Source organism: Odontesthes bonariensis, chromosome 3 (assembly GCF_027942865.1).
Source record: "Odontesthes bonariensis isolate fOdoBon6 chromosome 3, fOdoBon6.hap1, whole genome shotgun sequence".
Classification (NCBI taxonomy): Eukaryota; Metazoa; Chordata; class Actinopteri; order Atheriniformes; family Atherinopsidae; genus Odontesthes; species Odontesthes bonariensis.
Genome location: NC_134508.1, coordinates 5535046 through 5586555, shown reverse-complemented (window position 1 = coordinate 5586555; position 51510 = coordinate 5535046). Strand labels below are relative to the sequence as shown.

General features: G+C 41.3%; 2 protein-coding genes across 4 annotated transcripts; one reads left to right on the top strand and one right to left on the bottom strand.

The window, feature by feature from the left end:
• The first annotated feature begins 669 nt into the window (after positions 1-669).
• On the top strand, positions 670-33441 carry slc41a1 (solute carrier family 41 member 1). Of its 3 annotated transcripts, none has more exons than XM_075460138.1 (12): positions 670-868; positions 2448-2494; positions 2789-3576; positions 10756-10863; positions 16822-16893; positions 20831-20975; positions 21943-22089; positions 25370-25517; positions 26264-26343; positions 27153-27287; positions 28922-29070; positions 29297-33441. In XM_075460138.1, the coding sequence occupies exons 3-12, from the start codon at positions 3094-3096 to the stop codon at positions 29480-29482; spliced, it is 1653 nt and encodes a 550-aa protein (XP_075316253.1). In that variant the 5' UTR covers positions 670-868; positions 2448-2494; positions 2789-3093; the 3' UTR covers positions 29483-33441. The 3 variants fall into 3 exon arrangements, with proteins under 3 accessions (XP_075316253.1, XP_075316254.1, XP_075316252.1); XM_075460139.1 differs by lacking the exon at positions 670-868 and adding an exon at positions 1059-2140; XM_075460137.1 differs by lacking the exon at positions 670-868 and adding an exon at positions 1059-2140 and having other exon boundaries at positions 2448-3576.
• A 1046-nt stretch (positions 33442-34487) lies between these two features.
• LOC142376674 (EF-hand and coiled-coil domain-containing protein 1) lies at positions 34488-48462 on the bottom strand. The gene is made up of 9 exons (XM_075460136.1): positions 47652-48462; positions 44183-44624; positions 43952-44086; positions 41272-41327; positions 41038-41176; positions 40760-40904; positions 37321-37437; positions 35043-35112; positions 34488-34955 (listed from the first exon to the last, which is right to left on the bottom strand). The coding sequence occupies exons 1-9, from the start codon at positions 48253-48255 to the stop codon at positions 34774-34776; spliced, it is 1890 nt and encodes a 629-aa protein (XP_075316251.1). The 5' UTR covers positions 48256-48462; the 3' UTR covers positions 34488-34773.
• Positions 48463-51510: the final 3048 nt, after the last annotated feature.

Below are 51510 nucleotides of genomic sequence, written 5' to 3'. Positions count from 1 at the left end.
AAAAAGCCCCCCAAATTTTTTTCTAAAAATGGGATGATGACAGTGTTAGCGGAACAGCTCACTCAGTAAAAGTCCCCACAGTGCCTTTAGCTTTCCGTGTTTAGATTGTTATAATTGTTGTTTTTTTACAGATACAAACATCCTATTCTTATCCAGCTGCTTCGTGTCGCGGAGCTGTTGTTTAAGACTTTCCACTCAGATTGATTTATTCTCCGTGCTTGTTGATTAGTGACTAAAATCAGTTAGACTGTACCGACATGCGTGTGCACCCACTCGTCCAGGAATCTAGGCCTGTTGTTAAATTCAAACTTCTCTCTGAGCCACTGGTTGTAAATTACTCGGCTTGTGGAGCAGACTGGCACCGCACAGTTTCCACACACGTGGGGGCCGAGGGGACGCGCTTTCTGCCCGACGGATACGCGCGAGAGAAGGAGGGAGCCAGCTCAGAGCGTGGAGGGGAGGAGAGGGGCGGGGAGCGGAGCGGAGGGGAGGGGCCCGCCTTGTGGCTTCCTGCCCCCCTGCACCGGACGGGTGTATTATAGATGCGCATCCAAGCGGCCGGGCGGCGGGGGCCACTGGACGGGGTGAAATGTGAAGGGGGTCGGGGAGAGACTGGGACACAACCTTAACCTCGCGGGAGGGAGGGAGGGTTTAACCATTAGCCAACATTAACCATTAAGGCAGCCGTGCAGAGCCGGTTCCGTACATAAGGCGTGCGCACCGGCGTACACGCTTCAGCCTGCGCGCATTACCAAACTCAGAAGTGGCAGATAGCGACTTCCAGCCAGCCACACGGACGCGTGCGCGCATACTGATCACTGTACTTACTTCGCTTCTTCTTCTTCTCCGGACCGCTGTCACTTATAAGGTAACCACCCTGGGGCTCTTTTTTTAATTCTTCTTATATTTTTTGAGACCACTCTAGTTGTAATTTTATTTAAGAGAAGAAAGCGACAGTCGGATTGATGCCTGTGATCTTACCGGGAGGTGCCATTTGGCCCCTCTGACAGCAGAACAGCTGCATCCACCTTTATGTGACACGGTGATGTTAAAGAAGAGTTTTGGTGCATTTACATCTCAGTTTTTTATGAGTTACTGGAAGTACCGTTGGTGACGGCGGAGGGACGCTCCGGCCCGGCGGCGCAATAGAAAGCCCCTCTGCCCTTATATAAATGAGCAGCAGAGCAGAATAGGAAGGATCGTCTATTCAGCCTGGACCAGGGGAGCACTAATTTACGCCTTTGCCATGTTGGGTTCGGGTACTATTGGTCCTGACTACTAAGCAGAGGATTGTTTCAGCGGGGAAAGCCACAGTGTGTGCGCGGATGTCGCAACATGCAGCCGGATGAGAGCTGTGCAAAGTCAGAGAGAGCAGAGAAGGCTTGGAGATTTGGCCCTCACGATTACAGCTGCCATTTATTCTTTTAATGATAGATTCTGTTCAGACCGCGGCAGACGGAACAGTAGAAATCCCCTGAGCTCACCATTATTTCCAATAGGTCCTGTTGATCTCTTCATCATCCAACTGAGCTGGACGGAGAAAGGAGTTCTTGGGACGAATCTGTGTTTTTTTTGTGTGTGTGTTTTTTCATCTCAAAACACAGGGAATAGAAACAAGAAGAGGAAAGTTTCATGCACTGTAGAGTTTTATTATGGCAGGGCTTTTAGGCCTAAGTTAATGCTGACTGTTTCAGGAAATGAAGGGAGCCTTGATTTGTTAGCCATTTCAAATCAACGCACAGTGCACGTTGGTTAAACTTGGCAACTGGCTGAAAATGGATTTCTAGAGAAGTTCTTGGTACAATAGGGGCTAGTAAACTGAATTTGATAAAGTTTTTATCATTCTGAGTGTGGGCCATGCTCAGGAAAAAGCGGGGGTGTTTTTATGCTGAAGGTTCCACAGGATACTTTGCGAGGCCCTGGTGTTGACACCGTTGGGACACCTCTTCCAGAGCATGTAAGCTGCTCCTCTGTTAATGGCAGAGTATTTTTAGCAGGCTTGAGGAAATGTGGCGCTGGATGAAATCGTTATTTGAAGTCATCGTTGAGCCTTTTCCTGAGCACTACCTTAATATCAGAGGAGAGTGAGGAGCTGCCTTGAAAGCTACCACAGCATTAGTGTTGCTCAAAGTACCTCAGAGTGAGTTTCTGACGTTTCGACTGATTTATTTTAAAGCCTCGTGTTTAGGATGTAGGCGACTGGACATCCACGACAGGTGGAAAGATATCGATGTTTTAATTTCAGTTATAGCTGAGGGCAACGTTACTTTATTTTGTTTGTGTTTCTATCAACTGATTTCTTTTCATTTATGAAGGACGAAGTCGCGTTGTTAAAGTAAAGGGAATTGGCCGACCGGTTTTGTGATATTTGGAAAATAAAACTAGAACAGGACTGGACGACGTCTTGCTTTGAAACTCAATAATCAGTGCATGTGCTCCTTTTCCAGGTGACTGCTAACTCTGGTTTGAAGAGGTTCTTGGAGAGGTTCTGCAGGTAATTCAATCCTCATTCAGCACATCTTTAAATATCTTCTTTAAAAACTTCCCAGCTGCCACATGGTGTAAGGTGAGACAGTCCCAGCCCGGTGCACTGACCAGTCTCACACACCCGGCGCACACTGAGCAGTCTGTGCTGCAGTCTGGCTACTTCAGTGTTTCTTCAGCTTGTACTGGACTTTAAAGAACTGTTTACAGTTAACTGGAGGGGATTTCTGTGGTGAGTCCCTGTTGTTTTTCTCTCTCTTCTGTTTTGAATCACTATGCCTTTTTTTTCCCGGCCTACCCGTAGCATCTTGCAGTGAATGGAGAACATACTGGTTCTACTACCAAAGCACCGACAGGAACACAGGCTCTGCAGACGCACAGCTGCATGTGCCTCACTGCAACTTTTTTCCTACAGAGCAGTTTTCTCCTCGTCTTTAATAGCAACTCCCACTCCCCGTGAGCCTCTTTAATGGGATAAATCAATCAGACTGATCAGGTTCAAAACCAGATCAGGCGGCCGGTTCCATTCTGATCTCCCCATAAAACCGTTAGGGCCAAGACACTCTTGACTTTTTCTTGTCAAGTCCACCGTCCTCCCAAGGCTTCCGCATGGTACTTTGGTCGAAAGAACAAGACAAACTCCCTGACATCGATATGTCCTCTGGGGCCATTGAGATGAAGGAGGGAGCCCCCCTGACCACAACCTTCCTCAATTCCAACTGCACCGTCCACCCGGTGATCCTCACCAAAAGCCCCGAAGAGGGAAGCCCAGGGACCGGGGGCGAGTTGGAGCTCACCGAGGTCACGTCTTTCACAGAGAGGGCCGGTGAGACCGGGGAGGATGAGGAGAGGTCAGAGATTGTAGTGGCCATGGACTGTCGGGCCAACGCCAAAGGTCAGCGGGAGGAGGACGCTCTCCTGGAGAACGCGAGCCAGAGCAACGAGAGCGACGACACCAGCACCGATCAGAGCCCAGAACCATCGGCACCCCTCAAGGAGACCGCCTTCTCCATCGGCCTGCAGGTGGTTTTCCCCTTCCTGCTGGCCGGGTTTGGGACCGTGGCAGCAGGAATGCTGCTAGACCTCGTCCAGGTGAGAAATCCTAATGTACCTCTTACATAGTAAAAACACACAGTGTACATTTTTAATTATTATGTGCAGCATTATCTCATTTGAATAGCTGCACCTCATAAGAATCAGTTCTTGAACAAAGCCAAAGTAACGTGGGTGGGAAATGAAAGGTTTTGGGGGGCTTTGGAAGCTGGTAGCCTATTCTTAGAGCCCAGTTACGAGTGGAAAACAACATTTGAAATATTCGAAAGAACCCCACTGGGCAGCCCACGTGCACTGAGTCATGCTGTGTGGACGGGTTGTTACTGGAACATATGAATGAACTGGCTTAGCAAGACTTGCTCCCCTTGGCATGTTTCAGTCACTGTGCTGCTGGCTTATCTAATACTTTTTGAGATATGTGGACAGGCCGGTGGTCTCACGTGATGGGGGTATTTAAATAACCTTTTCCTACTTTACGGCATGCCTGCCTGTCTCCAGGGCTCCATACTGGTATACAGTGTGTCTCCTAATTACCCGTCACACTCTTCCACTTGAAATCTGACATACTTGGAAGGTGTTTGTTGTAGTGTAGTGTGCAGCCAGAGAGGAGCCTGACTATAACTGAACCCTTTTCCCTGTTCACTCACTGCATTTGTTGTTTTGCTCTTAGAACATCCAAAATGCAAAGTGATTGTGACATTTCACATTTCTTTTAAAGATAGCTTGTAATGCAGACAAAGCTGGAGGTGTCAGCCTGCCAGAGGACCAGTACATTGTGTGCACGCATACTGATGCCAACACTGGGGACCCACTGGGAGAGGCAGGGGAATGAGCTTACTTTCTTTGAGCACCTGAAATGGCAGCACACTGCAGCTGAGCTTGAAAACAGAATCTAGTGTGGTGTCAGAGCCTCTATTACTGTGTGGTGAGGTATCCTCACTCCACCAGGAATGTAGAGATTTGAGGTCAAAAGGTTTTCATGCTGCTTCAACTTTAGTCACTGTGCTGCTGCAATTTGAGAACAGGAAGAAAGTCACAGAAAAGACCTCACTGTTCTCCACTGCCTGCAACAAGTGCCTGCACTGAGACGCCAGGTGAGGCTCGTCTGAGACGACCGTTCCAGTGAGTTCGGCTGAGCATTTAGTGGGTTGCCTCGCTGCCTAATACCCCCTCCATGACACCGGGAAATGCTAACTCAGCTAATCCTCCCTGTCCTTGCAGGAGGGTAATTCTCTAACTCTATCTAAGACTCACTATCTTTTCCCCCCTCGTCTCCTCATCGATTTGGTCAAACTGCACATTTTACTCCATTAAAAGTGAAATTGAACACGGCAGAGTGACAGAACTTTAACTTACCTTACTGGCCAAAGCTTAGAAACTACAACTTTGACATGTGTATGACTTCACTTGTGCTTCAGTTTCTATGAGGCTATTTGAAATGTGACCTCTTGAAATGGGTCAGCACACACACTCTCAGAGCCTCTTTTCATTTTTTAATCAGTAGGCCCTTTTGAATCACTAGACACGATTGGCTAATTAGACTTGAAGCTTGCCGCTTTTCTTTTTTTTCTTTCTTTTTTTTAGAAAAGCAACAAGTGACTAATCTAGTGACTTTTAGGACTAAACGTAGCTACCTGAGTAGGTTAGAAGTAGTTAAAAGCGGTAGGCTCACAGATGCAGTGTTCGCCAAACAACAGGAAGTGGAGCAGTGGCGACATTATGCCTCTTCTAACTTTCTGTCTAAGTGATCACTGTACATGTATGTAATCCGTATGAAACCTCTGCGTTGTGTTAAGGTTAGAACGAATGGAGACCACACCGCTGCTCTTTCGAAGGTCTTTATTTTCCTCCACCTTTCCTCACCGAACATCAGATAAAAGAGCCGCGATTACAATGACGCAAACATTAGCACAAATAAGTAAAACATGGAGCATACCTGACAAAATGAAATGCCAAATATAAATGACAAAATGGGAGCTCACCTTTCATCACCGAACATCAGAAAAAAGAGGAAGAGTTTAGGCAGGACCGTGGCTGTGTTCGAAACCGCATTCTACATACTACATACTGGTATACGACATATTCATCGATCAGACAGTATGCAGAGCGTTTACCCACAATGCATTTTGCTCCTGCCCTGGCTGAAATCAGCCGGCCTGAAGCTGATTTCGCTTAAGCTCTTAACTCTGCAAACTTTAGCAACATTTGAAACATTTTCAGGCGAGAAAGTAGTTGTTTAGATCCCCAACGTGTTGAAAACCTGAAAAAATACCGGCTATTTAAAATTTTGTTCCCACGAATTTGGCGCTACTAAAGCTAGCCGCAGTGAGGAACGCACTTCCGGTTATTTTCACAAAATAAAATACCCGTTGCCTTTTATCAAAGGGAAAGCCATTACCATACTATTGGTGCTTTTGTTTTGAAAACAGGAAGTGAACCTAGCCTCGTTGTAGCTAGCTTGAAACTGCCGTTTTGACAGGAAATGACGATCGGCGACGTCACGTTACGTTGCATCTTGGGTAGTTTGAGTATGAGTAATAACCTCATGATGCATACCCAACATTTCGGTGAATCTAGTATGCATTCGGGAAAAAAGTCAGTATGAGTAGTAGGAGTAGTATGCAGTTTCGAACACAGCCCTTGTCTTTTGTCACAGATGTTGCTCCCCCATAAAAGAATGTACAGAAACTGAAAAAAAAAAAAAAGTTCCACCTGACTATTCTTATAAATGTCATAAAAACAATTTAAAAACAATAATTTTGTGGAATTATACACAAGCCAAATTAACCCTTGTTACATGCATCCAAAATCCCACAACACACTCTTTAACTTCAGTGAGCAGATAATGCAGTGCTTTAAAAAGAAATAGGATTTTATTGACCACGGGTGAACACATAGTCGTAACGGGCCACTTTCCAGTCTCAGCGACAGAAACGGAGAAATGTGTATGTGTAAAGCAGAGGGTTGGAGTGCAGCACACAGACATAAACTGCTAGCAGAAAGCATTTTTTGATTTAGCAGACTTTAGCTTAAAAAAGTTTCATTGGAAATAGTTGCCCATATTGTGCTGCTGTTGTGTTATGCTAGCACTAGCTTACTTAAAATGTTAGCAGGCTCTGTCCCTATCGGGTAAAATGGATTTGCAACAGTTTACCTTCACGCAAATTTGTGACAGTGCTGATGCTCGTTATCCACCACCACAAAAAGATTATAGAACAACTTTATTCTCTATATAGGTTTGTAAAGAATATAGCCATGATAAAAATAAATAAATAAATAGCTTCTACTTCTTCACAGTCTTGTTGACCTGTAAGAAACAGTTACTGCGCCCTGAGGCTATCATCAACGAGGAGTTATTCTAGCCAGTCACAACCTACAACCATTTTGACTGACAAGCGCTCACTTCCGTTCTGCAGAGACTCACGCACACTCCTACACAAATTGGCTCGAAGGACTGCCCAGGCTGGTATAGAGGGGTGAGACGTCTGCATAGTTCTGCTTCTTGGCTTGGCAGCGAAACGATCTAAAACTGTTCATTTCTCTCAGACAGAGCCACAACTTAGAATTCTAAGGGTGACCAGCTCAGTTGGACTGAAGGTCCCATGTGGTTTGTAAAGGTCACTCAGTGCTAGTTTTCTTGGGAATGGCAGGAACAAAGGCCAAATGGGGGATTTTCAGTCACAGAGCAGCTGCACACTGTCACCTGTGCTTCCATAATCTGTGCAGAAAATCTCAAACCAAAAAGGTCTAAAAAAACAACAACAACTAAGGAAAAATAAAAACAGCATTGTTTGTGCAGCATATTATCATTATCATCTTTGTGTGTGTCGTATGTCTAACCCTAACCCAAACCCTGTGGGTTGTGGTGTCCATAGACCTAAACACCCAAATAAAGAAAAAAAGTGAGACAAAAACAGTCTAAAAATACTAAGTACCAGTAAACAGGAAATCTTAGTCGAGACAAAGCTTTAACACCATCCAACCCCCTGTTTCCCACCAGAAATAATTTTGGTCCAACCACATCCACTTGCCTGGTTTTCGCACAGGAGCCGCTGGGAAGCCAGAGCGTGGGTTTAATTCCCTCAGACTAAATCATCTTGATGGCTTTTTACGATGACTTTATTAGACAAAGTTCAATCCACTTGTGGTAAAGTGCTTACAAGTTTCATTTTTTTCCTCCCATTATTTGGTTTGATAATTCTAACAAATCGTAATTCACATTTTAGGAACCTGAACCTAGTTTGGTTTTAAGAACTTTGAATGGCGTCTGATCTGTTTTTGATAGGACGCGCCTTTTTGTCAGTTTCCTCCTTCTCTCCTTGTTGTTATGACCTGACAATTATTAACAACAGGTCAGTTTGGGGCTATTGAAACCTAGCAATATCTCTGATTGATACTTGTTTAGGATATGAGTGATAGAGACTGAGAGGATTAGGGGGTTATAGTGCCGTTTTGTTGTCTTTAGCCCTGGCTAATCTTTCACTCTCTCAAGGATTCTCAGGAATCTTTTGAAACTCCCATGTTGCTTATTCGCACTCCCTCTGATCTGAGCAGACAGTTCAAGCCTCGGCCCATCATCATCTGCACCCCGGATGCTCAGGTCTGCGGCTATGTTAGGACATAGTTTAAAGCTTGACCATTTGTTTTGTGTGTACATGTCAGGGAGCTTCAGTTCTTATTATGACAACCTTTCAAGCATTTCAAAGTCTCTTAGTCTCTCTCTTTTCTTTATGCCCCCTCCCCCTTGCATTTTTTTTTCACTCCTGACCCCTCATGTTTTGCATCTAACTGGCTTTTAACCCCAGATATATTAATCTGACATGATGGTACCTTAACTGTACCATCGATGTTGCGTGACCAGGAAAATGAAACGGACATCGGTTGGTGTAGTTTCTGTGACGCTGCTGGAGACGCAGTGACTCTGTGACATTGCACACCAACAGGTTCAGCTCCGCACTCAGTACAGAAAGTACAGTGATCACAAATAAAATGGGGCCATGTTACTCAACTGGGCAACCGGACCCTCGTGGGGCTTGCATACCAGAGCTCCTATAGGTCTGTACACAGAGGTACTGGGGCTGTCCAGTAGAGTTCCTAGAACGGAGGAGGTGGCCACGAGGAGGGAGGGCTTGTTTGGCTCAGAGCCAGTGTTCCATGGAGACAACAACATATATCACCACAGGGGAGTCAAGGAGGGAGATAGGGGAGTGAGACAGAAGTAGAGTGAGGGAGAAAGCTTGAAAACATGCGGCTTTAAAAGGGGAGAGGAGTGCTCACAGAGGTGCTCACAAGGCTGCTGGGTTGGCAGAGGGCAGCGAGCCAAGCCAAAGGGGATGGCTGTTGGAAAGGAGCTCTGTTTGGCCCGATGACAGCTGAAAGGACAGACAGAGGGAGTTTTACCCACACATAGCGTGTGGATGACATTCCCTATCAGTGCTGTACATCTGGGGTGTGTGTGTGTGTTTTGTTTGAAAAATGGCAGCAGTATTTGTCCTTTGCTTCAGTATCAGCTACTCCACTACTTCCAATCGTCTATTTTCTCCCCTCCTTCTACTTCTTGTGTCAGCTTTACAGAATGTTGATTCAGCTCAGGGCAGGCTGGACTGTAAGTGCTTGAGGCCTGCGGGACCGGCTCCACAGATAAGCACTTTCACTGGAGATAGATCGATGGTCTCAGCATCAGCAATAGCGTCCCTTTGGGCTAGAGTAGACCGCAGACCTGCCATCCCCGCATGGAGCCTAATAGAGGCAGCACTTCACCACACTGACAAGTCCCAGAGAGTCACTTGGAACCCACCTCTAGAGGACTGGCCAGCAGCCATGGACGAGGTTATCGAGGGTCAGGCCCAGTAACAGCAGCTATAAATTTCACTAAAGGCCATCCATTGGATAGGTAGTCACGTTCTCTTACACGTGCTAAACTTGATTTGTGACTCTCGAAGGCTGTCCTTTCTCAAGTTGTCTTTTAAATTTAGCTGGCCTGGCTGATGGTTGAGTTGGCCTCACACTTTGTTTGGTCGCAGGAGTAATGCACACTGAAACGTTTTACTTTACACTTTTATGCTGAGACTGTACTAACATGGTTGCTCATAGCAACGATTGTTCTGAAACACTATGAGGTGGAGGCTTTGAATAAGTTGGCATTATGGGCTTGTTGTCATTGTTGTAACACGTTGCCATACCGTTTGACGTAATTCATCAGCCAGGTATGGTGTTCATGTTGGTCAATTTTAGTTTGTGAGCTGGTCCATCAAGTCAGCATGCATTTGATGCAGTTAGCATGGCCAGTATCTGACACTGACTTTCCACAAGTCAGAGTCAGTGTTTAAATCTACAATAGTAGATTTTCTTTTTAAAGTTTGAGTTACTTTAGATTTTAAAAAAAATAATAAAATGGCTCCTCTGGTGACCCTGTCCTGAATAGCTGTTAGTTTAGCTAGTTCTGTCAGCCATTCTCCCTTCACAAACCCCCACAAAAATACATAAATAAACAACAGAATAACAACAGAACAGCCTTTTAAGATCTCTTGTCACCTTCATTTTTAAATAAACACATCTACTTCATCCATGCTTTTTTTTTTTTTTTTTGTAATTTCCATGCGAGACAACGACAGAGCTAGCATGCTAGGAGGACAATGCTCTCTTTCTTAATCCCAATTGGATTAGATGGGGAAACAACAATCAGTGGACACCCTGTTCCACACTTTGGATCTGCTGAAGTGAAGTGAATTCTAGAATACTATGCACTACAGGTTTTGATATTAAAAGTTCATGATTTGTTCTATGATTGTTGAATCTAAAGAATAACACAACAGTCAGTGAGAAGTACGCCTTCATCATTACACTGACGCATGAGGCAGCCATTTCCCTACATTTAAGCTGTTGGGGTTTTTTTTGGAAACTGGAAGGTAACGATAAAAAAGAGTCAAGGGAAAAACAATTTGACCAAAGAGAGAAAATTTTCAGCATGAAGTCCTTTTGATTTTGTTCTTGTAAATGAGAGGCGGCATGTATAGTTTGAAAAGACCATAGAGACTTAGAGCTATCGGCTCTATCGTGCATGTCTTGTATCACCACTGAATCAGTAATGAAGAACAGTGTCACACAGACCCAGATACATTTGGCCCTGTTCTGTTTGTCTGTGAGCCATATTTCAGTGTGGCAGTGTTTTCACTTTGTTGATGTTGTGTTATTGATACTACACGGTGGTCATTGCAGCACTGGACGGTGTTCACGGAGGTGTCGGAGGTGTTCATCTTGGTTCCTGCACTACTGGGGCTCAAAGGCAACTTGGAGATGACCCTGGCCTCCAGACTTTCCACAGCGGTAAGAAACTTGTGTGTGTTTATTTGAGTGTGTAGCACAGCCTGTATGTCGGGGAGGTTTTACACCAGCTCAGATTATAAATAAAGTATTTCAAGAATTGTTTTCTACTCTTGTTTTGTATCATAAAGTGACTTCACTCTTAAAGCATTTGTAGATAAATGTTTCGATTTGTTAGCCTGGCTGACGCGTCCACATCTCGATGAGATGGTGGTCTGGGAACTAGGTGTGCATTTTCTCGTATTTGAGGCGTGGTTTCCGAATGCCTAGAGCCGTTTATTGGGCGCTACGAATGTCTATCAAATGGCGTCTGGTTCTTCCCATGCTGCTTTGCGCACGATTCATAGCCAATTGTATCACTTATACCAGATGACGACAGAAATTCGACGAGGAAGAAGAAGAAAAAAAAGTAAAATAAAAAGTAAAACTTATTTTAAAACTTACTTAAAACACTTTCTAAGGCTGCATCGAACGGTAACGTTGTGTCCGCTGTTATGTTGGATTAACACTCTACAAGCTTCGGTGTAGTGCATAGACGTCGTCATCGTCTTGCTGCCCCCCCCCCCCCCCCCGTTCTGTGATTGGTTCCCAAACTCTGGCCAAAATAAGGGCGGTGGTTTCCAGGCTGCCTTTGCAGTGAGAATGAAATCGCGTGCAAAGCAGCATGGGAATTCCCAGGCTATCGATTTGTTGACTTTAAGCCACGTTTCTCCCTCTTCAGAAGTTACCCAACCTCTCTCATTGTCAAACCCATTAAAGCTGATTGTTCTTGTGTCAGAGGTCTTGTTGTTTGAAGTGGGTTATAGAGAAACTGATAGCAGCACTCCTTGCCTCTAACATATTCACTGACCCTGCCTGGCCTGCTCACCTGAAGACACAAGTTAACTCGCTGTACAAGATCAACTTGAAGTGGAACAGAACTAAAAGTTTTTGGGTTTTTTAACCTTTATCTGCAGGTGTTGCTAAAAGAATTGCTAAAAGAAAGAAAAAACAAAGAGAAAAAAAATGCATAAATTAATTTTTTGTTACTTCTAAATGAACTAAAATGTCAATCTGGGTAATCTTAACACTTTTTTGGATTGATTTATCATACAGATGTTGAGACAATCTAAATATTACCGTAAATATTTAATCATAATTTTTGCTAGGGACCATGTTACCTGTCCCTAATCCATCCATCCCTTTTCTAAACCCACTTAATATAACTTAATGTCGCGGGTGGGTCAGGGTCATGGTCATGAAGCCTCCCTGGTGCCTCATCCCAAAAATTTCCACAGAGTGCTGGATTTATTCATGGTACCTTGTAGAGATGTGGATAATCTATCGTCTAAAGTCTATTGTCAAGCATCCAATTTGTTCTTCTGCTCCTCGTCTTCTGTGTGTCGGGCTTTTTTTTCTGAATGGTAGAATTGATCAGAACATTCAGATCATGTGGTAACAGATTTGTAGGCAGGATGCAGAGGATTTACGTAGATGACCAAATTTACGTTATAATATGAGCCTGAACCATGAACTTAAAATGTTTTTAGCTGTTTCTGCATTAAAATTGTATTGAACTTCAACAGATTTCCACACAAGTCCTTAAATCGGATAAAGACCAACAGTGTGGTCAACATCAGGTTCAGTTTGAACACATCTCAACAAAGTCTGATCTTTGCATTGTTGATGCTCATCGGGCTGGAAAACCACCTCTAAAGAGTTTGGACTCCACCAAGGTGGTTCAGTGTCTGTGTTCTGGCCTTACTCCAGATGAAGTGTTGTGGAAGGACCTGAGGCTAGCAGTTCATGTGAGGAAATCCACCCAGAATTGAAGCAGAATTAGCCCAGCGTTGCTTTTAAGGGCTCCAATCCTCTCATTCTCTCCACTGGCTTGAGGGAAACAAGTGATGGATCTGATTAGCGTTGCAGACATGCATAATTATTTTGACAATGCTAGTGCCTTTACGCAAGAAAATGCACCTAAAACCACCTCAACTCATTTCATGTAGGAGTTAGAAGTAGCTGCAGACAAAATGCTTGGAATAAATGAAGTGTTGGAAAGTGTTTGAAGGGCAACCAGACGGCTCGGTGTCAGCCTTGCTTGTGTTCTGTTAAAACTTGGTCTTCAAAAGGCGTTAAGAAGTCCTTTTCAGCTTGGTTTTCACAATGTTAAGATTTGGGTCAACTGAGACATTGAGGTTGAATTTTCAGCAGGGTTTTATTAATGACTCATTTAACATTCTGATTTGTTTCCACTTTAATTCAGAATTTGTTGGTGAATCAGAGGCAGAGCGAGGAGTTGATTCAACACTGTTTTATCAGAGCTCCAACACTGATTGAACCATTTCTGAATATTTCTGCCTGAAAAGAGTCTTGCATCCATCATCACAAAGTAGGCCAGAGACTGACTGTTGGCTCTCTGCTGGCTGGCCACAGCAGGACCACGTTTCTTTCCACGCCGCCACTAATTATGAGCAGATTAGGACCGCTGTAAATTTCCTAATGCGCTTATAACTGAAAAAAATAATGTAATCCCTATTGCTGGCTGACTGTCTGAGTTTTAGTTCACATGACTGGTGACTGTGTTTCCTTTTTGGACTTTTAACCCTTATTTGTATTTGGAACATAAGATTTAAGAACTGACATCTGGATATCTGTAATTTAGCACGATAAAGCAACACAAAATAAAGCACAATGTAATCTGAAATGTCAGTGGCTACAAATTTAAACATTCTTTTGCACGGTTCAGGTTCCAACATTGTAAACAGCAAGTCTGCACCACAGTTGAAAAGATTAAAAAGCCATTTTTCAGCTGAAGCCGTCTTCAGCCTCGAATGCATCTTATGTCATCTGTGAATCACTTTCACAACATCTCTGTGATGATCCAAACACCACTTACACACACACACACACACACACACACACACACACACACCCAGAGCTGAGAACTTGGCATCATCATCAGGGATCATCACATAACACCAGGCTATGTTTCTGTGAAATTATCATCTGTGTATTCCACCTCTTTACATCATCTTCTAACAGGAACTTTCTGCTCTTCTTCTTCTTGAAAAAGACTAAAGTTCCGTGTACAAGCTACTCAACACTTTCATGGACATAATTAGTATAGTATAGCGTGTCTTATTCAGACTTTTCTACGGAAGCCCAGAGCGGACGTGGTACGTATAAACTTTTTTCTGATGATTTTGTCGAGATAACAAGATAATTTACCGATGGTTCACAATTTGTTTGTCTTGTAGAGATAACTTTCATATCAGCCCGCGTCATTTAAGGAGACGGCCGGCTCGACTGCAGCCCAAAAGGCGTTTACACCTCAGTGATCCTGCTGATAACCGTCTCCATGGTTACCGAATGATGCACGAGAGGTGCCGTTATCATTTTCTCGAGATAACGAGATAAATAACTCGTTATCTCGAGAAAACTAAATGCTTGTCACACCAGCGGGACTTGCTTTGTGCATTTTCACAGCAGAACTGTTACACAAACGCTCCACATTCCATGTTTGATTCATAGGCTACTTTATTCAGTTTTCAATGAAAGGGGGGTAAACATGGGTACACCTTTGCCAGAAATACAAATAAACACATATAAACAGGGGCGGACTGGGGAGAAAAAGTGACCTCGAAAACCATCGGTAAATTAACTCGTTATCTCGAGAAAACCATCAAAAAAAAGTTTATACGTACCACGTCCGCTCTGGGCTTCCGTACTTTCCTGAGCGCGCTGCACAGATGTTTGACTTCCTCTCATCCGTCCACCCTAATCTCTTAACAAATCCTCTTTTTTTAAGTGACAGCATGAGCATCGGAGCCATGGGCGTCCAGGCACGTGGAGCATGTTGCTCAGTGGCTGATGCGCCAGGTTACAATGGCCTCGTGGCCCACGGTACACAGATTATCTTTCTGTCGTGCTTGTCCTGCTGTTGGATGTATTGGATGGTGCTAGGATGTTTGAAATATGAGACAAACGCCTCACACGTTGTCACTCAGCCCTCCAAACCCCCCCCCCCCACTGTGCCTCTTCATTACTCACCTCCGCAGCCCATGTGTTTTTGTACGTTAAATAAATTACAGTTGACATTTCAGCCTTTATATGTAAATGGAAATATGGATTCATTTCATTCATGGCTGACGACTGATGTTTTAAGTACAAAAAATAACTAGAATAAGGAGATGTACTAGAAGTTCCATGAAGCACAACTTGCTGCTTGTACAGTAAATCTAAGCAACCTCTGCACTCAGCTGGAGTCGTGCAGTCACCAGTCCAAACTAAGTCACACATTAGTTGGATTGTGGAGCATTTTGGGGCTCTACCAGCGTCTATGAATAATATATAGCTCTTGAGCTGCTTGATGAGAAGCGGCTTTCACCACCGACAGACTTGTACTTCCTGTTGAGCAGAGTAGTGTAATTGTGGTGCGGATTTGTAGGAAATAATCCAAGCAATACAATAATGGGAAAAGCTATCAATACAGAGCTAAAAACAAGTCCCTACCAAAATAAATTGTATGATTTGCTTTTGTCCTTGAAGGATGGCTTGAAGGATGATTAGGATTTATTACAGCTTGGGTCTAATGTGCTTTATCCAGCAGCGGTATAAGAATGTACTTACAAACGCACAAGCCGGGATTTGGGAAGTTAAACAAGTTTATACTTAGGCAGAGTGATTCTGAACAGCCGACAGGAATGAAGTACAGTTAGTTCTTCTGAATTAAACAAACAGTGACTGTACAGGTGAAAGTAACGCAGAGTATGGATCAAATCTGAAAGTCTTAAAATACAGCTTAAATATGCAAGTCCATAGCTTTTGTCACATTTAAAAACATGTCTCCATCTTTGCCCCATTATAATCATTCATGCTTCTTTTCTTTGTTTAATCTTTTATTTACGTTTTTCTGCTTCCAAAGTGGTATGCTTTCTTTGTTAACTCTTCTTTCTCATTGTTTATACAGTTTCTAACATGTATTTATTTTTTTCTAAATCACTTATTATTATTCAACTAATGCTTCTCAGGTAGCTGTCATTAAACCCCTCCTTTCTAATCTGTTATTAGCGTTTGTTATTTTGCAATTGTTTCAATGCGAATTTATGTTAAGTCCAAATTTACACCTTAAAGGGATAGTTCGCCTCTTTTGGCATGAAGCTATATGACCTCCCATACTAGCAATATCATTTATGAACATTTTCTCTCTCCCTTTAAGTGCCAATTAAGTAAAGTTTGACTGATTTCAAAGGAACCGTGGCTGAACACCAGCTTCAGACTTTATGGAGCTAAGATAAGTTTAAGAAAGTTGGAGCACACCGCATAAAAGCCAGGCTAACTAATAGATTTTTGTTTTCAGCACCTGTGGAGAGCTGGTCCAGCTGCTCACTGTGTCATGGCTGAAATGTTGTCACATCTAAATGATTTGGAAGCCTTTGAGAGAGACATCCAGAGGAATTTGAGTCACCTTCTGGGCCACATGTCTGGGGATGACAAGTGTTTCCATGTAGTGCATTAGTGAACTAGTTTTTCTTATTTTGGTTTATTAAATCCAAGCATCAAGCGGACACTCTCACAGGGAATGTCCATGTGTCCAGACTTCTCTCTTTCCTCTGGATTTGTTAATGAGATGACAGAAAGGAAGAGGAGGCTGTCTGTTTGTGTCCTCTCACTGTGGATGGCCATTTGGATCATTGATCTGGATACACAGTAGCCCTCTGTAGCCACAGCCACTTGACGATTGTGTGTGCGGGTCTGTGTGTGTGTTTGTATGTCTGAAAGAGGAAAGATGAGATAAGTGGAGTCGGCCACAGGGTGGGGGATCAGATCAGAGTGTCTTTGTCCATAGAACTGACTTCTTATTGTTCTGATGGGATCGAGATGCAATAGCATGTGTTTACTCTGAACCACACACACACACACACACAAAATCCCACACAGGGAAATGATAACATGCTGTGTGCTCTATGTCTTTTTCAGGCTAATATTGGTCAAATGGACACAGCCAAGGATATGTGGAAGATGATCATGGGGAACTTGGCCCTCATCCAGGTAAATAAAGCTACCATAAGTCCTGCACTACTGCCATGGAGGCCCTTTGGCCACGCTGATGCCCGCTAAAGACACTCGAGCTAGAAAATTGGTTTGAAATAAACTTGAGGTTCGTGGTCAGATCGACACAAGATGAAGTACTCATACTTATTTTGAATTATAGTTTGATCATAAACTCTGACAGAGAAGCCCATATTCACCTCTTAACTTCTCAGTAGCCAATCTGTCCCCCTCAATATGAATGTCTGAGCATATGAAATGCAAGTGATGTGCTCTTTAAACATGAAACCACATAATGCTTTGGGTTGCATGTCTTTAATGCTGGCTTCCTAGAATGCTATTGCCCAACTAGCATACTGAGCAAATTGACAAGAGGCAGCAGGGCTACACAATTTTTGTCTCGACTGCCTGGTGTTTATTCATTGTTGAGGGTTAACTTTTATAAGTAATGGCTTGTTTGGTGCATCATCCTAGTCTTTGGAGGAGAATTGGAGTCCTAACCTTATTTTAGAAATTTTAAGACTTACTAATACTTGAGGTGGATGACGTTTTGTGTTCAAACTCCATTTCAAAATTGGGAATTTTTCTAAAATGAAACAAAATCCTAAATTTTTTAATTGATGTATTTGTTTAAACCAGTATTTAACAGGCACAAGGCAAAATTACCAACCAACTTCATTGTATTTAGAAAATATTTTTGAAAATCTAGAATTTGATACCAGCAGATAAGTAGCACAAATATCCAAATTCCAATATATGCCTGTAAATCAATGGTACCTCACACATATGCAAAATCATCCATACCATGGACACCGATACACCTAAGCCATCGTAGACACTCAGTGGGGTCACATGGCACTGAAAGGATCAGATAATTGGCTAATTTACAATAAGATTGAGTTATTAAGTTCATGTAGACACCTTAATCTGACAAGAAATTGGGTCGAATCGAGTTACTCACGATCGGATTAAGACCCCGAGATAACTCAGTTGAAAGTCAAAATAAACCTGCTTGTAGACGCTGAAGCACGTGGTGAATAAGACTTTGCGTTCTGCGCATGCTCCAGATTTTCTTTTCCCGGGGTCGTGACCCGGAAGTCAAAGGAGACGATATTCCTGTTGTTGTCGCCATCAGAAAGAAACAAACAACGCGATGGAGAATGCTCCGTTGGGCATCGAGTTTGTGCAACAAGCAGCTCATCACAGACCAAATGTAGAGGGACGTAGCTTAATCTTGCTCTGCGTTCGCCATTTTCTCGAATGCCTGAGTTTGTTGTTGAAGGGGTCAACAGGAAGTGGCTCTATTAGCAATAGTTGAAATAGGTACAGCGCCACCTATCGTATCGGAGTATGACACGCTTTGTGCCTCTGATCCGATTCATTCACCGCCATATATCCAAGGACAATAATTACCCTTGCTCAACTCATTCTTATTGTAATTTAGCCAATTATCTGATCCTTTCAGTGTCATGTAACCCCCGGCTTTTGGAACTTTCACTTATAACAACCTTGATGGTCTTTCTCACCGTCGTGTCCAGAGAACTTTCTGTTGATTTGGCCTTTTACTTAGATAATACAGTTTCAGGTGAACTGAGCAGCAGACTGTAGTGACTGTCAGGTATTGCTGAGCCCATGTGGCTGTATAGATCGGGATGACATAACAGTTTCTTGTGGAGTGCTGCTCGAAGGCTCAAAGGTCACTTGCATCCATAAAAGGTTTTGTGACCTTGGTCTCTATGCACTGAGTTTTGCCCAGATTCCCCGAACCCGTTCACAGTAGTATGCACTGGAACATTGAAAGATCTTTGCTGTTTGCACTGAAAAACATGTGTTTGAACTAGTCAACAATGGTCCGATGGAGTTTGGCATAAAATGATGAACCACCACCCAACCTTGCTTGGAAAAACAAAACCTTTGGTAGATGCTCCTTTTATACCCAATCCTGACACCCTCGTCTGTCACCAACTTAGAAAATTGAGCATGAGTGACACTTGGGCTCCTTCAAAGTTTACAAAATGACTGTTTTGATTTAGCTAATTATTGTTGATTAGCTGCTGATTAGCCATTATATTAAAACCAACGATAGGTGAAGAACAAGTATGGGTTTTTCTGGGAACAAATGTGTCTCAATACTTAAATATTATATAGCCCTTCGCCTTGGTCAGGGAAATGCACTCTAACATTCATGTGACATTTCAGGAATCAGGTTACTCCCAAACCTGGGAACAGGTGGGTTTTAAGTGCTCTATGTGTACAGTAAACACAGTGAGTATGCGTTACCGGTGCAACAACAAAACTGGACATGTGCCCAAGTGTCCCCACTTAATATCTGAGTTACACAAAAGAGTCCTCGATATATCCTGCTAATCGGAAATTTAGCATTTAGCATGAAGATCTACAGTATTGGCAGAAATGAAGTATGATGTTCATAAATATGATTCATTAGAGTAGCATCACAAGAATATAGGAGTAGTTGTGTTTTTGTTAACTTAGTCTTTGGTGCTTTTCTTTTTTTCTTTTTTCTTGTTGCCTGCCATGTTGCATCCCTGTGTTTCTACTGCTGTAGCCTTCTGTAGACAAACTACAACTTGCCTCTACATGGACCTTTAACTTGTTCATTCAGTTGATTCCTGTCTGTAACTTTGACACACGATGTCATGTCACTAAATCCTACACACTGGTTCTTTAATGTCGTTGGACTCGGTGCAGCCAAGCAGCATCCTTTCCTCTAAGCTGCTTATAATTATATTTTACTGCACAGTGCAGTGCAGTGCTGTTCATACAGTAAGCAAGGGTAAAACGATGGAGAAGGACCTCAAAACCCTCAATCAGACAAGATGGACTTTAAATAATAGAATGGAAACCCCAATTCCAAAAAAGTTGGAATGATGTATAAAATGTGAAAAGAAAAAATACATTTGTTCACAAATCGTATTACCCAATATGTTGTTCACAAGATTATGTTGAAAATGCAACATTTTACTATTTCATGAAAAAATATTGGATCATTTTGAATTTGAAGGTAGTAACACGCCTCAAAAAAGGTTGAGTTAGGGCATCAAAAGGCTGGAAAAGTAGGTGATACGAAAATTAAACAGCCTTCGGTGCAATTAATCAGGTTAATCGGCAACAGTTTCGTAACACAACTGGGTGGAAAAAGAGCACCTGAGAGGAGGAGAGTCTCTCAGAAGTGAGGGTGGGCTGCAAGGTAGTGTGGGGGTTAGCCTTGTTGCCTCGACAGCAGGAAAGTTCCAGGTTCAATTCCCATGGTTCTGTGTCTCGTTTGTCTCTGTGATGGACTCCATATTTTTCATGAAATCATAAAATGTCTCACCGTCAAGTTTTAAAATGTGTCTGTGTTCTATTGTAAATAGAATGCTGATTTATGACATTTGCAAATCATTTCACATTTTACACAGTCCCATAATATTTGGAATTGACTGTGTAAAAGAAAATGACGTATGTTTACATTTTCCTATCAGAATATTAGCTCTCCCTCTGCTTTCTGAGGCTGCCCCCCATTTCAATGCTTGTCATTTGATGTAGGTCTGTGGTTATGTAATATTCAAAGAGACAACGCTTCCGGGAACGCTTTAAACGTGTCCTCTAATCCGGGGTCAGTGTGAACTCCCACGGGGACAAACAGGTGCTTCAGTTTGTTTGGGGCTGGTGGTCCTGTTAATCTACAACTTGTTGTAGTAATTGGGGCGGGTTTGACTCCTGACACTGTTTAGAAACAATGTAGTTTATTGTACTACTTCATGTAGTGTGTATAGGTGAAGGCCGTGTAAAGTTCAAAGGGGTGCAGGCTGATTGATTGAAATCTTCTTAGATGTAACAGGAGAGTCGTATGCATCTGGAGAGTAGATGTTAGATGAAATCGATAGCTACATGGAGCATTTTTAATGTGTGTGACTGTGTGTGTTTGTGTGTCCAGGTCCAGGCCACAGTGGTGGGGTTTCTGGCTTCCATAGCTGCTGTAATCTTTGGCTGGATCCCAGAGGGACATTTCAGGCTGGGCCATGCAGTGCTGCTGTGTGCCTCCAGCGTGGCCACCGCCTTTATCGCCTCTCTGCTCCTGGGTACGGTCACCACACAGGAAGACAACTTCATTGCATAAGCAGCTACTCATCAGGCTTATCAAGGTTTTACCATGACTATCAGTGTCATGGCTAAAGTTCAAAAAGTCTGATTTGCATATCAAATACACTCTTATTTTAACTATATGTTAGAAATTAGACTAATTTTGTCACATGGCTTGGTAACATTGAGTGGTATTCAACTAGATACTCAAGCAGGGTGTTATGGTAAACCAATTACTTTAATAACAAGTACAGTCGTGAGATAAAGATATTCTTACTAGAAGATAAATGTCATGGAAAAATATTGATCCAGCAAAGTTTCAGGTAAAAATCAAATAATTAAAAGAAATATATTTAGGAAAGGCATCTTTATTTATATAGCGGATTTCATACCACAGGCAACTCGATGTGCTTTACATAAAGACAAGGCATTTAAAGAACAGCATAAAGCAGCTTAAAAACAAGCAATTTAAAGAGAAAAAAACAAAAAAATAGAATAAAAATTAAAAGACAGTTAAAAGCAATCAAAGAAGAGGGGAAAATGAAAATATAAACTCAACCATAAGCACACGGAAAGATAAAATTTTTTAACCTGGATTTAAAAGTGCTTACAGTTGGGGCTGATTTCAGTTCTGCTGGTAGTTTGTTCCAGTTGTGTGCAGCATAACAGCTAAAAGCTGCTTCACCGGGTCCAGTTTGAACTCTGGGCTCCACTATCTGACCTGAGTCAGCAGATCTCAGAGCTCTGCTGGGTTTATACTCTGCTAGCATGTCATTCATGTATTCTGGACCTAAACCGTTCTGTGATCTGTGGACGAGTAGCAGAACTTTAAAATCTATTCTGTATCTGACCGGGAGCCGATGCAAAGACTTGAGAACTGGGGTGATGTGATGTGAAATTTACACAAATTTGACCTCGGATGTCCTCCATGTTGTAACGTTTTGCCTCTGGCTTGTAAACCCACAGGTCTCATCATGATTGGTGTGATCGTCGCGTCCAGAAAAGTCGGGATTAACCCCGACAACGTGGCCACACCCATTGCTGCTAGCCTCGGAGATCTGATCACCCTGTCCCTGCTGGCAGGCATCTCAACAGGGCTCTACAAGGAGCTAGGTAATGTGAATGTAAAGCTGATAATTACACTCAAATAAGTGCCAACCTTTATGTCTTTTCACTGTTCTTACAGCTGTCTCCATACATAGAATGATGTAGAAGGGAGTTATCACTTGTGGATACTGAGTAGATGTTATTTGACCTAATGTGGGTGAGGAGCATTGAGTCTGAAAATATAATTTTGCATAATGAAACCAAATATAAAGTGATACTGTTTTTCAGCTCCTCTACATTCTTGAGGTAAATATTTAACTTTTGCCTCGCACTACGTTCATATATCAGCTATAGTTGCAAGGTTTCTGAAGTATTTAAATACAAAACATGTTAAGGATTTCATCATCATCAAGTGTGAGCACCTCTATAAAAGCAGAAGTTTGCTGGTCTGGAACATTCTGGTGAGTGTTAACACAACGCCAAGGAGGAAAGACATCAGAAATTATTTTAGAGAAGTGACTGTTGCTGCCCATCAATCTGGGAAGTGCCTTATAAGGCCGTTTCCAAACTATTTGGAGTCCATCATTCTGCAGAGAGAAGGATTATTCACAAGTGGAAAACATTGAAGACAGTTGTCAATCTTCCCAGGAGTGAACGTTCTAGCAAGTTCACCCCAAGGTCAGACTGTGCAATGCTCAGAGAAGCTGAAAAAAACCCAAGAGCCACATCTCAGACTCTATGGGCCTCAGTCAGCATGTTAAATGTTAACGTTTATGACAGTACAATTAGAAAAAGACTGAATAAGTATGGCTTGTTTGGAAGGGCTGCAGGAGAAAGCCTCTTCTCTCTAAATAGAACATGGCAGCACAGTTTAGGTTTGCAAAGTTACATCTGAACAAACAACAAGACTTCTGGAACAGATGAGACCAAAGTGCAGATGTTTGCTCATAATGCACAGCAGCACGTTTAGAGCAAACCAAACACAGCATATCAGCACAAACACCTCACACCAGCTGTCAAGCACGGTGGTGGAGGGCTGATGATCTGGGCTTGTTCTGCAACTTTATGGGAAAGGTATACATAGCTTTCCACACACTGCTTCAGCATTTTTGCTTAGTTTTTTGACAATTAATGAAGGACACAGTGTAATATGTCATGTTGTTGTTCATCTGAGGTTGTTTTTATCTAATTTTAAACCCCGGTGAGGATCAGATTATTTTTTTATATGTTTTTGGTTTTTTTTATACCATTTATCCCTTTTGATATTTTAAACTGTTAACCTCACCTCCAGAAAGTAGGTACGGTTTCTATTTTAAATGACTTTTTTAATAAATTCCAATAGTAGTTCAATCAGAGCTGGAATGAGCATTTTCATGGTAAACTGTTAAAATTGTGATAATATTACTCAAACTAATTATTAATGAAGAAATGTTTGATGAGATTAATTGAATTGAATTGAATTGAATTGAATATACTTTATTTATCTCTTGCAGGGAATTCTTTCGCCACAGCGCTCCAGCGCACAAATTACTAAAGATTAAATATAACAAAATTAAAAATGACCACGGACACATAAAACATCCGCAGCATTCAAAAATTAGATCATTGTTAGATCATTATTAGATTGAGCCAGTCCCATAACAGTGGTTCAAAGTTTGCTGAGAGTCTCTTTGAGGTATTTAAACATGTTTAATTCACTTTTACACAGCCACAAGCTGCTGAAATGTTTGCTAGTACTGATTATTTATAATGTTGCCCCACATACATTTAGATATTTAAAGTGACAAATGAGAGAAAGGTAGAGACATAGTCACTAAAAATAATATTTTTACTTGTTTGAAACTTGGAATCTAGGTACTCACCTTTACTAAACCCTCCAATCTGTTGTTTCTCTGTGGATCAGACTAACTTTGCACTTGTTTTTCTTTACGTTTTTATTCCCTAGCTTTTAACCCAGCATGAGACTCTGTTTCTGTTATTGTTTTATTGTTTTTATTGTTATTGTTTATTATTGTTTTTACATTGTTCTTATGTTTTATGCCTTATATTTATTGTTTTTACTTATGTACAGCACTTTGTTTCAACCACGGCTGTTTTATAGGGCTTTATAAATAAAGTTGAGTTGAGTTGAGTGACACGTGCCACTCAAAGACAACAGAGGTTTGTTACAAGTTGGGCCTGATGGAGATCAGTAACTCATTCACTGATAATAATAATAATAATAATAATAATAATAATAATAATAATAATAATAATAATAATAATAATAATAATAATAATAATAATAATGATGATGACATGGGCAACAATCTTATCACTCGAGCTCCCGGGTGACAGTCAAAGACAGAATCCTATTCCTGGGATTTGTTCGCTTGTAATTCCATGATGGAATCATAATAGTTAGTTGTGTTTTTCACACAACTTCAAAAGCCTTTATCACCTTTGAAGCACTAAAAGGGAGCAGCTGTGTAGAATGTGTGAAATGTGGCTCTGCTTCTGCCTGCACGGTACAGTAAATAAGGATGAAAGCCTCCCACACCTAATCTCACTGTGTTTAAGGGCGAGAAACTGGGGTAGTATTTTCAGCAGCGACGCACCCAGCTCCCCACGGTTCCCTCGTTTCGCCACCACAGACACACAGACAGACAAACAGAATGACTCGGTAGATCTGTAACTCCTGTATCTGTCAGAATTGTTACAGTCTTACTTTAAATGTAAGACTGGGCTTACTGGGCTTCTAATTTGGGCACATTTGGGGATATTTTGACTCAGTCACACAAACACAGCTGCTGTCTGGGGCTTGTAAGTGGTCTATGTGTTTGAACGTTTTGTTTTGGATGGTTTGAAGTGTCCTGCGGTGTCAGTTGAGCTGAAACACTGCCACCTAGAGGATAAAACAGGGACTTCACGGCATTCCAAATTCAGTTTTGCTTCGCTCTCACCAGCTCAAGGCTGTTTTATTAAGTGAGGTTTTCAGTTACTGCTTATGATTTATTGTGGTCCATTGATAGATCTTGTATGATTGCGTGATTTAAGAATTTCAAACCTTTGACGTGTTTTTTTTTTACATTCTAATCGAGTCTAAGTTGCTTTTGTCTGCAATAATGAAATCTGTGGCCAAAATATGAAAGTGCTTCACAAAGTAAGGTAAAAACTGAAAAGGAAAAAAGTAAAGTAAAGACATTAGATTTAGATTTTTGCATCTGATTATATCATAGACAATGAATTTGCCCAACATTTGACTTCTCGGCAGAGATTTCTGAATAGGAAATATACAGCACGATCGTCCGGCTCGTGTTTAGTCTCTGAATCCATCTTTGTCCTTTTTCCCTTTCTTCCCATTCAGAGTTCAACGACTACGCCAACCCGCTGGTGTGTGCGGCGTTTGTGGCGATGTGCCCCCTGTGGGTGCTGATAGCCAGGAAGATCCCATCCACCAGAGAAGTCCTCTACTCTGGCTGGGAGCCAGTCATCATCGCCATGGCCATCAGCAGGTAGGGATCGTTGTCTCAGTATTGAAGCAGGTCAAACAGGCCAAAACATGTATTTAACACCCATTTAAGCTTGGAAAAAATCTCCTGCATTGCTGCTTATATTTGTACAATTCTGATTCCAAAAATACTGGGACGCTGTGATGTAAATCAAAACAGAATGCACAGATTCTAATTGAAAAATCGTCTAACCACAGAATAGTTTTGCTCTTTGCTTTGGTCCATTTTAAATGAGCTCTGGAAGCGTTTCTGTAACAAGATTAGTTGCAATATGTTCCTCCAGATGTTTCTTTTTGGTACCACTTCCTTTTGTCAGCATTCTAGCTAATATATTTCACACAAATGGTAAAACTCCTCACTTTCTACATTTAATGTTTTCTTGGTTTATAAGATGTTGAAATCATTGCATTCTGTTTTTCTTCACATTTAAACAGCGTCCTGATGTTTTTGGAATCAGGGTCTTAGAAAACATCCAACTTGGTTTGCTTTCGTTTGTTGTTTTGTGATAAAAGCAGTGATAAAAGTGAAGTGAACAAAACAATAAAAGATAAGAAACAGAAGTGCATGGGTGCCATACTGAATAATGTATTCAAAATAAATAAAACAAGGCACGTGGTGGTGTATTTACTGTCAGGCAGTACTGCACAGGAAACCTTACTATCTACACAAACAGCTGTGCGGCTGAAGGATCATAAGTAATGAAAAGAGAGCAGCTTTTGACATTTTTTCAATCTTTTTCTTTCTGTCAGTGTTGGAGGACTGATCCTCGACAAGACCGTCACCGACCCGAACTTTTCTGGCATGGCCGTCTTCACTCCGGTCATCAACGGTGAGCGATCAGAAAGCACAAGTGTGGAATTTAGATTCTGATTGAATTTCTCTGGAAATCAGCGACAGAGATTGTAAACAGAGGAGCGATAGTGATGATATCTGTCATTGTGCCAGTAGAGCATCAGATGTGGAGAATTCTGCTGAGCGTTATAATCTTTACTTCAAGCTGTGAATGTGCTGAAATGTGCAGGGAGGTCACCCAAAGTTAGCGTATATGCAAAGGGTTTGATCCAGAGATGGGACCACGTCACACATGTGCAGGTCTCAAGTAATTTTTTCAAGTCAAGTCACCTTATTATTGCAATTTTACCTGCAGAATCTGATCTTAATAAAGTGAAAAGACAAGCTATGAGTAACTGTCAGTAAACATCATTGGCCAATGTGTCCAACCTGTCCACCCCGTATCATGTCAAGCTAACGTTAGCTAACTACAGACTAGGCTAACAGGATAATATTAGCTAATTTGACGAGCACTTACTGGTCAGAATGGATCTTCAAATGAGTTAAGTTATGGTTAACACTCAAGTCATTCAAGTCATCGTGTCTCAAGTCAAGTCAAGTGCCGAGTCTTTAACTTCCAAGTCCGAGTCGAGTCTCAAGTCTTTTCTTTTTTGTCAAGTCAAGTCACAACTCATCAAAACAGCGACTCGAGTCCAAGTCACAGTGACTCGAGTCCCCATCTCTGGTTTGATCTGACAGATGAGGGTTTTTGTTTTTTTTAAACACTCTTCTTTTTCTTACCAAAAAATAGGAATCATTAACATGCAAACTCTTTCTTTTTTTTTCTGTTGTGTGATTGTGTACCAGGTGTGGGAGGTAACCTGGTGGCAGTTCAGGCCAGTCGAATCTCCACCTATCTCCACATGAACGGTCTGCCCATGGGGGATCCGAGCCCCACCCCCAGGAAGTGCCTCACACCCTGCACCTCCTTCTTCGGCTCCAGTGAGTTTCTGAGCAGCTGCGGAATGTTCCACAGTTTCTGTACACGCCTCATCCCAAAAAAAAACACATTGTTCTGTGCACGGAGACATTACCGATCAGGCCTACGTGCACTGTGCACGTGGTCAGGGGGCCTGTGCTCCAGCAGAATCTATATATCATTTGTTTTTCATTTTCAACCAAGGATCTAAAATCATTTATTTCTTTATTTGTTGATTTTATGTTAAATTTGATGATCAGTCTGTGAAGTGGATTTGATTTTGACATTCAATCTCATTTTTCTCAGTTAAGCTGAAAACAAGCTGGCATGATGTGACACTCATCAAGTACTGCCCCTTACACCAGAAGTGTTGCAGCTGAGCTGTGGTGTTTTTAACCAGAAGCTGCCTGTTTACTTGTATCGTACATATACACACTAGTTTACGGGTAAAGAGACAGTGCAGGTGCCAGTTTGTGTCAGCAGATGGCGCAGTTGTACCATTTGTGGGATTTAACCTGAAGTTCAAACTATGGGACAGTTATTTTTTCCTGCTAAAATGATTTGTATCATAAAGTAAATTGTTTTCAGGTCCATTGAGACATTAGTTTAAACGTCTGCGTACCCACTACTAAGATGAAAAGCCTCTACTCATCCATGTTACATTTTTTATACGAGATAGTGGGGAGGAAGTTCAGCTTAAGCACCACAGAAGAAGAGCTGTTTCAGTCAGTCTGTGGCTGTGTTCGAAACTGCATACTACATACTACATACTGCATACTCATCAATCAGACAGTATGCAGAGGGTTTACCCACAATGCATTTCACTCCTGCCCGAGCCGAAATCAGCCGGCCTGAAGGTGATTTCTCTTAAGCTCTAAACTCTGTAAACTTTAGCAACATTTGAAACATTTTCATGCGAGAAAGTAGTCGTTTAGATCCCCAACGTGTTGAAAATCTGACAAAATACCGGCTATTTACAATTTTGTTCCGACGAATTCGGTGCTACTAAAGCTAGCCGCAGTGAGCAACGCACTTCCGGTTATTTTCACAAAATAAAATACCCGTTGCCTTTTATCACAGGGAAAGCCATTACCATACAATTGGTGCTTTTGTTTTTAAAACAGGAAGTGAACCTACCCTCGTTGTAGCTAGCTTGAAACTGCCATTTTGACAGGAAATGACGATCGGCGACGTCACGTTACGTTGCATCTTGGGTAGTTTGAGTATGAGTAGTAACCTCATGATGCATACCCAACATTTCGGTGAATCTAGTATGCATCCGTCCAACCCTTCTCGCATACTCAAACTCGCATACTAACTCAAAAAGTTAGTATGAGTAGTAGGAGTAGTAGGAGAAGTATGCAGTTTCGAACACGGCCTGCATGTGTATGGAGTGGGCAAAGGTTTAAAAAAAAGCAATGCTTGAAAATGGGACAGTGTTGAGAAGTGTACCGTTGGAGCTGTTTTGATGCATGTCGTTCAGCGGCTCTGTTTTCCTGTCCCAAGTTTGTACAAATAACCTGATATGATCCTAAAATATAAATACACACGCACATATATATGGGTACAAAACAACTTCAATGGGACAGAAAATAAGAAAACTCTCTATCTGTGTGTCTTTCTCCTCTCTTTAATCATCCCCTCCATCATCTTCCAGATGTGAACTCCCGCTCGGCTCGTGTGCTCTTCCTGCTGGTCGCCCCGGGTCATCTCGTATTCCTCTATACCATCAACTCCCTGAGGGGGGGACACACCACCTTGACATCCATCTTCATCACCTTCTACCTGGCAGCTGCACTACTGCAGGTAGGCGCGCATTCCTTCCTCCATCCCTGTGTGCAGGTGAAGAGAAAAATGTCCTGAGAATTGAGCGTTTATTGATGAGAGCAAATTCCACAGATACCTATTCAGATCACATTGATTCCTCTCAGCTTTTTTTGTTTGTTTTCAATGTGAAAAACAACGCGACTGATCAATGTGAACACCAGGATTAAAAGTAAAAGTTGGCTTCTCTGGCTTTGTCCTGCCTCAGGTCATGATCCTCCTCTACCTGGCAGACTGGATGGTTAATTGGATGTGGGCCCGAGGCATGGACCCCGACAACTTCTCCATCCCGTACCTGACGGCCCTGGGTGACCTGCTGGGGACCGGCTTCCTTGCCCTATGCTTCCATATGCGCTGGTTCATCGGGGATAGAGACTCCAATGCGGGCAACTGAGCACATGCAGATATACGCACACATACACACACAAAAAAAAGAAAGCAACTAAGACATAGTGTAAGCTTCTATGCGTGGACAGTAAGGAGCATCGCCCATTTGCCTGAGCTCTACTTGAAAGTGGACAGTGACAATAAAAGGGCTAAACTCCAGTAGGCCTCTGGATGATGGCACTGTTCTCATAGAAATTCATCTTCGGGATATCAGGACATTGTTGGACTGTTGACACAGCAGCAGCCCACAGAAAATCCAGACAGTATCTTTCTGTTACCATGGAAACTCAGATATCTCCACCTCAGCCTCACAACAAACTCCCACCAGCCCCACAGAATCCACTACTTCTTCTTTATTCTACTTAATAACTGAGTCCTACCACTTTTATTATTATTATTATTATTATTATTATTGACAATGATTATTACTGTTGGCCAATAATGCATTTGATATGAATCGATATCTGTTCTGTGTGCATGGCAACTCCTCATTATTTTCAATGGGGACGTTAGCCCCTCTGTTTTTAATGATCAGCTTTTAACACTTGAAACCACAAAAGGCAGAAAAGAAAAAAACAAGCAAGCTTAGAATGTTTAATCACCAAGTGATATGTCATATAATCATAATGATTTTACATGAAGTCTAATGTATGTTTTAGTAAAATGTTTGGCTTTTTTTTTTTTTTTTTTTTGCAACAGTTGAAATCAAAGTTGGTGTATTACTACAGAAGACTTGATCTAAATTTGTTTTTGGCACTGCTTCCTAGACTTAATTTGCCTTAATTCCTGCACTTTTTGGATTGCAAACAACTAATATCAGACCTGAGGTCAGTACAACAAAGTGTTCTGTAAGCCAGTATAGTAAAAAAAAAAATGTCAGCAGTCCACAGAGGACTTCAGATTTTGGCTAAATCACAGGCAGGATGATGTCAGTGCGCCTGGCGCAGCTCAGTGGTGAATGCTAAGAGGTTAGAGAGGTCATATTTTGCAGTCGGCTGTTCCGGGTGAGAATATCTCTGGTCTCCCTGTTTGAAACCATCTGCTAACTTCCGACTGAAGCAAGCTAGCTGTAGGCTTACAGTAAGTGACAAGAGGCTCAAAAACCTGCAGCGCCGAGTGAATGGCTTTGTGCTCACACGTGGTACGAGATGTTTAACTGTGTTCAGGTGGGTCCACCGGCACAGTCTGACACCAGATGAAAGCTACTGGTGGCTGATGTTTTGTGTGGATTTTGTTGGAGCACTGAATTGTCACACTGACAGACTGTTTTTAAGTGTTGGCACCAGCCCACACATTCAGAGTCACTAATAGATTTGCAGTTAGTACTTCAAGCTGTTTGAGAGCCCGGCCACATTAGCAGCGGTTTAAGTCCCAGTACAAACTAGCATATAAAAACAGCTACAATTAGTATGTCATTTCACAAAATTTCCTCAATCAGTTGGTACGTAGCATGTTGGGGGGAGTGAAATCTTAGAAATGTAAAATGGCAAAATGTCTTGAAAGTGCTAACCTTTGGGCTAAGAGAGAGTCCAGAACTGAGTAAGCTAATGTAGCTCGCCTGTTGTGTTGCACGATCCAATTCATGCCTATAATTCGTGCCTCTTCTACTGTGAAGTATTTCACAAAATGAGTATGGTCTGTTGAATTTTCTGAGCCACCTCTAGCTCTTTGAGCTAATGAGCTGTCTCTCAATATCTAGGGAACTTTTGACCCGTCAGTACCTCCTTATTCACTGAGATGATTTACAGTCCATTAAAGATAATATACCATTGTAGTAAAAGGCAGAGCGCACAAAAACACAAAAAAAACCTTACACTTACCAGAGAGCTTTTGTGAATTGTTTTAGTTTTTTTCCCAGCTCGCTGACACATTAGCTACAATTTTAGTTTAGTTTTTCTTTTATTTGCATAATGAATTCTGACACACGCAGCTGAGAAGGCACAAGCTACTGTCTGTGACAGTTCTAACCATACAGAAAACCAGTCTAATACATTAGTTTTGCAAATAAGTTCATTTTGATTTAACTGTGCCGTCGGTTAGCCGCCAAGCTTCCACAATATGTTTTCTGAGGACATACAGATTAACGTGTTACAGTAGCTCCTGGTGTGAACGGGTTCTGAGGCAGATTCTGTTTATTTGTCTTTCTTTTTTTCTTTCATTTCTGGAAAGGTTTTATTTTCTTCTTCGCGTGACATATACATGTTAGCTAATAATGCTAATTATGATCTCTCTAATTAGAGAGGAACTTGAACTGTGCATTAGGTAAATGGATGTTGTTTACTTAAAGGGTAAAATCACATCTAGCTTATGCCCCTTCCCACACAAACTCTCTACCATCACATACACTCACTACGTCTTCGATGGCCTTCTGGTTGTGGAGGAGAATGGAAAAGAACGTTGTAACCAGTTTTGACAGTACAAACATTAGAACAGGAGAATCCTGCATGTGTTGCTTGACATATCTACCACTTGTCTGCTTTGAAAGGGGGCCAGCAAGATGCATGTGCAGGGCACACAGTGCGAATGTGCAAAACTTGATCATTTTGATTATTAGAAATGTTGTTTTGGTCTTAAAGATTTTTTTTTTATGTCATTGATGTTAAAAAAAATTTATTATTTCGTACTCGTTCATCATTTTCCTAATCTTTTTAACCCTCCATTATTGTTTTGTGTCATGAATGTCATCAAGAAAACAACCACTGTAAACATGAAGCAACCTATCTACGCTAGTCAAATGCAACAAAGTACTGTAGTCTGTAAAAGTACCACCAGAGGGCACGTCAGGAATTCACTGAACTGAACAGCTTCTGTGTGAGTGTCCTCTAGATTCAAACCCACGTTTCCAACGGGAGTGATTGTTCTCTATTTGTATTTGGCTTTTCTACGACATTTGACTTGATGGAAAAGTTTCATCCTTCCGTCTGTTCCCTTTCAGTCTGCATTCTTCTCTTACTGACGAGGTGCCGGCATTCTGCCTCTACATCAATGGAAAGTTGTGAATACTTCTATAAGTGGGCAAGTAATGCTATGTCTATTTATTTTTAGAAGCACACAAAGCAAATTGTACATACTATATTTATTCTATATATAAGGTTGTTTATTTTGTCATTTAATTTTGGTTTGGTCTATTGTCTCTATGGAATCGTCAATTACTTTTTTTTTTTCCTTTTCTTTACAAAAGGCCAGTAGAGCTTTTTTGGCGCTCGCTGCAATAGAATAGCAGTGAGGTTAATGACTAGCACGGTGCCTAATACCAGTCTTTACACGCATGTGCAGATATGCTCCTTATAAAACGGAGAGAGCATACTTCTAAGCCGTAAAATAGCCTTAACCTATCAGAGCCAAGCTCAACTCAGAGTAACCAATCAGGACTTAGGTTTCTCTTTAATTAGCTTTGATTAATCAAATATGTACAGATTATCATGTGTAATGTATTAATGACTTTATATGACCTGTGAGTGGAAAGTAGGGCTGGTAGCATAAGGTTTTTGTCCATGTGACGCTGAAACCCCTCAGCAGGCTGCCTCATACGCCATCTTAGAAGTCCGAAATCAACTAAAGCACCAGAAGTGAGATTCCAACCCACAAACCCTAAAAAAAAAAAAAAATGGTATCTTCTGTCCTGATTCCAGAAGTTCTTTCCCCCAAATCTAACATACCCAGCCTTTAAAACTCATCACCCAACTACTGCCTTGTTAACCTCAACCCTTTAAACCCTCAAGACTCTGAACTCACAGAGGACCACGCTGACCCTCAGCCTTCCAACATCCACGTCAAGATCGAGCTGTTGACTCTAAATGTCCACCTGTCGGAAAGCTGATGTAGACATATGCAGTCTTGCTGGATGTGAAGTCTTTGCGTGTTTGTCTTATAATAGCCTTCCTTCTGTGAGGCAGGAGGAATGCTTTCTCTCTGCAGATCTTTGTAATTTGCTGGAAATAAATGGCTATATTATTTCATACAATCGTTCCGCCTTATTGTTGTCTTTTGTTCAACCTGCAAAATACTGTTCATTCATTCATTCTTTGGGCCTTCAAATGTGCAAACTTTTTACATCACCACGTTTAAAGTGATAGCAGTAAGCAATTTAAATGGCCTGATGGTTCTAGAAAAAGATCTGTTCACTTTGAGGTGCTGCATAGATTATTCTAAAGCCCTAATTTTTCAATTTAAATAAATCATTTAAATTAAATTTAGAGTAGGGGAACATGCAACATTTAACTGGGATGCCCGTTCAACCAACTCACCTACCCGCCCCCCCTAGATTTAATCCTAAAATATCTAAAAAAAAATCTCCTTATCAATCTAAAACGAATGCTTTTTGTGGAAACTTTGAAAGTGAAAAATGAAAAAACAAATCTTTTGAAAGTGCTCTGACCCCTTGCTCTGGCAAAGCTAAGTTCTATCAGCCTCATCCTCTTCATTTTAGTTATTGTTTGTGAGTCCACCCCGTAGAAAACTATGGAAAATACCTATGGGAATTTTTTTTCTTTCATCCAGGCAATAACCTTACATTCAAGGAATTTACAGCCTCTAGTTTTCGTGAGAGCAACTGCATGTCAAGTGTCACAATGGCGTCCATTAAGGGGAGGCTATTAAGTTCCTATTATGTATTTTAGTCCCAGCCATGATGTTTTTTTTAACCCTAACCAAGAAGTATTGATTTCTAACAGTAAGCAAGAGGGAAATGTCTTTGTAACATTTTGGTGGGTTGTCCTGTCACCATGGCAGCCAGCAAAATGGCGTCCATTAAATGGACAATAGCATTGTAAAAAGAAAAAGAACTGGAAGAAAACTTGACGTATATTGATGTATCTGAATGTTTAACTTATGAAAGCCTTGCTTGTAATTACACCATCCAACCCCGTCCTTCCTCTTTAAGAAGACGGTTTATATTAAAGACTTGGAATGACCTGATTCTCTCATTTGGAAACGCTCCTATCAGTTGTATTTCCCTGCTGCCGCCTGTTGGGTGCTGGGTAAAAGGATGCTGCATCAGGCCGTATTTATAGATATGACCTATTAAGTTGTTTAATTGGAGGACTTGTTAGAGGTAAAATGACCTGACAAGACGTCATTTAAAAAGGATGCAAGAACCTTTGAGATCCATAACATACATGTTTATATCATTATTCAAACAAATCATTTAAATTAAATAGATGCAAAATAACAGACCGGATTAAGTAAAAATAAGTCGGCTTAAATACGTCCCAACCGATTTGAAACAGAAACATTTACATGGCTGCAAACACAATAGTGTTGTAAAAACTGATACAAGTATTAACAGTAACTGCAGATTTAACCGGAGATGAGTAAAGAGCTGACACCGCTGGACTGGCATCCTGAAGGTGGAAGCAGAGGTTTCTCTCCATTCAGTCCTCCTCCCCTTCCCCCGTCACCCCCCTCTTGGTCTCTGAGGAGGTCACTGGAGGACAGGCGTTCACAGAGGGCATCGGCAGCCTGCAGGACCTGAGACGGACCTAAGGGTGGAAATGTATCAATAAAAAGTCCCAGAAGGAGCAATGCTGAAGCAGGAACACAATTTGGAACATGTAGAGCAGACGTACCACCTTCACCTCTGCTGCACGCCTCCAAGCTGTCCAACACTATCTTCTCCAGGACTCTGCGGGACACGTTCTAAAAGGAAGAAAAAAAACGCTTTTGACTTATCACGAGGTGGCTGTAGAGCAAAGACATGATTTGAGAATCTTCAAACCCCCAAAAGTACCACTTCTTAAGCTATTTGCTCACTCAGATGTGGTGAACCCTTTACACCTAAACATGTTATTGACCCGTTGGCATCAATCCAGTTAATTTTCCAACAGAGGATCTCCCGGTATTACACAACTTTTCTTTCTCTGTCTTTTATTTGTCTGTTCCAACTTCTGTGAAATGTTTTGTTGACATTAAATAGAAAATGAATAAAACAAAAAAAACATGCTTTCTGTTTTTACTGGCATGTTCTACAGCATGAAAACAAGGTTGTATGTGCAGAATACACAAATACTCCCGCAATCAGTATCACTTAATTTGCAGTTTCATTTGTTCACAGCTAAAGAAAGAATAAGGGGAATTATTTTGAAAAGAACTGTTTGCTAAGTGTGATTAAAAAAAAGTTATTAATTTTATTTACAGATTGTTCTATCTAGAATAACCTGGTTTCAGTTCTGGTGCTGGAGATTTCTCCTTTGAAATAACTTGATTATTGGGAGATGATAACAACCCCGCATCTAGTCATTTTGTTGTCCACTTTACGACGAAAATAGTTTTTTATTTAAAAAGTTTCATCATAAATGAGTCTATAACACCAAAACTAATTAAATTAAACACTATATGGCACTATATATATGGGCTGGGCGAGTTATCTCGTTATTATCGCATTAACTTGTTAATTATTTAACGCCGATAAATATCGCGCATTAACGCAGGTTTTTTTATTGTGAAAGTCTGTTGCTGTCTGCTGCGAAACTGGAAGAGAAAGTAATCGGCGGATTACTGGAGAAGGGTACGGAACTTCTACTCGGCCATTTCCTTTTTAAAGTTGGACATCACCGCTACAGGTGATCCTCGGTCTCCGTGTGAAGCTCACGGAGCTAACCGGCGCTACTTCCTGTTTTACTTGTTTCAACATAAAAGCACGTATTTCAAAATAAATAAATAAAAAAAACTCCTGCATTTACAGCCAAGTTGAATGGTCTTCTCAGCGTAGTAGTTCCAGTCTAAAATATCACTTAAAGGCAAAACACACAACTGATAGCAGCAAGTCATTCAAGGAAACAGACAGTGGAGCGAGGCTTCTACATAAAAACTACAGAAAGATGCTGATGTTAAAAGTGAGTTTGCACAACAAATGTTATGGCACTTTCATTCATATGGCAGCACATTTAAAATAAAGCTAAATGCTAAAAGCTATACACTACTTTTGGATTCATTTTTGGATTTTGCGTACAAATGCGATTAATCGTGATTAATCAGGGAAATCATGTGATTAATTAGATTAAAGATTTTAATTGTTGCCCAGTCCTAATATATATATACATAAATATATCAAATCAAATCAAATTTATTTGTATAGCACATTTCATGTACAAACAGTTCAAAGTGCTTTACATAAAATAAAAGCATTGCAGCAGGGAGTGTAAGAAGCATTAAAAATACATAAAATAATATAAAGAGAAACAAATAAAATCATTTAAATGAATTTAAAATCAGACAACAGTCTAGATAAGTTAAAAGATATTTCATGCATAGACACATGAGAACAGAAATGTTTTTAACCTGGATTTAAAAATGTCTACGTATGGTGTCCGTAGTTCTTTTAACATGACTGTGGAGCCATAATGCTGCAAAAAACACATCCTGATTAAGCCACCACCATTCCCCCCCTTTGTTTTTAAATTCATTTCAATGATTTCATTTGCTTCTCTTTTTATTCTTTTATGTATTTTTAATGCTTCTTCCACTCCCTGCTGCAATGCTTTTATTTTCTGTAAAGCACTTTGAATTGTTTGTACATTGAAATGTGCTATATAAATAAATTTGATTTGATTTGATTGGATTTGGTAATTCATAACAACCAATCAGAGGAGACTCAGCACTGCATCAGTGTGTGCTTACACTGAATGAGCTTAAGTGACAAAGGCAATATTGGACGATATGTTCTGCTATGCAGGTTCTTTCTCAGGCACACTCAACTGCTCTATGACTACCTCCGTTGCCGGTTCAGAGAAATATCAGCAGCGCAGCAGCTTAGACCCTTCACAGGACACCATTGCGCATCTAAGTCCCACCTAGAATATGACGTGTGAACGGGGCTTGTGTATGTGATGGTATTCGTATGAGTACCTTGTGTCGTAGCTGCAGCAGCAGTGTGAGTGAATCTGTGAGTTTGTCCTCCAGCAAAGACAGACGTGTCTTCTCTGTCTCCTGTGGCCTTGTCTTGTGTCCCTTGTCTTCAGGCCTCTGCGAAGACAAATATCATAAAAATAATCAATATAACTTAGAATACACTAGAATCAGTACACAAGTGCCAAAACTGTATGGTTTAAAACTATGTTGTGATAGGGACCTGGCTCAGGAGATTACAGAAAATGACTGGAAAAATCTATGTGCATCATGGTACTGTTACTCATGTGAAACACAATCACAGCTCATCTATTATTAAGATATTGAATAGATCCTACTGGACTCCCTCCAAATTGGCAAGACTGAATCTTAGAAATAGTGATATATGTTGGAGATGTAATAGAAAGGTGGGAACTCTGGTGCATATGTTATATGAGTGTGACAAAACTAGTGACATGTGGAATGCCATCATTTTGTTCTTGAATAAGATGTTTGGTACGCACTTGACCAAAAACCCTTCATTGTGTCTTTTGGGACTGCTTCCAAATAATATTCAATTGTCAAAACGCCGAAAATCACGGTGTCGTTTAGCTATGATAACAGGGTGCAGGATAACTTTACGCCACTGGAAATCTCCCATCTTGTCCACTTTTAAGGAGTGGATAGAGGTTCTAAGCTCAATGGCTATGAGTGTGTTACCTATAGAGTGGCTGGGAGGGAAGATCTATTTAATGAAGTATGGGGCCCATTCCTAGCCCAACTTCTGGATATGTAAGGATAACACTACCTACCTATATATATATATATATATATATATATATATATATATATATATTTTTTTTTTTTTTTTTTTTTTTTTCAGGTACAGGATATGTATGCTATGTAGATTTCCTAGGGTGTTGTGTTTTTGTTTTGTAAGTCTGGCTTGATGTGTATGTTGTTGCTGGACTGTAGTTTAGTTTTTTTTGTTTTATTTATGTTTGTTTGCAAAGAAAAAAAAAAGACTGGGCAGATACTGAAAAAGAATACATTGTTTGCTATTCTTACCATATAACTGTAATAATACAACAGTTAGTTTTTTGCATCTGTCTGAAACAAACATCAATAAAAAGAAAAGAAAAAGAAAAAGAAAAAAAGAATACACTAGAATCAATATACTATTAATATCCCGTTTCACCAGGATCATAATTCATAAAATGAACAACGTGTAGGAGACATGTGCTGACAGAAGAGCACAGTTTTTTGACCATTTCACTGCGCTATGTTACACTGAGCCACAAAATGTCCAACTTGATTTTTTTGGTCATGAAGATCAATTCCAGCGACCACTGACGAGGAGAGCAAGTAAGTGCCCATCTGCAAGATTAGGCTTAACCGACACAAACAACGTCTAGTAACTTTCGACTTCGATTTGAAATCGAACCCCCGACCCTGCAGGTCATTAGAAAGAATGCAGGCTTAAGGTGCTTTTTCTTTGTTTTTATACAGTCCATGCTTCTAATGGCAGACGGGCGCTTTGCATGGCTACTAGCCACCTCCATAAGCAGGTAAGTGTATGTGTGAATGGCTATATGAGAAACACAAATATTCTAAAACACTTTGATAAATATATGTAGAATTTAAAAAAGGTTCTATTTAAGTGCAGACCATTTATTATCTATATTTATATGACACACAGTATTATCAACAATAATAATAATCTCATGGCTAACTTAATTGATAAAAGGCAAAACAAAGTGGTTGCAATGACAGGTGAAAAGAATTGTAAAAGAAAGATTTTTTTGTAAAAATCATGAAAACAACATGATGGTAAAATACTTTTACATGTAGTCATCATCATATGCCTTTTTCTTATTCTAAATAAAGTCAGAATAAAGATTTTGGTCTGTGTCGCATCTACAATCTGGTAAATAGAGAACCCATGACTACATAGATGACACACCCCACTAAATATGGACTACAATTCGGTATATTCATGATGATCCAGAGTTTAAATTTTTGCAAAACTGAAAATAGTTTGCGATAACTCAGAATGTTAAATGGCTTCAAAACAAGGATCTGTCACACGGTGAGGTCAAGCTGGGTTTCTGTCTTGTCTCCATGTTTTGTCATTTCCTGTTTTATTTTGAAGAGTAACTCTCCTCTTGTTTCAGGTCACTTGCTCTTCCTCATGTGTCACAGGTTGGAGTGTCTTTCCTGATTCCTGATTGTGTCCACCTGTTTCCCGTTGCCCTCATGTGTCTTTTAGTCTGCGTCTCCCTTTGTCTTGTGCGTGAGTGTTTCGTTTTGTTGTTCACCCAAGCCTGCCACAGTCACAGTAAACCTTGGCTGTGTTCGAAACCGCATACTTCTCCTACTACTCATACTAACTTTTTGAGTTAGTAAGCGAGTTTGAGTAAGCGAGAAGTTCCCGGATGCATACTAGATTCGCCGAAATGTTGAGTATGCATCATGAGGTTACTACTCATACTCAAACTACCCAAGATGCAACGTAACGTGACGTCGCCGATCGTCATTTCCTGTCAAAACGGCAGTTTCAAGCTAGCTACAACGAGGGTAGGTTCACTTCCTGTTTTCAAAACAAAAGCACCAATTGTATCCTAATGGCTTTCCCTATGATAAAAGGCAACGGGTATTTTATTTTGTGAAAATAACCGGAAGTGCGTTGCTCACTGCGGCTAGCTTTAGTAGCGCCGAATTCGTCGGAACAAAATTGTAAATAGCCGGTATTTTGTCAGGTTTTCAACACGTTGGGGATCTAAACGACTACTTTCTCGCCTGAAAATGTTTCAAATGTTGATAAAGTTTACAGAGTTTAGAGCTTAAGGGAAATCAGCTTCAGGCCGGCTGATTTCAGCTCGGGCAGGAGCGAAATGCATTGTGGGTAAACGCTCTGCATACTGTCTGATCGATCAGTATGCAGTATGCAAGTATGTAGTATGTAGTATGCGGTTTTGAACACAGCCCTTGCCTTGCTAGTTCGAATACTAAGCCACGAATCTTTGCCTGCATGCGAGTGATTTTTTTTGTTTATAAATTACGTAAACTAGTCTTAAGTTTTCATAGCCATTTTTGGTAGCCTCCTTTAGGAGTAATTTTTGTTATAAATAACGTTTCAAAGATTTTGTAGAGCCTCCGGTTTTTAGGAGTGCATTTAGTTGTTTTTGTTTCTAGTACGAAGTTGTTTTTCCTCCTTAGGGAGTGATTTTTGGTTTATAGTTCATAGTTAATTGCCCTCCTCTTAGCAGAGTTTTGGTTGTTTTTTCCTCTTTTAGTTATTAAGTTTTATATTATATATAGAATAACATTTTCATAACTTATTATTTCATCACTGCGTATTGGTGGTTGGATATATATATATATATATAATAAAATCTGCCTAATTGGATCCTCTGCATCTGAGTCCTCTTTCAAGCCCAGGTCTGACAGGATCCCTCACCTTCTCCTTTTCAAAGTTTCCGCGTCCATCTGGTTTCTCTTGGTTTGGTCCCGTCCGACTGCAGCAGCCATCATTATCTGTGTGTGTGCCGGTTTGTTTTCTTTCGTGCAGCTGACTCCTGCAGCTGATTACAACGTTCTGACATCTGAAACAAGACGAGGAAGCATTAAGGCTCTTTTATGTCAAGCCAGTTTGTGCTGTCAGTGTCTCACACTGGCAGAGAGTTGTGGTGTTCTGTTCTGTTTGTCAAGAAATACTATGTTTTAGTGTCAGCAAACCTTGTGCCACATCCGGTCAGGTGGCAGACGTGCCTCTTCACCTCCAACACGCGGTTCCCTCCCTCCTTCACACCCCTTTCCTCCTCTTCTTCATCAGAAGCCGCTCTACCTTCCACTGCACGCTGCAGATACTCGGCATCTGTCAGCAAGAAGGAAGAGGAAAGCCTGTATACTTTGCATATACCTAAGAATACCACCCCGATTCCTCATTCACCACTTTCACCTGATTCTTACCTGCCTTGTTGCTGGAGTCTTCAGGGTGAACTGGTGGGAGGCAGGTGCTGCGGATTCTGAGGGAAATGTATCAAATCAAATCAAATTTATTTGTATAGCACATTTCATGTACAAACAGTTCAAAGTGCTTTACATAAAATAAAAGCATTGCAGCAGGGAGTGGAAGAAGCATTAAAAATACATAAAAGAATATAAAGAGAAACAAATAAAATCATTTAAATGAATTTAAAAACAAGCAACAGTCCAGATAAATGAAAAGATATCGTGCAGATTTCATGCATAGACACATGAGAAAAGAAATGTCTCTAACCTGAATTTAAAAATGTCTCGTATGTTGTCTATGTAGACAACATAGGTGAATATAATGCACTTTGGCTGACACTGTGGACTGTTTAGCTAGCTGCTAAAGGAGCAGCCTTCGGTGTTTCATAGTGCCGTAGCAAAGATCACTAAGATTGCTAAGATCAGAATGCATTGCATTTAATCTTTCAAGACGGCTCTCATATCAGATTTAGATTCATGATATGCCCAGAGAAAGAATTCAGGAATCATGTCAACACAGGGCTGTCTGAGGAGAAATGTCCAGACATGAGAGGCCAAAAACCTCTGATTTGCCAGTGTCTCTATGAGCTGTTATAGACAGTATTTGTAGAAGACGGAGTTATGAGACATTTTACTCACAATATGCCGCAGCCTCAGCTAAAATTTAGTCAATTTTTGGTCAAACAAACATTTAAATGATTCTACTAAAAGAGCGGAGTTTGCATGTTCTCCCCGTGTATGTGTGGGTTCATTCCAGGTACTCCGGTGTCCTCTCACCATCCAAAAACATGCAAGTTAGGTTAATTGGTGATTCTAAATCTCGTCCTTAGGAGTGAGTGTGAGCGTGCGTGCGTGCGTGCGTGCGTGCGTGCGTGCGTGTGGTTGTGTGTCTCATTTGTCTCTGTGTGGCCCTGCGATGGACCGGCGACCCGTCCAGGGTGTGCTTGTTTTTATGCTGCTTTATGCTGTTCTTTTAAATGCCTTGTCTTTATGTAAAGCACATTGAGTTGCCTGTGGTATTAAATGCGCTATATAAATAAAGATGCCTTGCCTTGCTTTACCCTGTCTCGCCCGATGACAGGGTATAAGCGGGTATAGAAAATGTATGAATGCATGAATATGACTTTCACGAAGAAGAAATGACTCCATTACTCAATTCTCAAATAAATTGTCCACTTGTTCCCCAAATAGCCCACTATATAGTGAGTTAGCCATTTTGTATTGGTAAAATTCATACAAAAGCTTTTTATTAGGGCTGGGCGAGTTAAAATGTTTAAAAGAAAATTGTGGGCTTTTGTGCCTTTAATGGATAGGAAAGTTCAGAGAGACAGGAAGCAGAGAGAGGGGGAACAACATGCAGCACAGGGCCGTCCGATGCGGGACTTGAACCGGGGCCAGCTGCAGCGAGGACTATAGCCTCTGAACATGGGGCGCCTGCTCAACCCACTACGCCACTGACCCCCCCTGTTTTATTATTTATTTTATTATTGTAAAAGTCTGTTGCTCACATGCTTTTATTTTGTAAAAGTCTGTTGCTCACAGGCTTTTATTCTGTAAAAGTCTGCTGCTGTCTGCTGTGGAACAGGAAAAGAAAGTAATCGGCGGATCCACCAAACATGGAGAAGGGTACGGAACTTTTACTCGGCCATTTTCATGTTAAAGTTCTTCCAGACGGCGGAGTCGACAGAACCAAAGTCATCTGTAAACACTGCCAAGTTGAATTGTCTTCTCAGCGTAGTAGTTCCAGTCTAAAATATCACTTAAAGGCAAAACACACAACTGATAGCAGCAAGTCATTCAAGGAAACAGACAGTGGAGCGAGGCTTCTACAGAAAAACTACAGAAAGATGCTGATGTTAAAAGTGTGTTTGCACAACAAATGTTATGGCACTTTCATTCATATGGCAGCACATTTAAAATAAAACTAAATGCTAAAAGCTATACACTACTTTTGGATTCATTTTTGGATTCTGCGTACAAATGTGATTAATCGTGATTAATCAGGGAAATCATGTGATTAATTAGATTAAATATTTTAATCATTGCCCAGTCCTACTTTTTACGCATTAAACTAATCACATGGTACAAGTAATGAAGTAATGAGAAGTAATCTGTAAAATATGTACAGGAACCCCATGTGACAATTGAGCTGTTCAGTCTAAATAGTAAACATGCCAGATGTAAGTTGTAAACCAGTTCACTTTTGACTTGTTTACCAGTAGTTGTCATATTATTTCATATTTAATTGATTCACATGAGAAGTAACGTATAGTTACAGCTACAGTAAGTGTGCATGTCTGCCTGCTGCTTCAGACTTTAGGAGATTTTTTTTTTTTTTCTAATTGCATTGCTTCTGAAAAAGACAAAGACGTTAAAGCCTATGTGGAAGATAATAATCATGGAGGTTAAAAGGAAGATGAAAACAGTGATGTGGTGGCTGTGGTTGCTGAAGGCTTTTTCCTTTGATACTGCACTTGAATTCAGATTGACTGTAACTTGTGTGTAACCTAACCTGTGGGCTTTAGTCCATTGAATTACAAATCAGCACAGAGCACAGAGGCAAATGATGTGTAACTGGATCCACAAACACACCTGTGTGCTTAATTCCTCCTCTTACAACCATACACAGAGTTCGTACCTGTACTGGAGCAGCTCGGTCTCCAGCTTAGTGATCCTGGACTGGAGCTGCGGAACCAACTGGGCCTTCTCCTGGATCAGCCGAACCCTCTGCAGACCCAAGCTCAAAGCCTCCCGAGCTTCCTCTGCCCTCCTCCTGGCAGTAATCATTAAATATTACCTCAACATTCTTCTAATATGCATTCAAACAGTTAGATAACACCCCCCTCTGATTGATTATTTTGACTCCCACCTGATCTGAGCGTTCTCCTTCCTCAGAGAAGCCTCCAGCCCCTGCAGCTTGCACACTTCCCGGTAGGCCCACTGCAGCTCCTCCTCCAAACGCTCATTGTATTTGATGGCCTCCTCCAGCTGCCCATCACGCGAGGAGCGGATCAGCCTCAGCTCCCTCAGAACAGGGTCTCTGGTGTCCCGTCTCTTTTGCACCCTCCTCACTCCATCTCCTCGGGCACCACCCAGCTGCCCTTTGAGTCTTTGAGTTGGTACTAGTTTTCCCTCTACGAGAGTGATGGAAGATGTCGGAGCTGAAACAGTGGAGTTGTAGCGAGAGGGAAAATGGAGGGTGCTGCTCCTCTCCCTTTTTAGGGCCACCTCCAGGGCCAAGCAGCGAGCATCGCTCCCCTGAAGAGCGGAGCGGAGGTCCTCCACCAGCTCCCTCAGAGCTGCAACCTCATCTGTTGGAAATTACACAGAAAGAGCAAAGGAAGTCAAACCAAATCCCTGCTTATTTCTTGCATGTATGATTCACTTTTTAACTAGGATCATATCTAGGGCTGGGCAACGATTAAAATGTTTAATCTAATTAATCTCATGATTTCCCTGATTAATCGCATTTGTACACAGAATCCAAAAATGAATCCAAAAGTAGCGTATAGCTTTTAGCATTTAGTTTTATTTTAAATGTGCTGCCATATGAATGAAAGTGCCATAACATTTGTTGTGCAAACACACTTTTAACATCAGCATCTTTCTGTAGTTTTTATGTAGAAGCCTCGCTCCACTGTCTGTTTCCTTGAATGACTTGCTGCTATCAGTTGTGTGTTTTGCCTTTAAGTGATATTTTAGACTGGAACTACTACGCTGACAATTCAACTTGGCAGAGTTTACAGATGACTTTGGTTCTGTAAAATAGTTTTTTTTAACTTTTTTAAAAAAAAATAAATAAAGAAATAAAATAAAACATGCGTTAATGCGCGATAAAATATCTGTCGGCATTAAATAATTGCCGCGTTAAGGCGATAATAACGAGTTAACTCGCCCAGCCCTGATCATATCACTATAAAATTCTTATGGTAGCATCTAATCATTAAGTGCAGGCATTCAGTCCTCCAAAAAACTAACAGCACGTAGCCCTCAGAGATGACGCTACATGCTTGAGCTGGGGGTGTTTGTCAACAACCGATTTCATCACAAAGAGGACAGAGCCTCAGAAATGATAAAGAACTAAGAAGTATGGGTGGAAAGCACAGACTGTTGTCTGCACTCGACAATCTTTATTATTTTTACCGAGTCACATAGCAGATATTAGTCCACGGTAATCGAGAGTAGCTCATGTCTCTGATTGTTCCCACATACATCTGAAAGTGGCAACAAAATGCTGTAACGTGGACGTAGGTTTAGGAAACACCTATGAGAGCAATTACAGAGCCATGTTCAAGACGTAAGGAGAAAGCTATGTTGACTGTGTCTCACATCTTCCTTAGCATCAGGGCTCGGACTAGCAGATTAAAGAACAGTTTCTTCCCCCAGGCCATCAGGCTACTCAACCAGTAATTCATTGGCACTCAAGCCACTTTAGTTATGTACTTATTTCCACCTGTATATATATATATATAGTTGCACATTTCACTTTAATTTTTATGCACAGTTAAATTTGTTTTGTTTTTTTATGTACAATTTTTCTACTTTATCTTCTTCCTTGGTTTTCATTCACCCTTCTCAATTTATTTAATGCTGTTGGCGACGCCTCGTCACCAAGAATTTCAATGTATAGCATGACCCTGTGTCTCTGTACAAATGACAATAAATCTTGAATCTGAATCTGAATCTAGATGCTGGCATTTATAGAAAAGCTCAGGATCCTAATTCAAATTTCCCAGCAACTTTGAGATGAAGAAGTGGACTCATTTTGTGAAAGTTGAAGAGCCAGTACCACAAAAGCGCTTCAGGGATACACATGTACGCATGGAACTGGGTTTACTGGAGTTAAGTGATTTCATTTCTTGTTTTTTTTGTGTTTCGGGCAGGTTCCCCAGGGAGGAGGCCTCAGGGGCAGAACAAGGTCCAGCTGGAAAGATGATATATTATATATATATATATATATATCTCTTGGGAATGATTGCGGTTTCCCCCCAGAAGAGCTTGAGTCTGTGGCTGAGGAGAGGAAGATCTGAGGATCTGTGCTAAAACCACTGCCCTGGTAACATGGTCCTGGCTTAGAATCACATAATGTATATATGAATTACATTTTTGAAGTCACGTTGTTGGAGAGCTGATGATTCCCGACAACACCCGCTTCTGCAGTAACCACTTCACACCTGCCAAACACACTCTCCAATGATCACGTAGTGTCGGCATATTCCCTTTGCCTTAGCCCTTCCCTTTAACTATGCAGTAGCCTCAAACACAGCCCCGTAGAAATGTAACTACAGCAGTGATTAATAACAAAACAAGTGGAACTCGTCCAGTTAGTTTGGACAGTTTACATGGAAAGGATATAATCACTGATGTACAAAATGTGCAAGTCATCAGTCTGCTGTCAGAAGCCGATGCAGAAGTGTCATGAGCAACAAGTCCTCTGATCAAAACAATCAAACAGGTAGTTTGTGCCAGGACCCTTAAATACGACCCATGATAGTGTCCTGTAAAGTACTGTCCCTCAAAACAGCAGGAGCCGTTTCCACATCAGAGCAAACTCATTCTCCAGCCACAAAATCCTCTCTTGGAGGCAGGAAAGGGACGCTTAGTACATACTCCAACAACTAGACAATCCAAAATGACATTTTACATAAAGCAAGTTTAGAAAATTGCATATAATTACAGATTTCATGATTATAAGCTTTATCTTTTCAAGAAAAAAAAAAGGCTGTTTGAAATTTTTTGGCTACGGCTGTGTATGTATGCTGGAATACTCTTTCTTTTTAGGTTGATGTCCTTCATATTTCTCTGTATTTAAATGGAAAGTATACGTTTTAATCCACCACATCTATTTAATGAATACAACAGGTATTTGCAATTGGGCAGATTAAAATTTTACATCAAAGAGCATCTCCCTATTCATGAGAGTAAAAGCCCGAAACATTGTGGCCATTGTGTGTGTGATGTAGCTCAAACCACCACATTTGGTCACATAATGATGCATGAGCCAATTACAAATGTGGCTGCAGGGATCAGCCTCATGGGTTTTGACACTTTAGTAGATTTAGCTGATCACCCTCTGCAGAATACTTCTGATGTGTCAACAGGTTTTTGTTCGTCTTTTTATATTGTTGCAGTAAACGTGTATACAAGTATTAAAATTCAAGAATTGCAACTCTGAACATTAGAAGAGAGAACAGAAGAAGAATGTCCAATCATACAATTATTAGATCCTAGTTAAATAGTTAATTTAACTTAATTCGATGCAACATTATTTGAATTAAGGGCTTTTAATCTTTAGGTGCCCTTCAGAGATCAGTTATTTTAAAACAGGCATCTCGTACCAAACCCACGGACGTCCTCCGCGGTTCGACTCTTCGCGGATCTGTTCCTGGGTCCACTCTGATCCCTCGTCAGATCAAAACTAACGCACTTTCTCCGCCTGACCCGAGGCCAACGGAGGCGGATCTGTCTCTCCACCAGCTCGGTGTCCTCAGAAACTGGCAGGCGCCAGGCACATTCCCCGGTGCCCGAGGGCGCGCCGCCGCGCACACGGAAATACCCACAGAGCCGCGAGTGGAAATCTTTAAAAGACAACTGGTCAGATAGCCCGGAACATACATCCATGAACTCTTCGTTTCGCTCATCTTTTTCTCCATCCCCTCCTTTCACATCTCTCTGCCCCCCCTCGCCTCCGGGCAGCCCCAGGACGGAGCAGAGCGCCGTGAAATCCTTCGCCGACACCTTATCATCCTGATTGGGAAAGGCCAGGTGATGGAAGACCTCCTGCAGGTATTGGTCTATCCCAGTGGCAAGGACGACGATTTCGTTCTCGGCGTTGGGGTCGGGGCAGTGGTGGTGGGCCAGTGCGCTCCGGAGCCACTCAACTTTACGCGCCGCTCGCGGTGAAGGTTGGACGAGCGAAGGGGCCAGAGCGGTGCGCTCCATGAGTTCACATAAACTAAGGTGCCCTCCTATTTGTTAACAAATTAAACCCGATTGCATAAATTAGCATCAGACACTGTCTTCAAAACAAAATGAGCTTAAAAGTCATTTCGGTGCGCTTCGCTGCTGCCTTGTTTCCTGAACATCTCGCCTCGGATTGCTTCCCGCGGCGCTTCAAGTTAAGATTTGATCCCTGCGGCGAGAAAAAAAAGTCTCAACACGACTCCACCCTTTGTGTGCATAGTCTGACCGTGTGTGTGTGTGTGTGTGTGTGTGTGTGTGTGTGTGTGTGTGTGTGTGTGTGTGTGTGTGTGTGTGTGTGTGTACGACTGAACCAATAAAGCTCTCGTTGCTGCTGTGGCGTGCAGTGTGCAAGGAAGAGTTGTGGTCGTTTGATCTCTGTTACAAAAGCAGATCAAATATCAGTTAAAGCCAAAATACAGAGGAAAAAGCCCAGGGAGTGCAGAACAATTAAGTCTGCCGGGATTCGGAGTCATTTCTCAGGTCGATATCAAGGAAACTGCAAGTTTGGACGGTAAATGACATCATCTGCAGAGACTTGGGGCGATCTGTGGCATTTCACAAATCAAATGTGTTTCCAGGGAACTCTCAGCAGCTCTCAGCAGCTCTCAGAGCGGAAATACCTTTCCCCGCCCTGACCTCACCACTTATCACTCACCTGACAGCCAAAACAAAGACAGCTTCTTCAATTCACTCACATGTGCCCAACACAAAAGTGCACATTAATCATACTCCGCAGCTGTACTTAACTTTAGCATAACACACTGGTGATAATAGACTGTAGAGTCAAATCAGTTTGTCAATTGAAAGACAATAAACCAGTCTCACAGTAAGTTTACACTCTGAGGCAATCCTACACATCAACCCGGACATTTTGAAGCATGCTCAGTGAGTGGTGACTACAGTATGACAGGAACGTGGCCTTATAAAGAAGCAGTTCTTTATAAAGCTGAATTTCACCAGATTTTATGGTTGGGTGGTCTGTTTTGTCCTCCCATGGACTCAAACATTGGCATATTCAAAAGTATTCTTGGTCTGCTTTCATCCTCCAAAAAAGTATGGGAAGTTATTGTCTTTGTCCCAGAGATCTACTTCTCTTATCTGTTTGTTAAGTGAGGATAACTCACCTCACTTAACGAACAGAGAGACATGTAAGTAGTAGTTCAAAATGAATCACCAACCCTACCAGAGACAAGAATGTTGTGAGTTATCCTGCTTCCTAAGGCGACCACACTCTGTAGGTGAGTCACATGAGATCTCACAGGGAAATATTGTTCAGTCTCTGTTTTGGCTTCCACAACTAATCTGCATATAGTTGAAAGGCAGAGCTCACCAGTGACTCATGTGGGGCTTTTACCTTTGGAAAGGTGTGTGAGTGTACTGTTTCAGTTAGCTCACTTGCAGGCCACAAATCCTACATTCCCGCAGAAGGTTTTCTGTCAAACACACAAGTTTTCTTGAATATATATTGATAAAATAAAAAGTCACTTGTCACCTGAGGCCTTGTTTTCCAGACATGTTTGGGCAAGCAGAGCAGCTCAAGTCCTCAAGATGTTATTTGGAAATGTGTTTTCCTTCCAACCTACAGGGGAACAATCTGATCAGGCAGTCAAGGTCAAACTATGCAGCAGAAATATGACAAAACTCACTCATTACGGTTTGTATTATACAACAAAGTACTGGAAAATACTTTGGAGGGAATATCATTTGTGGTCCTAATTGCTCATTTTCTTGTCTTATTTAGTGGAGCGTAGTGTTCATTTTGTGAACCATGGTCTGTAGTAAAGCTTAGTTTATGGTACTGCTTTAGATTAAGCAAGTGTCCTACAGCAGTGAGAGCATTTATACTTGCGTAAGTGTTGGTCTGCAAGCACAATGATAATTCTATGCCACTGTTTAAAATGATGGTGACTCAAAATAAAAAAATGCAGGATTGAAGCTTGCATCGATGAGTTTAGTGGGGAGCTAATGCATGTTGAACAATTGTGGCTTTACTGGAATTTTAGCAACACAGAAAAGAGAAAAGATGTCTGCTGAAAGGGTGGCAATGATCTTTATCCGACTAAGCCTATACACTGACCAGAGAGTTTTGAAAACAAGAAAATTACATGATGGTGCAGGGAGCTTGTTGGTTGTTATGTTAGCTCAATGAGCGAAGCTGATACAGCTAAAGTCTGTTAAATCTTACATTTTACACATCCTACACGTTGCAGGGGGGCATTAGGTTTGAGCAAAGCAACATGCCATGTAAATACACAACCTCGTCTAACAGAAAAATGTTTGTGAATGTGTTTGTGTTTGTGCTGCTTGGCATACATTTTCTTTTCTTTGTTCTGTTTTTTTGCGCCTTAATTTTGAATGCTCACACCAAAGTGCAACTAAAAACAAGCATTAATGGCAACTGAAAACTAAGTGAAGATTTCAACTTAAAGCTGGTGTAGCGGGAAGTAAGTTGAGCAGGAGACAAACTTGTCTGTCCTGGTTGACAACTATATTTGTAACTCCACCATCATTTTACCACCAAGCCTTTCCAGTCTCCAGTTGCACAGTGTTCTTCTCACTATTCTTTCTGTTAAAGTTGATTTAAGGTAAACACAAGAAACTTGTGCTAAAGAAAAACTGGACCAGACTCAGTGAGTAATTCCCTATACTCCCTACAGATCAACGAGCAATGCTGACCAACATGTCATTGGGGTCATCAGGTGGGAACCTCCTTTCATCAGTGTTTTGTCTAGTTGGGCCCACAACACCTCCAGGAGGCTAGACAATGACCACTGGTGTCCCAGAGTCACTCCCCTAATGCCAGCCATCACTGCTCCTCACACCACAACAACTATCTTTTATTTACATAACCACAAGCTACCCCAGCCTCTCACCAACTGCACACCAGTCACAGCGGGGTGGGGATGCAAACCCTGGTTTGGGTAGGGGGTAGAAATTGAAGAGGTAAAGATAAGTAGGAATGGGATTCAAACCCTGATTCGGGTAGGTGGTAATGAAAATATAGAGGGTGCCAGAGGTGGAGGCAGGACAAGACACACGCAGATTCAGCAGATAAACTCACCTAAACAGTCCTACAATCAGTAAAAATGCCAGCAAAAACAAAGTCGTACAAGCCAAAAATTGCCTAAAATGGCCGCCTGGTTTCAAAAGGCTCACATGGGCCACACCCTCCACTTAAATATCTTGAATTTCTTCTTTGCTTCTTCCAAAAGTCTGTTTACCCTAAGTGCTCCC

Excerpts from the sequence above, each read along its gene's own strand:
- slc41a1 (XM_075460138.1), top strand. The coding sequence starts at position 3,094 with ATGGTACTTTGGTCGAAAGAACAAGACAAACTCCCTGACATCGATATG. Across the intron at positions 22,090-25,369 it reads AGGGCTCTACAAGGAGCTAG|AGTTCAACGACTACGCCAAC; the intron begins GTAATGTGAATG and ends CTTCCCATTCAG. Across the intron at positions 29,071-29,296 it reads TGGCAGCTGCACTACTGCAG|GTCATGATCCTCCTCTACCT; the intron begins GTAGGCGCGCAT and ends GTCCTGCCTCAG.
- LOC142376674 (XM_075460136.1), bottom strand. The coding sequence starts at position 48,255 with ATGGAGCGCACCGCTCTGGCCCCTTCGCTCGTCCAACCTTCACCGCGA. Across the intron at positions 41,328-43,951 it reads ACCGAGCTGCTCCAGTACAG|AATCCGCAGCACCTGCCTCC; the intron begins GTACGAACTCTG and ends CATTTCCCTCAG. Across the intron at positions 34,956-35,042 it reads GTGCAGCAGAGGTGAAGGTG|GTCCGTCTCAGGTCCTGCAG; the intron begins GTACGTCTGCTC and ends TTCCACCCTTAG.